Raw genomic sequence first — 72,089 nt, forward strand, 5'->3', positions numbered from 1 at the left:
GGATACCATTAATAAATACGGGAGAGCAATAGAGCAGAAGACACAAGCCCAGGCTCTCCAGGAGACCAGAATGTGCAGTCACCCTTATTAGCACCTTAATATCTCCTCAGTAACTTCTACTGAATGCAAGAGAAATGACCAAAGGAATGTACCAGTGACTGAAAGTGACTATATCCAAAAGTATGTGAAAGGGAGCATTGGTGGTATAGTGGTGAGCATAGCTGCTTTCCAAAAGTATGTGAAAAGGATAAAGAGTAATTAGTTAGGGTTGAAAATGGCAAATATTATGAACTTCACCATTTTGTCCAGAATCAGTCTAAAATTTTTTTATGTTTTATTTATTATTGAGAGAGAGAAAGAGACAGCGTGAGCAGGGGAGAGTCAGAGAGAGAGGGAGATACAGAATCTGAAACAGTCTCCAGGCTCTGAGCTAGCTGTCAGCACAGAGCCCGATGCGGGGCTTGAACTCATGAACCATGAGATCATAACCTGAGTGGAAGTCAGATGCTTAACCGATTGAGCCACCCAGGCGTCCCCAGAATCAGTCTAGATTCTCTGGCTAAACAATCACCCAGTAACTAGAATTAACAGGCATAGTGCTTCTAATAATCATCCAGTCAATTTTAATTTTTGCTCCTGAATTCAAAGATCCTCTTTATTTTTGAAACTAATCTTAAGGGAAAGCAAGTTCCCACTACTGTTTTCTCAGTATTTTGACCACGTTTGTGTTTCTTTATTTTCCTTATTATTTCCCTCCTTACTCTTCAAACAAGGTTTGGTTTGGTTTTGTTTAACAAAATGTCCAGGGACATTTGAATTACTGGTAAGTATGCCCATATTGTAGACATAAAATCTGAGATTTTACAAATTGTCCCTTGCAGTATATATAATGCTATTCAACATATGTACAGCAAGTAAATAGCTTTTGAAATAAATATTATCAATAAAAATCTTTCTGCTAACTTGCTGACTTACCCATCCCTCAAGATCCATTCTTTATCTCTTTTCCATACTTATTATTTTATTTTCTTTATCCACGGGGTTTAAATTTTATTTTCTCCTTCCACTCTCTAATGATGAAAACTGTTTAATCAGAGAGGCAACTGGATGGCTCAGTTGGTTGGGCCTTCAACCTCGGCTCAGGACATGATATTACAGTCCGTGGGTCTGAGACCCACATTGGGCTGTGTGACAGCTTGGAGCCTGGAGCCTGCTTTGGATTCTGTGTCTCCCTCTCTCTCTGTCCCTCCCCTGCTAGCTTTCTGTCTCTCTTGCTCTCAAAAATAAACATATTTTTTTTTAAATTAAAAAAAAAAAACTGTTTCACCAGAAAGAAGGCAGGGTCAAACTGACCCATGGTACTGTGAGAGAGGATGCCAGGAAATGATGAAGCTCCCTACTGACTGACACAGATGCCTTATGGTTGTTATGGGGCAGAATTCTGAGGCAATGGAAAATAGACTTTGTTGCAACCAATTCCATGGTTTTTCTGGGGGCCTCTGATGAATACACATTAACTTTCTTTTCTATCTCAAATGAAATACAGGATCATAATTTATACCTCATCAGTCATACAAAAAGTGCTACATTAGGGAGGACAGCAGAGACATAGAGAATGAAATGAGTAAGACTCAGTCCCTTTCTTTAGATTCTTAAGATACACATGAATACCAGATGGACTAAAATATGTAGTTGAGTTATGTTTACTGAGTGAGGCACAGTAATTGAAAGGCATGGTCCATTCCAACTTAAAGGACTTGGAAATATTTCTCTTCCACAGAGACATGATTTATGTCATGAAACATTAAATTCTGGTCACTGAGGAGTACAAAAGAGTAGCTTCATAGACACATGGCTGTGCAATGACATAGGGCACTACTTCAGATGCATCCTACATTTGGTTTGAAGTTCCACTGTTGCCATCTTGAAATATTTAACAGTTTTTGAACAATGGAAATTGCATGTTAATTTTGCACTAGGCCCCACAAATGATCTGGTCTTGATTGAGGAAGAGCAATCCATCCTGTGCATGTGGCCAGATTCAAGTTACTGGGCCACAAAACTAATCAGTACTACTAACTGTAAGAGAGGGGTTGTAGTAAGGGTCCTGTTAGTGGGAAACTATTTTGCAAAGAAAGGTTGTGCCAGATCATGGGCGTCTGGGTTTTAGTGTTAGAGTCCAGAATTTATTCTAGAACCACTGACATGTCTTTGCAGATTTTTAAAGATAAATTCTATAATTAGAATTCTATAGTGGTGTGAAGGATGGATCAAAATAGTAGAAGAAATTGAAAGCCAAAGAGTTCAGATAGAATGTTAGCAAAGTGGAAATGGTGAGAAATAATCAGGGCTTAATAATATAATATTATTACATTATTATATAACAACATTAACTCTGAAGGTTGAGTCTAAACACAGTTCACAGAGTGTGTTAGCCATCTTCTTCCTCATTCTGATGCTAAGTGTATCTCCACTGCCTTTCTCTAACACTATGGAGAGTATGGCCAAGTAATGTGTAATCTCACTTCTTTCTCAATGATATGCTGAACACATTCCATAATAATCAAAATGACCCAGAATAAAATTTTGGGTAAGCTATTCCCACCTAATACTTCAGGAAATCTTCATAAAGCATAGCATAAATTGAAAACTTTTAAAAAATTATGATTTACTTTAATCAAACTAGAAAAGAGACTGATACTTGAGACTGATACTTAATAACCATCTCACTTTCTTACGGGTACTTACCTTACCTTGGTTTTAAGACATACATTTGTTCTGTAAATACTGTTTTTCTCTCAATCTATTCTCTTCTATGGGAACTCTTACTGTACATGTTTTGGATATTCTCATTTTATCCTCTTTGTTTCTTAATCTATCTTAGATTTTCCATTCAGCTGTCATTTTTTATAATGCCTAGATTTAATTTTCAAGTGTGCTAATTCTCTTTGTGATTCTATAAAATCTGATGTTTAATCTAGTCATAAAAGTTTTAATTTCAAAGGGTATCTTTTTGAGTTCTAGAATTTCTACTTGGTTATTTATCAAACAGACCTGATTTTTTATTTATAGTATCTTTATGTTTTACAATTCTGAATCCTTCTGTTGTCAGTATATTTTTTTACATTTTTATTCAGTTTAATTGAACGAAAAACAACACACCAATCCACCCATATTTTTACACCCCCTCCCTCTGACAGCCATCAATCTGTTCTCTATACCAATGAACTTGCTTTTTTCTCTCCTTTTTAAAAAATTTAATCTATTTTTAAAGTTTATTTATTTTCAGAGAGAGAGCACACACGCAAGTGGGGGTAAGACAGAGAGAAGCCCAAGCAGGCATCCCTCCCTGCAGTCAGCTCTGAGCCTGACACGGGCTTGATCCCATGAATCCCGAGATCATGACCTAAGCCAAAATCAAGCATTGGACACTCAACCGACTGGGCCGTTTCAGGTGCCCCAGATTCTCTCTCTATTTTAGATTCCACATATGAGAGAGAGCAGATGCTATTTATCTTTCTCTGTCTAACATATTTCACTTAACCATAATGCCTTAAAGGTCCATCCATGTTGTCACAAATGGCATAATTTTATCCTTTATTCCTTTTATGACTGAATAATATTCCATTATCTGTGTGTGTGTGTGTGTGTGTGTGTGTGTGTATTTCTTTATCCATTCATCCATTCAAGTGATTAAACAACTTAAGTTGTTTCCATATCTTGGCTATTGTAAATAATCATGCAATGAACATACAAGAAAACATGTCTGTTCAAATTAGTGTTTATATTTTCTTTGGATAAATATCCAGAAGTGGAATTACTTGGTCTATTTTTAATGTTTTGAGGAAACCCCATACCGTGTTCTAGAGTGGCAGCACCAGTTTACATTCCCACCAAGAGTGACAAGGGTTCCCATTTCTCCATATTCTCACCAACACGTACTATTTCTTGTCTTTTTGATAACAGACATTCTAATAAGTGTGATATAATCTCTCATTATGGTTTTGATTTTCATTTCCCTCATGAGTAATGATTTTGAACATTTTTTATATATCTGTCGGCTATCTGTATGTTTTCTTTGGAAAAATGTCTATTCAGACATTCTGCCCACTTTTTAATCAGACTGTTTCCTTGTTTTTTTTGTTTTTGTTTTTGTTTGGTTTTGGTAGATGTTATTTTCTTTTGTTTTGTTTGGTATTCACTTGTGTAAATTCTTTATATGTTTTGAATATTAGCCCCTTATCAGATTTATGATTTGTATGTAATTATTTTCTCCCATTCTGTAACTTGCTTTCTCATTTTGTTAATGGTTTCTTTTGCTGTGCAGGAACATTTCAGTTTGGCATATGAAAACTTCGTTTTTTTTAAATGTAGGGACAGATGTTAAAACAACTATGTACATACATCTCTCTCAAAAGGGTTTTCATGAGGACCCATCTCTCTTGAGATTTTATAACTGAATCCTCTCAGATTCTTTTTTCCCTTTAATGGTGTCTCAATGCTCAAATTCCCAACTATAAATAAACCAATAACTTGTTTAAAATGCTAGCCTTGGTTTTGAAACAATTATATTAATTAGAGGTAACTATTTTTTGCAACGAAACACCCCGAAAATGTACTAAAAGTCCAGAATCAATACCCAAGGGTTGAAAATAAATCTTCATCTAATAGTGACTGTGAAGCATTGATTTTATTCAGAGTATTGACAATGCTGTGTAAAGTGCATTCTTGCTTCATTTTATATCAACCACATCCAGAAAATTGCACAGATTGAGAACGTTATCCTCAGCCTCAAACAGAATAGATTTGGCCTTGAATGTAAACTCTGACTTACCTTGCCTCATCAAAAAGATTGGAGTTTATAGGTTTTGCTCAGATAGTAGCCTTCTTGTCTAGTTAAAATACAGCATCTGGAATCTGAGCTTCAGGTTAACCAAATAACCATCTGTTAAGAAACTGTCACCACAACAATGTTAAAATTCTCTATTTCACTTGCAAAGTTTTCTAGAAATTAACAGTTTTCTGGTGATTGTGCTATATGTAATTATAACCTGAGTTTCAGAGCATTAGCATTGCTTTGAAAATTCAACCCAAAAACATTAACACAGTCAATTTTTCTACCTCTTGCTCTCTCCCACCGCAAACATACCCATAAACTTTTCTCTCGTTCTCTCCTCACCCTGCTCCAGCCACATTGGGCTCCTTGCCTGTTTTCAAATGTGCATTCACATTGCCACTGATTACCTCTTGTCCTTTTATTCCCTCTGTCTGGGACCTTCTTCTACCTGATGTGCATGGCTTGTCCCCAAGCTCCTTCAGGTCTTTGTTCAAATGGCACCTTTTCATTGATGACTTCTGTGCCCACCCTCTTCAAACTTAACCCCATCCTCAGCTGTACCTGTTCTAACTTTACCTTCCTCTACAGAACTTGTCAACCACTATACTATATAGATCTCATTACTTGGTTTACTGTGTGTGTCCATTGCCTATAGTGTAAATCCACATGGGCAGGGATTTGAATAGTTTGTGCCCTTCGCTGGATCTCCAGTGCCCACAATAGTGTCTAGTACATTGCAGACATTCAATAAATATTAATATTAAATGAATACATATTCATACAATAAATATTAAATAAATGGAAGTAGTTCCATGAATTCTTTATTCTGAATCCACCTCCACCCTAGAGGACTCAAGCTGACATTGCCTTCAAGTCTAAACTAAAGCAATGATCACAGTAGTCACAAGGACAGAGCCTACTGACTTTCAAACACTGGAGTATCAGAGTCATTGGTCAGCCTCTATAAGTTCATTTCTTTATGTCACCTTAATGACTGTAATATATTAACAGAAAAAACAAAACTTACAATTAACATGCCATGAACCTGTCTTGGTCAGCTTAGACTGCCATAATAAAATGCCATAGACTGAGTTACTTAAACAACAGAAATATATCTTCTCACAGTTCTAGACACTGGAAGTCCAATATCAAGGCACAAGCACAGTTTCTGGTGAGAACTCCCTTCTTGGCATATAGATGGCCATTTTCTTCCTGTGTCCTCATATGCTAGGGAGAGACAGAAAATTCTCTCTCTCCTTATAAGGATCCTAATTCCATTATGAGATCTCCACCCTCAGGATTTCACCTAAACCTAAAACTGTCTCCGAAAGGCACATCTTCATATACCATCACTTGGTGCGTTAGGGTTTCAAGAAATGAATTTTGGGGAGGAACACAATTCCTTCTTATTATTAACACAAAAAATACATAAGGCAATGCAAACATTTCTTAATTTGTCTCATCAAATTGCCTTTCAAAATTGGCTTCAGGTAGGTGTCCTTTCTTTCCTCTCTCTCAATTTTTTGCTTCTCCATTCCTCAGGAGCATAAGTTATTTTTCTTTGTTTTTGTTTTCCATTAAACAATCAGGTTCCTAGTCATGCTGGCTTCTTCCCGGAGGTCAAGGTTATAAAGACCTTTATTTATGGTTTCATCCACTTATTTATGGTGACGAGGAGTTTTATATTTTTCAGATTTCCACTGTCTTTTGCATGAAAGGTCTTAAATATAATCAAAGGCTTCTTGAGCTAGTACTGTACCCTCTAAATAGCAGAACTTGATAAATTAATGTTAAATTGATAATTATTTTTTTACTTGGTTTTATTAAAAAAACATTTTCCTTACCTAAATAAGAGGGAAATGAATGTGGGGCAATAGACAGAACACTTTATCCTGCCACACATGACTTAATTGCTTATTTATGGGCCTTAAGTCAAAAGGCCATAACACAAAAATAATGTACCTGATGTTACTAAAATAAGAATCCATGACCACAGTGCTAAGTGCCCAATCACTCTCTAGCAATCTATAAAATCATACGTATTCAATTCATTTTCTTTTCTGCTCATCATTTCTACCCTGGCAAGATATAAATCAGATACTTTATATCACTTTACAACAAGGCATATATTCCAGAGTAGAAAAATGTAGCAATGTACCTGACTTCTTTGAATCATTAGACTCTCATACAGTGTTGCTTACCTAACATAATAAGCTTTATATTTACTGCTATAGATATGGAAGAAGTAACTTAATTTCCACCATATTTAATTATTGCTTCCAGGAATTCATTAAGTAATGATTACAAGAAATAGACTCATTACAAGAAATGATTTATTGTCATTCCTACACTGACTCTTTTTTCACTTTTCTATATCATTTTTGAGGTTCATATCAAGTCAAAATTTTCTATTCATAATGCCATCTATTTTATTTTATTTTTTTATTTGAGAGAGAGAGAGAGCGAGCACACATGAGCAGGAGAGAGAGAGAGAGAGAGAGCAAGAGCGAGAGAGAGAGAATCTTGAAAGTGGAGCTAAATCCCATGACCCAGGGATCATGACCTGAAACCCAAAGTTGGACTCTTAACCAACTAAGCCACCTAGACACCCCAGGGCCATCTATTTTAAATGAAAAGTACGTGCATACTACAAACTAATTTCTTGACAGTCCCTTTTTGTGCATGAATCTGGAGATGAGCGTGTTGCTGTTACCTTTTATTTTCAAAAGAAAAGTAGAATTTGAAATTAAGCACAAGTCTAGGTATCAAACTTCCACTGGGAAAGTGTTTTCAGATAGATGTGTTCGCACTAAGGTACTGCTAAATTTTTGCTTATGAGACTGGGATTTAATTTGAAAAATGTAAAATACAGGGGCTAAGGATGAGAGAGAAATAGCACATAAAAATTATACAGCATAATTGTGTTAAATTAGTCTACTTAAATTTTCTTTCGTCAAGTTTCCCACTGATGTTAAACTCTTTTAAGAGAATAATAAGGTACTAAATGTCATCAGTAACACATCATTAACAACTCTAAATACAGAAACAACATCAGAGACCATTCCACATTCTCCCCCTGATTAGTAAACCCTCCTGTTGATATTATCCTAATTAAAATTAAGACCAGTTTTGTTCTTAAAGATTGCTGATCTTTGTGAATGTCTCCAGAGCTCACATCCATTATAAGAGAATCACAGACCACAGAAATATGAAGACTTCTGCTTAGCTTCTTTCATTCTCCAAAAGAAATTATTTCCCAACTTGTTTTTAGGATAGTGACAAAACCCTAAATGTTAAATCATTAAGAAATCCTGCTTGAAACTATCAGCATCTCTATTTATTACAGGTTTTAGTTGTGATTCAAGAAGCATTACGAGATTGATGAAAAGGGGTAACTGCTGAATGGTACAGTAAATGTCATTGAGTTTACTTCATTTGAGGATTTTAAGGTAATTAATCTTACATGGTTAATATTCACAGAGGAGCTGAATTGGAGTGGTGAGTTTGGGCATTTCAGTAAACAGGTAATGAAAGATGCAAAGATTTGTGAATCCAAAAGCTAATTAGTCATGAAAATCACAATTTTCAAAAGGATTTCATTTGCTGCTAAAATAATGAAGCCTAGTGGAACCTATTGTTGTAAATGATTTATTTTTTCTCCTCTTTTCATTCTACAAATTTTTGGTGTTACTCCAAATTTAAATATGCCTAAAATAATCATAAAGCAAATTGTAGGTCTGTAGCACAATAAGAACAACAACCCAGGAAATAACATAGTTAATTTCTGCCCTGGTAGGAGTGGTAGGAAAAAAAAACAAAAAAAAAAACCCACAAAACCACGTTTTCTAGGTACAGTCATCATCTTGTCAATCTATACCAATTGCTTCCTCTATTTGTTGCTCTTTCTAATTATCTCATAACTCTTTAATTTGCTGAATGTCTTTGGCATTTGCTTCACTATTTTCTCTTCTTTTACTCATATTAGCCTTCTTATTAGTACTCATCAACATACACAGATCCCTGACTTCTCAATATCTGGATATCCTTGTCAGCATTTCAAGTACCTGTTAACTATCCCTTGTCATCACCAATAATTACACCTTTATGAAATCTCAGTTCCAAGTACTTAATATCTCATTCTCCATCATTTCCTTCCTATCCATCTGCTATATTAACCTACCCCCCCACACACATTAGTTATCCTTAAACAATTTTTTTTCACCAAGCAAGAATTTTAAATGTTAGCAGTTGAAAGTTATAAAGTTCTTAAATGAGAAAAGAGAGAAGAGAAAATATCACAATTACCACAAAGCATGTATTCATGCTTCTTAGTTGCATTTTGAGGAAGAGTAAACCTTTAACTAACACTGCTGAAAGCATTTGAACAACATCAGTGAAAGTCTGATCATATACCTCTCATTAGAAAAAAAGAAATTACAATTGTGGAAGATGTGAAGGAAAAACATACGGTACATAAGATAACAATTATATGATGAAAATATAAAATGAGCAAAGTTAATAATAAATGCAGAGTTTACCTCAATTTCAGTTTCATACAAGATATATGGGCAGTTTGGTTATCAGCATTATTCTACTTACAGTTTGTTCTGAGTAGCAAAAGCTTAATTTTTACAATTATGGTCACTTACATCTATGTTTCAAATTATCATCCAAAATGTAATAAACATATAAAAATAATTCTTTGAATCTATGTCAAACAAAACTAACAACTCATAGTTCAATCTACATTGTTGAATAGTTTGAAACTACCCTCATCATTTGGGGTAGAACAACTGCTAATTAAGTTAATGGGAGGTAAGAGGAGATAAATAATGAAAGAAGTTGTTGGCCTTCTCAAGTGCTAATTCCTAGGGATGTGAATCTAGGTTCATTACAAATATTTGAGACAGATTAAGGGACACTGATGGGCATTCAGTGGTATTAACTCACAGAATGCAATGCCTGAGAACTTTTGTATTCAAATTATAAAGCTGTATCATGAAACAAACACTAATCTAATAAAGCTGTAGTTTGGATAGTCTTATATTTTATAGTTGACTGCCTTGGTGGGATTTCTTGTCATAGTGACTGGGCCACCTTAATGACAACTAACATTAATGACAGGACAAAGGAGAATATTATCACTATGCAAGAGAAAATTTTCATTGATTGTTTCTGGAGCATGGGAGAACTAATGTTGAGCTAAAGGGAATTTATATGTCACCTTTTTAAATAAAATCATTTTGGGGGGCGCCTGGGTGGCTCAGTCAGTTGAGCATCAACTTCTGCTCAGGTCATGATCTTGGCGTTGGTGGGTTCAAGCCCAGAGTTGGGCTCTGTGCTGACAGAGCTGTCAGAGCCTGGAGCTTGCTTCAAATTTTGTGTCTCCCTCTCTCTCTGCTCCTCCCTGGTTTGTGAGTACATGCACAGGCTCTCTCTCTCTCTCTCTCTCTCTCCAAAAAAAAAAAAAAAAAAAAAAAAAACCATTAAAAATTTTTAAACAAATTCAGTTGGTCTCTAACTTTAGACTCTTGCCTTTTGTGAAAAGTAAATGTTCATCCAAAAGATCAAGAGTTATTAAGAAAGCAAGTATAGGAAAGCTAATTAATGATATTTCTAGTGTCTACCTAAACACTCCTAGAGAGGTTTCTCTTGCCCCTAAAACATAGATTACTTAATATAGGTTTTTGCATCTGAGAAAGCTAAGGGAGTGTCAATAGTTCATTGAGAACCTCAAAGTTATATTCATGTTGAGTTCTAATCTCAGAGGTGTATTCATATTGAAATGAAACACTTCCCTAGGGCTCTATGACCTATAAATAAATGTTGTTCAACTGAATTTAAGCAGATCAAGCACTGCATTTGTAGGAAATGGCACAATCATTAGAAATACAAATTTTGCCCTCTAAGAGTCCATGCCCCAGAAAAGAAAAGAGTAAAATAAAAATGGATAAGAGATTTAGACAGAAAAAATCCGAGATTGTTTTGAACAAATAAAACATATACTTTCTAAAGGAAACAAAATACCATCCCTTTACTGGATCTACTTCAACATAATTTACTATGTGTTCATTTTAATTTCTTCTATGTGTCAAAAATTCAAAGAGAGTCTTAAACAAGTGTTATAGAAAGCTTCTACTATGGACTGATGATTCCCATCTTCTGTTCACACTCTTCATATATTTCTCTCCCCTTGAATATAGGCTGAACTTAGTGACTCTCTTCTAATGATTGGGATACAGCAAAGTGATAGAATGTCACTTCCAAGGAGAGGTTATAAAATAATATGGTTTCCATCTTGCATGCCTTCTCTTCATTCATTGCTAATTTGTTTTGATGAAAGTTAGTTGCCTGTTATATGCTCGCCTATAGAAAAGGACCCATGAAGCAAGGGACTTTGGAAGTCCACAAGCTAGGAATAAAAGTCCTCAGTCAAACAATCCCATATGAGGAACTATTTCCTGCCAACAACCATATGAATAAGTTTAAATATAGAATTTCCCCCAGTAGCCTTCAGATGAGAGCACAGTTCTGGTCAACATCAGGACTGTAGGCTAATTAGGGAAGAATCTTGAACCAGAAGCACCATGCTAAGTTGTACCCAGATTCCCAATGCACAGAAACTGTAAAATAATAATTATTGTTTTAAGCCTCTAAATTTGGCATAACTTGTTTTACAGCAACTGATCTAAAAGAAAAAATATATATAGCTTTGGGCAAAAAATTGTCATTTGGCCCAAGATTTAGAGTTTGATTTCAGATGCATGATAAATGAAATAAAAACTGTCTACAATATAAATGAGATAGATTTTCCAACTTCTTTTAAAATAACAATAAATTCAGGTTTAATTAGAAAATAATTACCACTAAATATTTCACTTTTAATTGAATTAGTTAATATCTATCTACTATAGAATACTTCATAAAATATTTTTAACAATATAAAAAGTTATATCTTTATGGCATTACATGAAATCTATTATATCTTAAATTGGACTTGATAAAATTACTTGAAGTTCAATGACATCTCTGAAAAGCAAGCAAAAATGCCTTCAAATTTTTTTAAATGTTGTTTTGATTTTAATTTGTAAATCTTTTGGACTTGTTATTTATTTATTGTGATACAGTATTCTCTAAAACTTTGCAAACATAGTTAGTATAATGCAGCCATCTATTTCTTATATATGAAAACCATGTCAAATACTTAAAGAGTTTCTAATAGCTTATATTTTAGAGGTTAAAAGGCAATAATTCTTGAACAAATATCTTACTTTTGAGTTCACATCTATTACTAAGTGCTAGAACTTTACAATCACACATAACAAGATTGATTTGGTAGTTTATATTTTAACACGTGACTTAAAAATCACACTACTAGGGCTGCCTTGGTGGCTCAGATGGTTAAGCATCCAACTTCAGCTCAGGTCATGATCTCCCAGTACGTGGGCTCAAGCCCATGCTGACAGCTCAGACCCTGGAGGCTTTTCGGATTCTGTGTCCCCTTCTCTCTCTGCCCCTCCCCTGCTCAAGCTCTGTCTCTCAAAAATTAATGTTAAAAAAAATTTAAAAACTAACAATACTATATTTTTGTACACAAAAGTTTATAACAACAGTTCTGAAGACCTGAAAACTATAAGCAATTCAGTTTGACATAATCATATTAAAAGTGGCAATTTCTTAAAAGCACGAAAGATGTTTCCATCCAATACAGATGAGGCACAGAGACAGTCTATACTTTTATCCCAGTGATGAAGAACTGAGAATAAAAGACATTCAAAAGGATAGAGATGGCTGATGACATGCATATGGGAGGCAAAAAATATGAGAATCAAAATATCTTCTTGGAATGTTTTTAGACAAAATAATGTCTTTACGATTTAATGCCTATCAAATATTTCAAAGTATATTTCCACTACCATGTGTAGAAAATGTATTGAGAAGAGCTCTTCCCATGTCTGCACAAAACTGGATATGTCTTACATGTTCTTTATTTCCATTTGGAATTATCAGCTTTGAGAGCAATTGAGGAGTAGACTGACCTAAACAAAACTATCATCTTAAGCCTCTCCATGGCCGACAGGATCTGTCATTGCTTCTTGTGAGTGCATCCATTTGTTATATGACACCTCATAATGCAATGAAATGGTTCAGCTAATCCAAGTGATAAACTGAGTTATACAAAGAAAATTAAATGGTCCAATAACTGGGCCAGTACCTATGGTGCTATCTCTTATGACTTAAAAGTATATACAGGAGTGCCTGGGTGGCTCAGTTGGTTAAGTGCCTGATGTCAGCTCAGGTCATAATCTTGTAGTTTGTGAGTTTGAGCACTGCGTGGGTGCTGTGCTGACAGTTCAGAGCCTGGAGCCTGCTTCAGATTCTGTGTCTCCCTCTCTCTCTGCCCTTCCCCCATTCACATTCTGTTTCTCTCTCTCTCTCTCAAAAATGAATAAACATTAAAATGTTTTTAAAAAGTATACACAATAATACAATATGTCCATGATAAAAGGCTCAATGTGCCAAATAAAAAGAAAATCACTAGCTCTCAAAAATATTTTTCAGGAATATGTAGGTATTCATCTCCTTCATTTACACATTTTGTGTTAGTTTTACAAAGGTAAACTACCATGCTTTTTAATAAAATTTCTTGGAGTACTGAGCTCAAAATACATGTCTTAAAGTTCAAATAAAAAATACAAAGTATAAACAAAGAAAATAATGTTGTTTATACAAACCTTAATAGATTATATCTATCAGAAATAGAAGTGTCATCTTAGAAATCCTGAAGGCCCCGAGACAGTTTTAAGAGTCTGTAAGGTTAGTAATTAAAATGAAGGTAATATAAAAGACAGGTTTCTGATTTAAGAACTCTAAAATGTAATGCACAGTATATATAAAAATAGTGAGAATATATTTAAAATTTTAAGTACATGTACAAGTAAAATTTAAGACAAACACAACACAAAAAATGAGAAGGAATAGAGTATATGGTTATAAGGTGCTTAAGGTACACATGAAATAGTATATTCGATAAAGGTAGATTGCAATTAGCTAAAATTTCTATTGTAATCCATAGAGCAAACACTAAAATAACAGTTTTAAAAAAATGTTTACTTATTTATTTTTGAGAGAGAGAGAATGCAGGGAGGGGCAGAGGGAGAGAGAGAGAGAGAGAGAGACAGAGAATCCAAAGCAGACTCCATGCTGTTAGCCACAGAGCCTGATGCTAGGCTCGAACTCACACCGTGAGATCATGACCTGAACCAAGGTCAGATGCTTAACCAAATAAGCCACAAAGATGCCTCTACAACAACAACTTGTTAAAAGAGGCATAGTTAGAAAACAAATAGTAGACCTAAAATGCAATCATGAGAAATAATTTGTCCAAAAGCAAGCAGAAAAATGTTTTAAAGGTGAGAATGACACATAACAAACCAAATAAATATAATGCAACTAAAAGGAATGTAGACTTTAGTTCAGCTGTATCAATATCTACATTACATTAAGTTTACATTACATATCAAAGACAGTCACACTAGATGAAAAATAAGACTCAAATATATGTCATCTATAGGAATCCTGTTTAAAAATATAAAGCAATAAATATATTAAAGTGATAAAAAAAGATACAGCATGAAAACAATAATCAAAAGAAAACGTGGTGACTAAATTAACGGCAGACAAAGTAAAGATCAGAAAGGAATATTATTCGAAATAAAAGGAGATACTCTACTGGGAGCCGCACTGGCCTTGCTGGATGACAGTCATAGCGAGGAAATGGTAGCATTTGCACAGCTCCCGCCATAAGAAACAAAAACTGGTATCTTCTTCTGCTACTACTGGCTCATGTTGGAAATGAGGCCGCTGGTATTGACCAGGCCTCACAATATTCCAGATCAGACTGATATTCCCCACACAGATTGCTCATAAGGAAAAGCATATCCCTCCCTTTTCCAAAGAGACTTCAGATGAAAGCATTGTGGATGATTGTTAAAAGGCTCTTCCTATAGGCCTTGCAGATCCAAGACTTACATAATAAAGGTGGCTAACAACACAAGAGTTACAACTGAGTCTGGTCCTGAGACCAAGAGCCTAATTTAGAGTTAAGGGCAGATATCTACCCCCACCCATTTGTTTCTGCCATTTTCTGGCCTTGAATATGCTGATTACTCCCTGTGAAGGAACCTATTGAGGAACTTCTTCTTTTGTGATTATGGGAGCAGAGGTGTTTCCTGAAAGACCTGTTTGATTCCTGCTCACAGAGAAGTAACTTCACCCCTTTATGCTAAAAACATTGTCTGGGATGCTAAAGATACCTTCCTTCCCTATAGGATAAGCATCTAAATCCCCTACCTCAATCACTATTGATAAAGGTTATGCAGGAGTCTTCTACAAATCTATGTTCTAGGAAATTCTTACATATCAAAGAAGTTTGTTATCAGAAATCATTGTTTAAGGCAAATGCCACTTCTCTGTCTTCCCCAAACACTTAATTATAAAATAAAGTTGAGTCCCAGTCAGAGCAGAGAGGCCTGCCTGGCGACCAGAAAGAATCTCGGGCCTCTCTCACCCCTCCTTCACCAACACGGTCCATCCTTCAGGGAACCCTGGACCCTGGCCGGAGCCGGTCACTGACAATACTCTATATCAGGAAACATTTTAGTTTACCAAAGAGCCATAATAACTTGAAATGTATACGTGTACAACAAGAGATGTGCAAAATTCATGGGACAAAAACTGATGGAACTAAAAAGAGAAATAGTCTACAATTAAAATTAGATACTTTAACATTTCTTTTTCAATAAGATATGAAACAAATGGAAAATCAATAAGGATATAGAAGACCACTTCAACATTATCAACCCACTTTCTAAATTGATTTTTATTGACATTTGTAGAATGGTCCACATAATGATAATAGAATATGCATTTTTTTCAAGTGCACATGGAACATTCATCAAAATAGGTCATAAACTGGACCATAAGCCAACCTTATAAAGTATAAAAATTTGAAATAATACAAAATATGTTCCCTGAGAATAAAGGAATCAAATTAGAAATCACAAACTGAGAGATATCTGGAAATCCTCAAATATTGGAAAATTAATCAGCATATTTCTCAGTTACCAATAAGCTAAAGAGAAAATCACAGAAAATTTTAGGAAATATTTGAATTGAATGAAAATCCAATGGCAATTTTTAGGATACAGCTAAAGCAGTGCTTAGAGGAAAAATATGGAATCAAATACTTATATTTGAAAGAAGATAGTTATGAATTGAATACAGAAGAGAAAATTGAACTGAAAGCAAACTGGAGGCAAGAAAGTATAAACATAAAATACAAATGAATGGAATTGACAAAGAGAAAATAATGGAGAAGCTCAGTGAAAACAAAAGGGTTTTTTTGAAAACATGAGTAAATTCATAAACCTCTAGACAGACTTACCAAGAGATATAAAGAAAAAAAGGCATAAACTATCAATATCAGGAGTGAAAGAAAGATCATCACTATAAAACTTACAGATATTAAAAAGCCAATCTGGCAATACTGAAAGTAATACTCTGCCATTCAGTTCAGCAATTTAGATAAAATAAACAAATCTCTTGAAAGACACAAACTACCAGAGGCCAATTCAAGAATAACCAAATTATTTGAATATTCCCATATTTATTAAAGAATAAATAGACAAAGAAAACTAAAGCCATATATGCCTCCATTAGCAAATTTTATCAGATATTTAGGGAGAAAATAGTATCAATTCTACATAAAATTTTCCAGAAAATAGAAGTGGTGGCACCACAACTCGGCTCCTTTTGATTAGCCCAATACCAAAACTAGACAAAATGTTACAAGAAAAAAACCAAAAAAATCCAAAACAAAACAAAACAAAAAACAAACAAACAAACAAAAAAACACTACAGACCAATAGTCTTCATGAGCATAGATGAAGAAATACTCAACAAAATATTAGCAAACTAAAATCAGAAATATACCAATAGGATAATACCATATATAAGCAGGGTCAATATGAGAATGCAAGACTGCTTTATTAGTATCAAGTGTAGAATATAGAGATTCATCAATTCTATAAATTACTTAGTGCTCATCATGATACATGTACTTTCAATCCCTTGCAACTATTGAACAGATCCACCTACCTCCCATCAAGTAACCATCAGTTTGTTCTCTATAGTGAAGAGTCTGATTTTTGGTTTATCTCTTATTCTTGTTCATTTGTTTTGTTTAATCAATTCCACATATGAGTAACATCGTATGGTATCTGCTTTTCTCGGACTGACATATTTCACTTAGCATTATATTCTCTAGATCCTCACATGTTGCAAATGGCAAGATTTCATTTTGTAAGGCAGAGTAATATTTCAGTGTACTTGTGTGTGTGTGTGTGTGTGTGTGTGTGTGTGTGTGTGTGTGTGTGTCTCACATCTTTTTTATCCAATCATCTATCAATAAACACTTGTGCTGCTTCTACAATTTGGCTATTGTAAATAAAGCTGTAAACATAGGGGTTTGTGGACCTTTTCAAATTAGTGTTTTCATATTCTTTGAGCAGCAGAATAACTGGATCATATGGTGGCTCTATTTTTAATTTTTTGAGGAAACTCCACACTGTTTTCCATGGTGGCTGCATCAGTTTGCATTCCCACCAACAGTGCACAAGGATTACTTTTTCTCCACATTCTCACCAACACGTGCTGTTTATGTTTTTGAATTTAGCCATTCTCACAGATGTGAGATATCTTGCTGTGGTTTTGATTTACCTTTCCCAGATTATCAGTGATGCTGAACATCTTTTCATGTGTCTGTTGGCCATATGGATGTAATCTTGGGAGAAATGTCTGTTTATGTCTTCTGCCCACTTTTTAATTGGATTATTTGTTTTTCTGGTGTTTAGTTTCACAAGTTTATATATATATATATTACATATATATACATACATACATAATACACATATATATTACACTAACCCTTTAGTAAATATGTCATTTGCAAATATCTTCTCCCATTCAGTAGGTTGTCTTTTAGTTTTTTTGACTGTTGTCCTTGCTGTGCAGAAGCTTTCTATTTTCATGTAGTCCCAACAGTGTATTTTTGATTGTTTCCTTTGCCTCAGGAGATATATCTAGAAAAATGTTGCTTACAGCCAATGTTAGCAAAATTACTACCTATACTCTGCTCTATAACTTTTGCGATATAAGGTCTCACATTTAGGTCCTTAATCCATTTGAGTTCATTTTTGTGTATGGTGTAAGAAAGTGGTCCAGTTCAATTCTTTTGCATATAGAATCCAGGGTCCCCAACATCACTTGTTTAAGAAACTATGTTTTCCCCTTTGCATATTCTTGCTTCCTTTGTTGAGGATTAATGGACCACATAATTGTGGGTTTATTTTTGAGCTCTCTATTATGTTCTATTGATCTATGTGTCTACTTTTGTGTCAGTACATTACTGTCTTGATTATTACAGCTTCGTAGCATAACTTGAAATCTGGAATTGTGACACTTCCAGTTTTGTTCTTCTTTTTCAAGATTGGGGAATTTTGTGGCTCTCTACAAATTTTAGGATTATTTGTTCTAGTTCTGTGAAATATGCTGTTGGTATTTTGATAGGAACCAATACTATATTGAATAAAAGTGTTAAGAGTGGACATCCTTGTCTTGTTTCTGACTTTAGAGGGAAAGCTCTCAGCTTTTCCCCATTGAGGGTGACGTTACCTGTGGGTTTTTCATATATGGTCTTCATTGTGTTGAGGCATGTTCCCTCTAAAACTAGCTTGTTAAGGGCTTTTATCACAAATGAATGTTGTACTTGCTAAATGCTTTTTCTGCATCTATTAAAATGATCATGTGATTTTTGTCATTTTTCTTGTTGATGTTATATATTAAGTATGCAAGGATACTTTAACATCCAAAACTAAGTCAGTTTATTTTTTCATGTCAACAAACTAAAGAAGAAAATCATAGGATCATATAAATTGATATAGAAGAAAAACTTTGACCAAATTCAACTTATAGGCAGAATAATAATGCTCAGGATTTGAAAAGAATTTCCTTAACTATTACAAGGCATCTACAAAAAGGTCCTATGGTAACATTATACATAGTAAAAGTCTAAATGCTTCCTCCTTACATTCAGGAATAAGTCTCTGTAGCTCACTCTCACCACTCCTATTCAATAAAGAGTGGAGGTCCTAGCCAATACAACAAGACAATAAGACCTTATAAAGACATATGGAATGGGGAAAAAACCAAAATTGCCTATTCACAATTTAATTATCCACTTAGAAAAAATGTCCAAGATGTAAGAAAGAACTGTGAGTAAAAATATATAAGTAAAACTGGAAGTAAATCTAAAAATCAATAGCAATCAAATGAAATATGTAATTCTTGGTTAATTAGCCACATTATCCTCTGTGCTCACATCACTCCTAATGAGGACCCATAGTGAGGAGTCGATGACACTCCTTTTAGCTGGATGTGAAACTCCTTAATGACATGCATTTCATCCTTTTTAACTCCCAGCCCTAATGTGCCTGATAAAAAACCTAATAAATCCTTTCAATCAGAAAATGAAAAATTAGTAGGGGAGACAATTAGTTCAACTCAAAAACTAAAAACAAACATAAAGTGGGAGGCTAAAATAAACAATAAAAATAAAACACTGGATATCATAACCTGTAGAGCTTAATGAGGGCTTATCAGAGTTTAAAATAATAGTAGCCTTCTTGCTCTATTTTGTGATGAGAAAAATACTGATTAACTTTGGACTTTGAATTTACGGTAAAATATCAAGAGTAATAAAAGAAATGTTGTAAAAGAGAGTACATCAATTCTAATCTACTTGAGGGAAATACATCAGAATATTAAAAAATAATTATTCCAAAAAAGAGGAAGTGGGAAGAAAAGAAACAAATGAATGAGATATATAGAAAACATAAAATAATGTGGTAAAAATGAATCTATAGGAATATAAAAGATAAATGGGCAAAGTACATCATTTAAGACTCAATTTCCAGATAAAATATATACATGTCTACACATTTTTGTTTAGATATGGCTTTCAAGAGGCAACTGAAACATAAGAAGCTAAAAAGATTGAAAGCAAAAGGTTGGAAAAAGGCAAACCAAGCAAAAAATGACAAAAATATAACTGGACAGTATCTTAATATTAGTTTAATATTAGACAACAAAATAAAAAAGCATAAAGCTATAGAGGGTTTCAAAATAACAATGAAGATTCCCTTTACAATATAATTTAAAATTTTCCAAACATGTATGCCTAACAAAATATTCTTAAGAAGTATAAACACATAAATAAAAACTCATAAATTCGCCATCACTGGAAGGCCTCAATGCAATTTTCTCAGTAAGTGATAGACCAATCAAGCAAAAAACAAACAAACAAAAAATACTACAAATGTAGAAAATTAGAACAACATAATTAACACCTTGATCTAATATGCATATATTAAGCATTACACTTCACAACTAGAATAGTCATCATTTGCGAGCACACATGGAACATTTTAAAAATTGAACATTAAACCAAAAAATTGGTGTATTAGGCCATAAAGCATACTTGAACATTTTTCAAAGAATCAGTAACATATTACCTGACTAAATTAACTGATGAATAAAAGAGGAAATTTAAAATTACACTTTTAAATAATTGATAGGTCAAAGCAGAAATCTTAAAGAAATGTTAGAGAGTTCTGATAGCAGAAAAGAAGAAAGTCAGAAACTTAGGAGCCTGTCATCTAAATTTAGTTACAAAGAGAACAGATCAAATCCAAAGAAAATAATTGGCAACAAATAAAACAGCAGAATAACTGAAGTAGCAAGACAGTACAACAGGTAGGATAAAAATAGCTAAAAATTGATTCTTTAAAACGAATAATAAATAAGCAAACCTCAAGTGACATTAAAAGACAAAATGCACAAATAAATGGGAGTCAATGACTATGACCACAGCAAAGATATAGAACTAGGGTGTTTGTATAGTTCTATATTACACAATTGCCAGACAGTATACTGAAGATATTAGTACCTTCAAATGTTCTGCTAGTCTAGTGGGGCCTGGAGCATTTGAAGTAGAGCATAATGACTAAAAAGAATTGAAGCTATAGTTAAAATCTTCCACCATGACACCAGTCACCAGACCCTGGCTATTGTAAACTTTGAAAGAAAGATGATTTCTATCCAATACAAAGTCTTCTGGAGAATGAAAAAGGAGAAAATATATCCCAACTCATTTATAAAATGCTGGTATAACATTTATAAATAAGCCAACAAGGGATGCCTGGGTGGCTCAGTCGGTTAAGTGTCCGACTTCAGCTCAGGTCATGATCTCACAGTTCGTGGGTTTGAGCCCCGCATCAGGGTCTATGCTGGCAACTCAGAGCTTGGAGCCTGTTTCAGATTCTGTGTTTCCCTCTCTCTCTGCTATTCCCCCGTTCATGCTCTGTCTCTCTCTGTCTCAAAATAAATAAAAACTATAAAAAATTTTTAAAAAACCCAACAAGACCAATATAATAAAGAAAACTTACCAGGTGATGACAGGTGCAAAATCCTAAAGAAAGCAATGACAAATCCTATCAAGCAAATAAAAAAAAATTATAATGTTCACCTTGGTTTTATCAAAAAATGCAAAAATGCAATGTAATTTCAATATTTTTAAAAATGATTAAAATAAATAAACCCCAGGGGAAGATGGCTGAGCAGGAGGCCTGAGTTTCCCTGCCCCGTGTTTATAACTAAGAATCATCCACACCCAAATAAATAAACTAGAGAGTGAACCATAGCCTGACAGAGCAAATTCCACAGGTAGACGCAGAGAAGAAGCTGCAACTGAAAGGTTAGGATGGTCAGAAAGGCAGAGAGAGGCTGCAGGAGTGAGGAGGCTGCACTGGAGACGGCAAAGAAATGGGCCCTCCCACCAGGGAACTCACATGGGAAAGACATAACATTCGACTTTGAAAATAAGATGGGTTGAATTCCATGAGTTTGTATGACCAATGGGACTTGGAGCTCAAGCTTTAAAAGTCAGCTGACTCAGGGCACCTGGGTGGCTCAGTTGGTTAAGCATCTGATTTCGGCTCAGGTCATGATCTCCTGGTTCATAGGTTTGAGCTCCATGACGGGCTCTGTGCTGACAGCTCAGACCCTGGAGCCTGCTTCAGATTCTGTGTCTCCCTCTCTCGCTCTGCCCCCTCCCCTGCTCATGCTCTGTCTATCTCTCTGTCTCTCTCTCAAAAGTAAATAAACATTAAAATTTTTTTTAAAAAGTCAGCTGACTCAGCACAGGGCTGGCCAAAAGGGCAAGTGATTGCGACCCTTAAAGAGACAGCAGACTTTGTGGAAAGGCAACATAAAAATAGCAGTTTACACAACACTGAGGGCAAACAGGAGTAAGATCTGTTCATAATGATTTCAGGTCATGCTGAGGACTTCTCCAAAAATGAGGGCTCTGGTAGGTGCTATTTTCCTCCCCCCCACACCACCCCCAGCATAAATACAGAGCAATCTGTGGGAGGCGGGACTGCACAAACACTTGTTACCTAACTTGCTACAGTGTGCCATACCCATGAGTTCTGAGAACTCACCCACTCCAAGCCTAGTAGCTTCAGCCCCACTGGGCTCAGGGCAAATTTTGTTAGGTTGTGGGCATTGCACCCAGCCACCAGGCGCATGCTCCTAGCACCACACCCAGCTGCATGTTTCTAGTCACCATTGGGTGCTGGGCCCAGCTGGGCCTAGCCATTACTGAGTGCTAAACCCAGCCTTGCAATTTCCGGCTACCCCAGCACATAGTCCCCAGCTGCCACAGAAGTTCCAGGGATCCAGCATAAGACTTGTGGTACAGTGCAAATTTTGCTAATACCACTTCCTTACTCCCAAGTTCCCTGGTGGGCATGCCCCACCCCCCAAAAAACTGGCCTGTCTGGGTCCCAGTAACACCACAGAGAGTAAGCACAGCCCACAATAGGCAGACAGTCAATGCAGATGACTGCACTGAAAGGAAAATTGACTCAGACACAACAGCAGGGCATAAGTAACATATCTAGAATTCTCTTCTCATGTGCCAGGTTCTGATGAACAGCAAACACTGCACTCCAGAGCACTCCAGCACCTCTTCTTCATAAAGTCAATACTTCAAAGAGCAGAAGACATAACTGACTTTCTTAAGAGAGAGAAATAGAGAGTAGGAGACAAAATGAGGAGACTGAGAAATTTATCCTAAATGAAAGAACATGACAAGGCCATGGACAGATATCTAAACAAAACAATTATAAGTAATATGCCTGATAGAGAATTTAAGGCAATGATCATTAGGATACTCGCTGGACTTGAGAAAAGAATGAAAAACATGCATGAGATCTTTAACACAGAAATAAGATAAACAAAATGAGAAGCATGCTTAATGAAATGAACAGCAGGACAGAAAAAACCAAGGAACACATTAGGGACCTAGAAGATAGTTATGGAAAATAATCAAGATGAAGAAAAGAGACAAAAAATAATTATGCTAAATGAGAACAGATTTAGGGAACTCAGTGACTCCATCAAATACAATAACATCCAGTGGCACCTGGGTGGCTCAGTCAGTTAAATGTCCAACTTCAGCTCAAGTCATGATCTCACAGTTCACTGGTTTGAGCCCTGCATTGGACTCTGTGCTGATGGCTCGGAGCCTGAAGCTTACTTCAGATTCTGTGTCTCCCTCTCTCTCTCTGCCCCTCCTCCACTTGTGCTTTGTCTCTCTCTCTCTCTCAAAAATAAATACACATTAAAAACAAACAAAAAATGTAATAACATACATATTATAACAGTCCCAGAAGAAGAAGAGGGAGTAAAGGGGGCAGGAAATTTATGTGAAAAATCGAATAGCTAAAAACTTCCATCACCTGGGAAAGGAAACAAATATCCAGATCCAGGATGCACAACTCTCATGAAAATCAACAAAAACAGATCCACACCCAAGTCATAATTAATTAAATTGGCAAAATATAGTGATAAAGAAAAAATTAAAATCAGCAAGACAAAAGAAGATAGTAACTTACAAGGACAAACCTACAAAGGGCTAGCAGGAAATTTTTCAACAGAAAGTTTGCAAGCCATCAGGGAGTGTCATGATATATTCAAAGTGCTGAATGTAACAAATCTGTAGCCAAGATTATTCTATCCAGGAAGGTTATTTATCAGAATAGAAGGAGAGATAGTTTCCCAGACAATAAAAACTAAAGGAATTCATGACCACTAAACCAGCCCTGCAGGAAATATTAAAAGGTACTCTTTAAGTGGAAGGGAGAGATCAAAGGTGACAGTATGAAGTTTAGGAAATAAAGAAGCCTTAAAAATGAATATTTTTATGAAAAATTAGTCAAGGCACTCACAAAATTCAGGATGTAAAACATAATAATGAATACCTGAAACATGGTGAGGAGAGGAGTAAAGAATGGGTTCAAACTTAAATGACCATCAACTTAGTATAGACTGCTATCTGCAAAAGACGGCATATACAAACATAATGTAACCATATATTAAAAACTACTAATAAATATGCAAACAATAAAGAGAAATAAATCCAAATATAACACTTAAGGAAACAAGCAAACTATGAAACAGTGAAAGACAAGAAAGGATCAGAGAAGATTTTCAGAAACAACCACAAAACAAATAATAAAATGACAGTAACACCTATCTATCAATAATTACTCTGAATGTATATGACTAAATGCTCCAATCAAAAGATAGAGGGTGACAGAATGGTTAAAAAAAGAAAACAAAAAAACAGACCCATCTATATGCTGTCTACATGAGACTTATTTTAGACCTAAAGACATCTGAAGATAAAAAGTGAGGAGACAAAGAAACATTTATCATGCAAATGGACATCAAAAGATAGCCAGAGTAGGAATACTTATATCAGAAAAAAATAGACTTTAAAACAAAACTGTAACAAGAGACAAAAAAAAAGGGCACTATGTAATAATAAAGGGGACAAACCAACAAGAAGATATAACAAATAAAAATATTTATGCACCCAACAAAGAAACACCCAAATACATAAAACAGTTAATAACAAACATAAAGGAACTAATCAATAATGATATTTTAGTAGTAGGTTACTTTAACACCACACTTACATCAACGGACAGCTCATTAAAACAGAAATCAACAAGGAAACAATGGCTTTGAATGACACACTGGAACAGATGGATTTAACGGGTATATTCAAAATATCCCATCCTAAAACAGCAAAATACACATTTTTTTTCAAGTGCCTATGGAACATTCTCCAGAAGAGATCACATATTTGCCTACAAAATAAGCCTTAACAAATTTAAGATTGAAGTCATTCCATGTATCTTTTCTGAATAAGACAGGGTTGTCCACTCTCATTACAGTTATTGAGCATAGTACTAGAAGTCCTAGCCACAGCAATTAGACAACAATAGCAACAACAAAAATATAAGACATCCAAACTGACAAAGAAGAAGTAACACTTCCACTATTTTCAGATGACATAATACTATACAGAGAAAACCCAAAAGACACCACCAAAAAACTGTTAGAACTGATAAATGAATTCAGTAAAGTTGCAGGGTATAAAATCAAGGTACAGAATTCCATTGCATTTTGGGGTACCTGAGTACCTCAGTCGGTTGAGTGTCTGACTTTGGCTCAAGTCATAATCTCATGGTTCATGGGTTCAAGCCCTGCATCGGTCTCTGCACTGACAGCTCAGAGCCTGGAGCCTGCTTCAGATTCAGTGTCTCCTTCTCTCTCTGCCCCTTCCCTGTTTGTGCTCTCTCTCTTGCAAATAAATAAATAAACATTAAATTTTGTTTAAAATTCTGTTGATTTCTATACACCAATAATAAAGTAGCAGAAAAAGAAATTAAGAAACAATCTCATTTACAATTGTACAAAAAGTAATGAGATACCTAAGAATAAACTTAAGAGGTGAAAAACCTATACTCTGAAAACTATAAAACACTGATGAAAGCAATTGAAGATGACACAAAGAAATGGAAAGATATCCCAAGCTCATGGATTAGAAGAACAAATATTGTTAAAATACCTATACTACCCAAGGCAAACTACACATTTAATTCAACCCCTATCAAAATGCAACAGCACTTTTCAGAATTTAGAATAAATAATTCTAAAATTTTCATGAAACTACAAAAGACCCAAAATAGCCAAAGCAATCTTGAAAAAGCAAAGCAAAGCTGGAGATATCACAATTCTAGTCTTCAAGCTATATTACAAAGCTGTAGCCACCAAAACAGTATGGTACTGGCACAAAAATAGACATATAGATCAATAGAACAGAACAGAAAACCCAGAAACTACCCATAATAGCTATGTGGCTCATGGAGGCAGATTATGCAGTTGAGTTAAAATGACTTCAAAATATTTATATAAAAGGCAAAGGAGGAGTGTTGAGAGCCATTCTGAGCCCACTAGTGAAGAAAACTCCTGGTGAGGTTAAAGCAAGTTTGCACAGTCTCTTGCCAATCAGATGATGACCGATATCCACCCCCACTCAATTATTTCTGCTTGAGCACTGACCCTTAAGGTACCTTGTTGATCAATATTGGGAGTGACTTGTCCCCTTATTCTGGCCCTGGTATGATGACTGCACCTTGTGAAGGAACTTATTGTGGGAACTCCTTGTTTCGATTATGGGAACAGACATCGTGTCTCCAGCAGGCTCTGTTTCACTCCGTACTTTCCCTTGAGCTATGAACAGGCTAATGACCCTTACCCATAAAAGATTGACCTTTACATGTTTAATTCTGTTTCTACCATTGCATTAGTCCAAGATGTTCATACAGCTCAACATGTAAATCAGCTAACCAAAAACATCTCTCATGCCCTAGTTATTCAAGAAATCATGAAACTAGACACAAAGGTATATGCACTCAAAGAGGCTATTCTATGTATTGGAAATGAGCTAAACTCTCTAAAGGTATGGTTGGCTCTCCGGTGCCATAAAGAATATAACTGGAAAATCAAGTCTTGCCCGGAGACAAAGAGCCTAACTTAGAGAGAAGGAACAGATAAGAGCAGAACATAAGTTACTACATACACCTATGCTAACTGATGGTGTATAGCAACCCCTTCCCTAAGGCCTAAATTCCACAAACACCTTCCCTTACCCTGGCAGCTGTGATGAGGATGGATAAGAATATCTACAAACCTATGACTTAATCTTAGTGTTATTAAAATGTGAACACCCTGTCATTTTCTTAGTTACTCAACCTCACTATAATTGGGGCAGTTCTGCAAGAATACTTCTGTAAAACCTATTTCTGTACATTTCCAAAAACATCTTATCACAGAGAGCTATCCATTGTAAAAATTCCATTTTCTGATGCCATGTTAACCTTTGACCTATAAATAAAGACACCAAAACTGACAGGACAGAGATGCCTGCTTGGTGATCAGAAAGGATCTTGGGGCTCTCTCACTCCCTCGCTGACACCGTCCATCCTTCAGGGACCCATGGACCTGTTGGAGCCAGCATCCAACAGAGGAGATATCAAAAAAGAGTTGTTTTACACTCTTTGAAATTATCTGCTTTATCACGGAAGCATTCTACCTCACACCGTTATTGTCACAGGGCTATTAAGACACAACTCTACATTGACATCAGTCACAGAGTACATAGGCCAAGGTACTGAATGTAGAATATGTGAAGAATTGAAATAGAACAGAAAAGGAAAAATAATTTTGCACCTGTAAGGGGCTTTAGCCAGTTTAGAGCTGAAGTCAAAAACAAGTCAAAGGGAGATAAAGGAGTTAGAACCAAGGTTACAGATGCTACAGTACTGACCAACAGGTGCAGTGGAAAAATACTTTGAGGTGTGTGTGGTGTGTGTGTGTGTGTGTGTGTGTGTGTGTATGAAAATGGCTTTCTTATACATATATATACATATGTATATATAATTTTTTAAGTTTATTTATTTTGAGAGAGTGAGAAAGAGAGAGAAAGAAGGGGAGGGACAGAGAGGAAGGGAGAGAGAGAATCCCAAGCAAGCTCGGCACTGACAGTGTGAGATATTTAACTGACTTAGCCACCCAGGTGCCCCCAAAATGGCTTTTTTAAATCAAAAAGAGAAAGCTTCATGGTGTCACCTGTAGAAATCACACAATTATCCCCTACTATTACTATTAGATGGTATTTGCAGTGTGCTGGTTTTTTCCTGTATATCAGGAACAGTATAAATGTTATTTTTTGATTTCCCTTATCATTCATTAATCTTTCCCCACTGTTATTTTTATCACTGCCTTATCAATGTATTTCTCAATATCACAATACTATCTTGGAATTTTATATAGATATGCAAATAAAAGTCTTTGCGTTTTATGATAGTACCTTTTAAAAGGTCTATCTTTTAAGGTCTGTCTTAAGTAAGCATTCAGCATTTTTATAATTATTACAAAGTAATTTATATTATTGAAAACAAATTTCTAAAGAACCTACTCATGAGATTATATGTCCTGGAAAAAGAACTGAATAAAAAATTGTCTAGGCCTAAAACTAGAAAAATATGTAGAAACATATTTTCTTTTGTAATTAAAAAGTAAAATCTGGGGCTCCTGGGTGGCTCAGTCAGTTAAGTGTCCAACTTCGGCTTAGGACATGATCTCACGGTTCGTGGGTTCGAGGCCCCTGTCAGGCTCTGTGCTGACAGCCAGCTCAGAGCCTGGAGCCTGTTTCAGATTCTGTGTCTCCCTCTCTCTCTGACCCTCCGCTGCTCACACGGTCTCTCTTTCTCTCTCTCTCAGAAATAAATAAAACATTAAAAAACATTTTTTAAAAAAGTAAAATCTGTCCAATATACTTCTCCCAATTAGAAGTGAAAAAGTAATGGCATTTTTCATATATGTGAAAATGGATATATCTAGTTTTTAAAAATCCTAATTACTGTGTACTTCATGAATGGCAAAAATACTATCTTTCCAAATGCAATGTGGTATTAAAGAGGATTTATTTATTTAAGAAAAAGGATTCATCTGTTATTGGCTCTAAACTCTATTTTATTAAATAGTTTAGGAAAAATGTTAAGATTTTCATTAATTCCTACTTTGAGTCAATATTTTTAATCGTAAATACTAAATACAGGCTTCTTGTTACCGGTGTAAAAATAAATAAGTAATCAATCAAACAAAAAAGGATTCAAAACAACTTCACTGCAAATTTTCCACATTAGCTGACTTAAACTGAAGCTTACAAAAATTGGAATTGGATATCATGCATTTCTTTTTCCATCACTGCTCTTCCTATCACGGAGAGTGCTATGCTATTGGGTGAAACAGAATCCCAATGAAAATTCTTCTTTATCTCTGCCTACAGTTCAATCCCTAAAACAGAGTCTAAGGCACACCAGCTTATATAAGTTTGGGGATTTTAATTGTTTGCTTTAAATGTTTAATTGAGCTCCAGCGAACTTCACATTAAAAAGACAAAACAAAACAAAACTCACAAATCCCCATGCAAGCATACTAGGTCATAAAATAAGGAACAGAAGAATGTATTGCACACAATGCACCACTTATATTCAAAGTGAAGGACAGCAGGGCAGCGGAAAGATTTTAGGAATGATAAACAGGGTCAATAGTTTCTCATTAGCATGTGATATATAAAGCAAAGTTATTCCCTTTGGAGCAGGTCTGGTTATGTTCACACGAAGGGTACATAATTTTTTAAAAAGATTTTCAAAAATTCTTTTAATTTTTATGTATTTCTGAGAGAGAGAGAGAGAGAGAGAGTTAGAGAGTGTGGGCAGGGAAGGCATAGAGAGAGAGGGGGAGACAAGAATCTGAAGCAGGCTCCAGGCTCTGAGCTGTCAGCACAGAGACCAATGCAGGGCTTGAACCCATGGACTGTAAGATCATGACCTGAGCCACAGTTAGTCACCTAACTGACTGAGCCACCCAGGCACTCCTAAAAAAGATTTTATTTCTTAAGTAATCTCTACACCCAAGATGGGACTCAAACTTATGACCCTGAGATCAAGAGTTGCTTGTTCAACCAACTGAGCCAGCCAGTCTCACCCCAAAAGTACATATTTAGAACAGGTAAGTAATCAACAGTTTTAAAATCAAAAAGTCTTGGACCAAAAAGTAAACTCTGTTCTGCAGTCTTACAAGGTACACTAGGTGGGAACCAAAGTGGTCTCTTCTGCAGCTCAGTTACTTTCTCTGGGCAAAGAAAACATGATGCACCCTAGGAAGACCCAAATTTTCTCCTAATTGTTTCCCAAGAAAGTACATAAACCATCACATGAATTCATCTTTCATTTAAGTAGTAAAGTAATAATAATAATGAACATTTGTGTATCTGGTATGCTTTCAGGCATTTATATGTATCATTTAATCCTCACTGTAGTTACCTCATCAGCTAGGTACTATTTTCATCCTTATTTTACAGTTGAGGAAATACACATAAAGGTGACAGAAATTGGCCAAGTTTAAAATATTAGCAATTTAGAGGACCCATAGATGCAAAATTCCTTAAAAAGAGAAATCAAATGGGATGCCTGGGTGGTTCAGTTGGTTTAGTGTTTGACCTTGGCTCAGGTCACGATCTCATGGTCTTTGGGTTTGAGCCTCAGATCTGGCTCTGTACTGACAGCATGGAGTCTGGCGCCTGTGTCTCCCTCTCTCTATGCCCCATTCCTGCCCCTGCTCATACTCTGTCACTCTCTCTTTCTCTCAAAAATAAATAAACATTAATTATTTTTTACAAAAAGAAAAAGCAGAAATGAATTTTGGTAATTTGCTAAAGTTCAGACAAAAGAAAATATTTAAGATTTAGGTCATTCTCAGTTTTATCCTTAAAAAAATAAAGGAACTTATTTTCTTTAAAAAAATTTTTTTAACATTTATTTATTATAGAGAAACAGAGAGAGACAGAGCATGAGCAGGAGATGGGCAGAGAGAAGGGGAGACAAAGAATCGGAAGCAGGCTTCAGGCTCTAAGCTGTCAGCACAGAGCCTGACATGGGGCTCAAACCCACAAACTGCGAGATCATGACCTGGGCTGAAGTCAGACGCTTAACCAACTGAGCCACCTAGGCACCCCTATAAAGGAACTTATTTTCTACATCTATTCATGAATCACCCAAACTCCTCACACTCTTAATAATTATAATCCCTTTAGGAAGCAGCATTTAAACAACAAAGTATTTCTAAAATACTGATTGTACTTTGTATTATCTGATATACTTGTATTTAAAACTCAAAGAGCCTGGAGCCTGTTTCAGTCTGTGACTCCCTCTCTCTCTGACCCTCCCTGCTCACGCTGTCTCTCTCTCTCTCTCTCTCTCTCCTAGAAATAAATAAAAAACCTTAAAAAAAAACAAAAAAACAAAACAAAACAAAACAAAAAAAAACTCAAAGCCTACTTGTATTTGAAAATATGTGCAATAAATTTTAATTTATACTAAATTCTTCTGGGATTCTCTATGAAAATGATCATTCTAATAATAATTAAGATGATAGTTTATCATATACATATCCATCCTATAGTGTGTAAATATAATTAGCATTCAATTCATCAAGTACAGACTAACACATACCCACACTGGAACACATATAAACCCTTTGTTTCATTTTATATTACCAATGAATTCTAAACTACTAATAGTTAAAATTATTCATTTTTAGGGGCATCTGGGTGGCTCAGTCGTTAAGCATCTGACTTCAGCTCAGGTCATGATCTCATGGTTCATGGGTTTGAGCCCTGTGTTGGGCTCTGTGGTGACAGCTAAGAGCCCAGAGCCTGCTTTGGATTCTGTCTCCCTTTCTCTGCCCCTCCTCCACTAGCATTCTATCTCTCTATCTCTCTCTCTTAAAAATAATTTAATAGAATTCATTTTTATTTTGCCTACTATAGCAATTGGTCAAGTGCATATGTGAAAAACATTTAATTCCTTTTTTCTCCCTCAAATCTTTTACCTTCTTTATTTGAGCGACAGCTTCTCTTTGGCTCCAAAACTCTAGGAAGCCTATTTAAGTGGGGTTTAGAAGGAAAAGAAAAAGAAAAACACAAAATCACTTCAAAGCTACCAACAGACTTCAGAGAGCAAAGTAACTTTTCTTTTCACACAACTCAAAATATAGTTCTACCCAGAAGTCACTGAATTTTAGAGAGTTTGCAAAGACTTTTTATCACTCAAAGTTTTATCATGTGACATCTTGTGCTTTCCCAAAGACAGCATTGCTAATATTCTTTACTGATAAATACGAGCATCCTGAAGACATTCCAGAAAAAGAAAATATTTGGGGGCTTTCTTTCCATTCTTCTCTCTAAGCTTCTGCTTATGCCATTACCAAAAGAGCCTTTCTAAATTAATGTCAGAGTGTCCTTGATATAACAATCAGAACACATTTGCAGGCATCCTGTTGGGATTAAATCTGCAAATTATGGCCCTGGCTCTATGTTAAAAAAAGCCCAGTGAGCTACCTTCAATTACCGTTTCTTACCAACTTCTTGGTATACATATCTCAAATGACTAAAATATTATTCCCAATTCTATTCCATGTGCTCTTTTGTTCTTGGCCACTATATTCTTTTGGTTCTTGCTTCTCATTTCTTTTTCTGTGCTTCTATTTTTTGTTTGTTTGTTTGTTCTCTGCTTCTGCTTTATAATTTTTAATTTATGTTATCTTGGCAAAATAATATTTTTGGGATAAGAAGGGAAATAATAAGTGAATAAACAAGAAAAAATTGTCAACTTGGGTAAGCAATCATGAAGTGAAGTGGGGAAGCTCTGTTCCTTTCCTTTCTGATACACTAACATTTAATGAGCACTTGGAGGTCTGAATACTGCAGTACTTTCATGTGTATTAGTGTACTTCAATCTTTGGCTTGAAAATCAATGGTTAACTCCACAGGTCTCAGAACATCTCAGAAAATGGCTAGCAGCATATGTTTTAGCCTGTTTTGGAATATTCACTGGATGTATTCTTACACTGGCAGGCAATTCTTTGACTCAGTAACTGGAAAATAATTCAGTAGCTTTTAACCACATTCTCAATCAAACTTAAAAGACTAATATAATATATAATGTAGAATCATTAAGAAAAATTTTAGAAGGGGCACTTGGGTAGCTCAGTCAGTTAAGCGTCCGACTTCAGCTCAGGTCATGATCTCACAATTTTTGAGTTCGAGCCCCATGTTGGGCTCTGTGCTGACAGCTCAGAACCTGGAGCCTGCTTTGAAGTCTGTGTCTGCTTCTCTCTCTGCCCCTCTGCTGTTCACTCTGTCTCTTTTCCCCTCTCAAAAATAAATAAATATTAAAAAATTTAAAAAGAAATTTTTTAGGAAAACTCTCATCCTCCCTTTTCTGGAAGTCTTGCCAGCACAAAAATCAAATGCCCATATTGGTGAAATCCAATCCAAAAAAGCTGGTAATAAGTATTTATTTTTTCCTAGGAAAAAAATAGAAAATTCAAATGTACCATGATTTTTGAAAACTTAAACCCAAAGCTGACTAAATATAGCCATAGCCATCTTTAAAGGTGCATGCTTAATTTCCAGAAGACGAAAAGTAATTTTCTATATTTCTTCTAACTTAAAACGACTGGGGGAATGAGAAAGAAAAGACTCTCCAACATTTAAGTCTGTTCAAGGACAAGTCAAAGGTGCTGACAATTGGTTTTACCAGATGAGTCTTTGGATGTAAAATGAGTCTTTGGATGTAAAATATAGTCCCAGAGAAAAGTCAGGGGTGAGGAAAACTAAATTTAAAGGGCAAAACCTGGTTTTCAGCAATCTTGTAAAAGATAAACACCAGAAATGAGAAGAAATGACAAAAAGAGATAACAATGCAGAAAGCAACATGGGGAAGAGGTTCCTTACCATGGTTTAACAGTAAATCGCAGCCAGCAAAAAATTCCAAGTTGCAAAGTGGACAAGAATTTTTTAGGATAAGACAATTTGCAGAAATGAAACACAGAATTCTTTCCATTGCCTTAAAATCTCAGTAGAGCCCATTGCACCTATACATGATTTGTCTGGGTAGTTTGTAGGAAACTAAGGAAAGGACATTACCAGTCTAGGTCAGTGTGATATGGACAGAAGGACTAGAGATGATAAGAGTTCAGTATGTGTAGGAAGTCAGAGCCAGAAGGGAGGACAAGGCTTTAATCCCCTAGAAATTTATAGTCTGCACAGTACATGGGATGGGCATTCCTGATTTGCATTTCAAGCTCAACTGAGTGAATTTAGCTGACATTCAGTTTACACACACACAAAACAAACAACAGCAACAACAAAAAAAACCCTCTAAACAATTACCTTGTAAACAGAGGGGATGTAAAGTTGAAACATGGAGAAATACTTAGAAATTTCTACACTTTTGTTAAGGTCAGTCTTCCCTGAAGGGAGAGAGTGAACTAAAAAAATGGAACTGACAAAAAACTTGCTACCATTTCCCACTCCGAGCTTCTAAGAAAAAATTCAACTGTTTCCAACTTGAATCCGAAAGGCTTTATTAAGAATATCATTTCAAATGTTTTCACAGATCTCATGTGAATGTGGACTTTTTGTAAAAGTGGCCAATGTGAGTTCTGAATACCAGAGTCTGAATGCCTCATTTCCATAGCTGTGTAAAGGCTCAGGGTTGGGAGCCTGTTAGCTGTTAGTTGACAGGCACCTGGTGCTAACACTTCACAGGTAATAAAGCAGATATTATGTGTAGCCACAGAAAACAGATATGGGTCCCCATAAACCACAAAGGTGTCCAAAGCATGCCTTTTGCTATAGTTGTCATTTGTACTTTATTAGGATTCCTAAGAACCAGTTCAATATTAGAATATTGGACATCAGCCCAATCATTGCATTTTGTTGACAGCTTAACTGTGCCAGAACCTGAATCTCAGTTCCTCACATTTAACAGACAGAACAGACTTCTGTTTCCAATAAGCTCTTAACAAAAAGAATCCATGAAAACTGCATGTTTACAGAAGTTTATGCACTGGGAGGGGAAGAATGTGAGAATAGCTGACAGACCCTCTGAATGTGTTTTCACACAGGACTCCCTGGAGTAAAGCTCCCTGGATAAATCAAGAATATGACAAGATATACAAATTTAGGGATCCTAACAAGGAATTATTCTGGATGCAAATGTTAATTTTCAGGTATTATTTATGTTTCCAACTTACCGGTTTTCCTTAAGAAATGTATAAGCTGTCAACCAAAGTATGTATCGATGTTTATTTATCTTAGTGAAGAAAGGCACACTTAAATCTCCATGTTATAACTATTTGTTGATCATATCTCAATAGCATTGTGAGACCAAATTAGAGGTATCACACAGCTATATACTTTTAGGAGCTTTGTTATTCTTTACAACTGAGGATAAATCAATTATGTGCTAACAAAGCTCTGATGGAATGTTGATTTACTGTTGCACCACAAAAATAATATTTTATTCACTATTCTTCTTTGCTTGTTTTGTTTCAACTCTAACTCCCAGTATCTACATTTACAGAGATACCTGATATCTCTCAGCATTATCCTTTAGATACAAGACGTAATAAGAATGTCTTCTGAATTGTGCTATGTCTATTTAATCATCATCAAATTCATTCATCCAAGAAAGTTCCACAAGGACATAGGAGAAAATATGGGTTCCATTTTTAATGACAGTAATCAAAATCATATATTTATTTTCTTCCTCTTTTGAGTAGTAAAAGAGGACCATATTCATGCTTTAAGATGCCATTTAAAATATCTCCAATCCATTGACATTCTATCAAAATTTAATATTTCCTAAATAGAAAGCAACATTCAAGGAAATGTTGCTGTCCAATGGTTTGGCCTTCTTAGAATGTATGTTCATGTATCTGAAATGTTACAAGGTGGCATTAGAACAAGCTCAGAAATTTTTAGAAATAGGGTATAAACATAGTAAATTCTAAAGGATATGAAACATATAGTAGCAATTTTATAATAAGATTCTTTCTCTCTAAAGTCTCTGCTAAACCATCCCATGGTCAAAAGCAAAACAATAGAAGGCATTCCAAACTAAAGTTGCTAGACAATCTAAACAAGACTTGAAAAGGAGATTTATTAGTTTGCTTGGGCTACCATGACAAAATACCACAGACTGGGTGGCTTATTTATTGAACTTTATTTTCTTACAATTATGGAAGCTAGACTCTGACATCAAGGTGTTTTCAGGGTTGGTTTCTTCTGAGGTCACTGTCCTTGGCTTGTAGTGTTATGCCCAGATCGCGATCTCCCCAAAATCCCAAGACCACCAAGGAGTCCGAGTCACGTATGCAAAAGCAAAGGGCGTTTATTTGGGCTTAAGCTCGGGCTCCCAGACCTCGCCAACGCAGTGGATCCGTGCTGAGAGCCCCGAACAATGGGGGGGGCGGGTAAGGTTTTTATTTCAGACAGGACGGGAAAGGGGTGATGGGCGGAAACTACAATGTGATAGGACACGGTGGCGGCAGAGGTCGGTGCGGCGCAGAAGGATTGGTGAGTTTAAAACTAGGCGGGCCGAGAAGTGGCTGGAACGACCGGTACTTCCCAACCCCCAGTGATTGGTTCGGGCAGGGGGAATGGCGGTTGTTTAAGCCTGCTGAGTCATGCCTCAGAAATTTGGGCCTCTTAATTTCTGGGGCCTCCTGAAGCCGGTCATGGCGCTGGTTTGATTCTTCAGTAGGTAGCTGTCTTCTCCCTGTGTCTATAAATGCCTTTCTCTCTGTATATGTCTGTGACCAGATTTCTTCTTCTTATAAAGATACCAGTCATTTAGATTGGGGCCCACCCTAATAACCTCATTTTACCTCTTTAAAGATCCTATCCCCAAATACAGCCACATACTGATGTCCAGTGGGGTAGGATTTCAACATATGAATTTAGGAGGAACACAAGTCAACCCGTAACAGGAGACAATCAAACCCTGCATCCTGAAGCTCAAAAAAACCCTCAAAGGTGTAAAAGAATCGAGTGTGAGAAACCAAAAGAGAAGTTTTATTTCAGAGAAAATTATTTGGGTTCTATACTATTTTCCCTAGCCAACTCATGAGGGAGGAGAGGTAAATACTTTATCTTCACTCCAAGTCAATGAGAAAAGCTTTAAAAGAACTATTTTTTACAGCTTGATATATCAGGAAGTTTAGAGGAACACAAAACATTAGTTTCTGACCTATGCTTGAGAAATTCAATGTAAAAAGAAAGAGGTAATGTGAAATTTAATTTTATAGAAACATGTTAGTTTGAGAGATAAGAGGCACCCAGCCATTTTTCTAAGTGTACCATGAGAGTCTTTGGGATGAGATTACCATTTGAATAGGTAGAATGAGTAAAGCCTATTGTCCTGCCTCATACAGGTGGCCTTCACCCAATCAACTGAAGACCTGAATAGAATAAAATGACTGACATTCCCATAACAAGAGAGAACTCCTCTCACCTGACCATTTAGGCTTAAACACCAGTCTCATTATGCCTTTAGGTCTCAAGCATTTTGGACTGGAATTTATACCATTAGCACTCCTGATTCTCAGCCATTTAGACCTGGGCTGGAATGAAATCATCAGCATTCCTGGGTCTCTAGCTTATATGGAGGTATATATAATAGATATTATATAGGTCTAGATATAGATAATATGGATATAAATAAATAGTATATACATTATAAAGAATATATATACATCCTGTTGGTTTTCACCAGAGAACCCTGACTAATACAGAGATGGCCACACTGGACACGAGCTATACTGCCATTCCTGAGAGAGTAGAGGAGTGTTTTCCATAGTCCAGATGAGATCATGCCAGTAGTGGCTACTTTAGGGTCACTTTTCAAAGACACTCTATCAAAGAGACCCTCCTCAGCAAAAAGACACTGGAGATGGATTGTTGGATGGGGAAGCTGAGAGTATTATCATAAAGCTCCCAACAATAGAGAGGCATTGCCTGATATGAGGCAGGCTGCAGTCTTTGAAATCTCAAAGAAAATCATCAAAGTGTCCCAAGAGAGAAAGATTTAGTGTTGACCTTGACCACACAAATGCCAGGTCAAAATAATATTTGTTAAAGTAGACTGTTATGCTCCTTACCTCTTCTCCCTTCTGTTCCAATCCAATAACGGTCACAAGTAAGACAGAGAAAAAGAAAGATTACCAAATTGACTATGCTCACTCCCTTAACTCACTGGAGGCTTCCCAGACTGAAGCAAGTATAATCAAATTAGGTTCCAAGTGTTTAAATTCATAGAGTGGATTTGATATATTCATTACTGAAGTACCACTGTTATGCTGGCAGTTACCAGGAACTTCTCACTATTTAGGAGTAACTGGAAAAATCTATAAGCACTGATTAAGATCTGTTCCAGGGCCTGGAGAAAAAAGTCTAGTTGGTATGCAAGAATAATTACAGAGAAAGGGAATCTTACTTTATGATTTCACTCAATTAAGTTCCCATTTATTCAATATAACTGTTAATAGTCATTTATGAAAAGTGGTATTTGGGCACACATATATGTGAATAAATCCCATAGTATGGGAAGTTTTCTTGTATTTTTCAAACACTTTATTTCAGTTAAACCAATACTTAAAGTATGTCTGCAATATGCCAAATGTTGTGTTATGTTTTGAGTGTACAGAAATGAATAACCAAAGCTCCTTTAAGGAGTTTATAGTTTGGTGTGGAAAAGAAATATGCGAAACATAATTTCTACATAATGCACATAGTTGCTCTGGTAGAGATGGTCAGGTTTGCCTATAAGATTCTGTAGGAGGAGCTACCACCACTATCAAACATCATCATGGGGTGACTGTAGAGAGCATCAGAGGCATTGCAGGCACTGTTCTTACTGTTCTAGGCCTTGGAAGTCAATCAAGCACATTAGAAAGTACGTGCCCCTAACACACTGTCAAAATGGTTATTTCTCCACTTAAGAAAAAGCTTCACACTACAATCATACATTCATTTAGCTCTTCTGTCTATATTGCCACTCCTAAGTACCAAAATGTGTGAGGTATGATTTCCAAATATGCTAAAAATAATTATTTTAAATAACATTATTAATCTAAAATCTACCATTATATAGCTAATCACAAAAACATCTAAATTTGAAGGGAAAAAATACTCAGATTATCAGAGCTATAGCTAAACATTTTGCCCATTCAATATAAGGGATGATAGACTTGCTTAAAATAAATCCAAAGTAAAACAAAAACTGCTTTTTTATTTTCCTTTTCCATTTTACACTTTTGGGTTAGGGTAAATCCTACGAAAGCTATAAAAATCATCCCCAAATCTCAGATAAATTTAAGCCAAGCAAAGCAGACTCTGAGGTTGGAGGAGTGGGGGGAAACAGGGAGCTAGAAAACAGAGCCCACTAAGTATGTGCATGAATTCTCACAAGCCTCAGATTCACCTCTGAACTAAGTCTACGTGGGAACAAACCAAACCAGGGTAGCAAAGCCATGGAGAAATGAACTGAGATTTGAACTGCCTGCCACACGGGTCTCAGACTAACCCCTGAACTATATGTAGTGCAGGAAAGACACAAAGAGCACAGCAATGGCCTAGAATTTTGAACCACTACCCGTGGAAGGCAACGGATCCTAAGGTCTGAACCTAACTGGATTGACTACCCGCTAAAACAAACACATCGATATTGTCCAGAGGACGATAACAAGACTCACAGTGGATAGAACTTAACATTCACAATGTTCAGGACACAACTCAAATTACTCAGCATATAAAGAAATCAGGAAAATATAAAAAATTATTAAGGGAGAAGATTATCAGCAAATACTCACCTTGAGATCACACAGATAGAACAATGATCTGACACAGATTTTAAAGCAGCCATTGTTACTATGTCCTTGAGGTAAATAAAAGGCACTGAACTGAATGAAAAGCTAAGAATTCTCAGCAGAAAATTATTTTGTAACAAAAACCCAAATGGTAATGTAAGAAGTGGAAAATGCAAACAAAACTCCTTCCTTGATGGGATAAATAGAATGGAGAAGAAGTTAAGATGATCAATAGAAATTATCCAATCTGAAGAAGAGAGAAAAATACTGGAAATAAAAACTAATAGAGCCTCAAAGACCTGTGAAAAAATATCCTAACTTAAGAAAAAGTCCTAACCTCAGAAAAATAAAGTATTAGGAGAGGAGAAAGAGATTAGGCACAAAAAATATTTGAAGAAATAATCACCAATATTTTCTCCAATATGATGAAAGACATAAAGCTAAGTGAATACTAAACAGAATTAAACTAAACGAAAATAAAATAAGAAAACAACAATAACAAAAACACAGGCATATTATCATCAAACCACTGCATTCAAAGATAAATGAAAAAAATTTAAAGCAGCTAGAAAAATGATACATTTTGTTATAGGCTGATTGTGCCCCCCCTAAAATTCATATGTTGAATTCTTAACCCCCAGGACCTCAGAATGTAACATTTTATAATAAGCCTTTTAAATAAGTAATTAAAGTAAAATAAGATAATTTACGTAGGGTCTAATCCAACATGACTTATAAGAAGAGTGAATTTGGGCACATATATACACAGAGGGAAGACCACATAAAGATACAGAGAGAAGATGGCCATCTGGAAGCATAGGTATAGGTAAAGATTTCTTTGAGAAAACTTAAGAACTCAGAACATGGGGGTGCCTAGGTGGTTCGGTGGGTTGAACTTCTGACTTTGGCTCAGGTCATGATCCCATGGTCCATGAGTTCAAGCCTGTTGTCCTGCTCTATGCTGATGGCTCACCTGAAGCCTGATTTGAATTCTGTGTCTCCCTCTCTCTTTCTGTCCCTCCTCTGCTCATGATCTCTTTCTCAAAAATAAATAAACATTAAAAATTTTTTGAAAAAAAGAACTCAATAACAAAAAGACAAACAATATAATTTTTAAAATAAACATTGGAACAGTCACTTTAAAAAGAGTATATATGACCAAAAAGTACATAAAAGGGTGTTCAACATTATTAGTTATCAGGGAAATGCAAATTAAAATCACAATGAGATACCAATGGTTAACTTAATTCTTTTTTTTTTAATTTTTTTTTTTTATGTTTTATTTATTTCCAGGAGAGAGAGAGAGAGAAAGACAGCGTGAGCAGGGGAGGGTCAGAGAGAGAGGGAGTCACAGACTGAAACAGGCTCCAGGCTCTGAGCTGGCAGTCAGCACAGAGCCCGACGCGGGGCTCGAACCCATGAACCGCGAGATCATGACCTAAGCGAAAGTCGGACGCTTAACTGAGTAAGCCACCCAGGCGCCCCGGCTAACTTAATTCTTAAAAATCAAACATACACCTACCACCTGACCCAGCCATAATATTTCTAGATATTTAACCAAAGGATACAAACACATTATGTACAGAAAACAGTTATACAAAAATGTTTATAGCAGTGTTAGTTGTTATAGTCAAAAACTGAAATAAGTATAAATGTCCAGGTATATAGAGGAACAAAAGAATTGGTATGCCCATTCTACAGAATTTTGCAGAGCAGTAAAAAAAATGAACCACTGATGCACACAAGAGCATAGAAAAAAAAATCCCAAAACCATAATACTGAATAAAAGAAGCCAGATTTTTAAAAATATACTTTATTGTGAAATTGGTTTCCATATAACACCCAGTGCTTATCCCAACAAGGGCCCTCCTCAATGCCCATTACTCATTTTCCCCTCTCCCCCACCCCCCATCAACTCTCAGTTTGTTCTTAGTATTTAAGAGTCTCTTATGGTTTGCCTCTCTCCCTCTCTGTAACTTTTTTTTCCCTTTCCCCTCCCCCATGGTCTTCTGTTAAGTTTCTTAAGATCCACATATGAGTGAAAACATATGGTATCTGTCTTTCTCTTACTGACTTATTTCACTTAGGATAATACTCTCCAGTTAAATCCACATTGCTGCAAATGGCCAGATTTCATTCTTTCTCATTGCCAAGTAGAATTGCCTTGTATATATAAACCACATCTTCTTTATCCATTTGTCAGTTGATGGACACTTATGCTCTTTCCATGTTTTGGCTATTGTTGAGAGTGCTGCTATGAACATTGAGGTACATGTGCCCCTATGCATCAGCACTCCTGTATCCCTTGGGTAAATTCCTAGCAGTGCTATTGCTGGGTCATAGAGTGGTTCTGTTTTTAAGTTTTTGAGAAACCTCCACACTGTTTTCCAGAGCAAGCCAGATTTTTTTTAAGTATATTAAATTTATATAAAATTCTAGAAGAAACTGATTTATAGATTCAGAAATCAATTAAGTGATTGGAGATGGGAGGATGCTGAAGGTAGAGATGAAGTGCAGGAGGGCATGTAAACTTGTGGTTGTAATGTAAATGTCTCATTATCATATGATTATTTCTCATATATAAACACATATATGTATATACAGATACACCTGTAAGTGTACACATGCACATACACACATATACATATCCAAAAATATGCATGTGTACATATGTATGAATTGACTAATTTCTATATTTTAAATACAGTCAAATCTTGTTATTCATAGTAGTTACATTCTATACAGTCATCACAAACATTGAATGAATGAGAGAGTATGCAACTATTGTTCTTGGGGAAATAAAGATTAAGTTCCTGGGAGCCTCTGCTCATAACATTTTTGTCAAACAAGATGCCATTTGCATTATATAGGTTTATTTATCAACATTCTTATAAAATAAGCCTGTCACCTCAGCATTTAACATCTGTTCTTCCATATTATTCTTTTCCTGTGCAGCGCTTAGAGTTACTTTAAAAATTTTTCCAAAGCCTCCTAATCTGGAGAATTTACCTGATACATGAGTTTAACATTTTTTCACATGTTGAAATGAATTTCTAGCCCCAAGATGGAGTCATTCCTTCCCAAATGAAACATATTAGCAGTTAGCAAATTGAAACTTAGGTAAACACTCCTCCATTACACCAGAAACACAGTATATCCAGTCAGCCAATCCCCAAATGCCAAGCCAACTCTGGGCTCTACACTTAACTTCCTTGTTTCTTGATATCCTTAACAAGATCAGATAGGCAAACCCAGCCAAACAATTTAAGTTGAGTACTTCCTTGTTTCCCCCGCCTGCCTCTTTTATAAAAGCTTGAAACTCTTTCCCTTTGAAGTTCTCTGAACTCCTAAGAGTGGAAAGTGCCACTCCATGAAAGCATTAAATAATGTTTGTTTATGTCACCTAAATTGTCTTCTTTAATTATTTTAACACATGATATAACCATTTGAAACATGGAAACCAGCCAGCATTAGTCAAGGAGGGTTTAACATTTTCCTGACATAAATTTCTTTGGCTTTCAGCTTCACCATAGTTTTTTCAATCAGTCATCCTCTCACAAGTCCACAAATTAGGCTACTTTTCCATATTTTCTATAGCTTCATCTACAGATATTACTTTAGTACTTTCTGGAGCAGCCTCACATACAGATTAACAAATTTCCTCTTCCTTTTTGGGATGTATCATATTGTTGATTCATCAATATTGAACTCAGAGCCAGAATCTAGGACTCATGTCTCAAGAAACCTTATCTAAACTACACATTTTCTTGATCAGGCACATTACAACGCTCTAACAGGACTACTAGATAGCACTTCAGCATTTGGCTTGAGAGACTATTTCAAACAGCAAAGTCCCTAACAAAAAGCACAAAAATGTGAACAATGTGTTACTGAGAGACCCGCCAAAAGGGCATTTATGATAGGAGAGGAGAAACATGAAGACAGAGCAAATTTTTCAAGTGTTTTTCTGTTCTCCACCTGTCAGAATGACTGCTAAAGTGCCATGAACATTGATTTGGGGGTAACAATGAGTTTTCACAAGTAGATGAATTCTCAAATATGAGATTGCAAATAAGCATCAACTGCATGTAGTTTGTTGTACTGCAGTTACACTCCATTAAAATTGTGAAGAAAATTGTTAATCCATGTTCAAATGAATCAATGAAGGAGCATAAGTAAGTTTCAGAACAAAACCTTCAATTATAGAGGTGTCCAATAGCTGGTCTGAGACGCAGGGGAAATAGGCAGCGATCTCTGTCCATTCCTTCTGTGCCGTCTGCAGGACAAAACCCACACCTGACAACTGATAGTAGCACTGGCCGCCAGCTTGGTGACACTAAAACTTTGCTGTAATCACATCCACACTTCAGGAACAAAACATGGAAAAAATAACGAGAGGGCCCCCTGAGTTGCTCACTCAGTTAAGTGTCTGACTTCTGATTTCAGCTCAGGTCATGATCTCACAGTTTGTGAATTTGGGCTCTGCATCGGGCTTGGTACTGACAGTGTGGGCACTGCTCAAGATTCTCTCTGTCTCTCTCTCTCTCTCTCTCTCTGCCTACCTCCTCCTTGGCCTTGTGCCCATGCTCTCTCTCAAAATAAATATACTTAGAAAATATATTTTAAAAATGGAAAGAATATCAGACATTCCTCCATCAGTTTATACATGTGTCCCGCCTGCTCTGAATAGGGAACCAGAACATTTTCTCTGTGGAGGCTTTTTACTGGTCTACTCATTCCCAAGTTTCTAACAACCGCTGTGACCTAAAAGAAATCTGTACATTTTTCTGGTATAAAATTAGCACATTGAGGGTGTCACTGAAGTGACTCTTGTGCAGGCAATTTAGAGACTAGTAGCTCACTCAGTTCTAAATCATGTCTCTTCCAAGTTAAGTCAGCATACATGCCACCAAGTAACTTAAAAAAGAAAAATTTCAGAATTTCCCTACAAACAATGAATATTGCCACTATTTCTTAAATGTGTCACTGGCCTACCATTGCTAAGCTACTCATTTTAAGATTCTTTCTCCACATTTTGTTTTAAATTATTCCTCATCATTCTTATCCATAGAACACATTTATCTAAATGTAAACTGCTTTACCTGTTTAGTTGTTTTAATACGTCTAACAGTTGTTTTAGCTGTTTACTTTTTTCAAGCTGGAATGCCTACCTCTATGCTGCTGTCTTCGTGACAATGTTTTTATGTTTCTGCCTCTGTGAGTATATGTATTTCTATCACTCTCCATGTTGTCCTCTTTTTCTTCTTGATTACTGTCATTCTGTGTCATTTTTCATACTTGCAGATCTTTTTTCCTTTTTTAAAACATTTTTAAGTTTATCCAATCAGTGAGAAAGAGAGAGTGAGAGAGAGGTAGAGAGAGAGAGCGCGTGAGGAGAGGAGGGGCAGAAAGAGAGATGGGGAGAGACAGAATTCTAAGCAGGCTCCACATTATCAGTGCAGAGCATGAGGTGGGGCTCAGGTTCACGAACACGAGATCATGACCTGAGCAGGGATCAAGAAGTGGACATTTAACCAACTGTCCCAGGTCTTTTTCTTAATCTGTCTTTCAGTTTTTGTCATTTCCTATAGCTGACTTTTTTCCTTTCAGTTTTTCTTTTTTCATTCCGTTATCACAAAGGACGACATAGTATAGAGATTAAGAGTCTGGTCTCTGGAACCAGACTCCTGAGGTTTGAGTACTGAGTTTGGCACTTCTTAGCTATAATGAGTAAATTACCTAAACTTTCCAGGTTTTAGTTTTCTCATCTGTAAAGTGAGGAGAAAAGTAACATCCTCCTCATACACTTTTTATGAGCTTTACATAATTCAGCCTTGAAAATCACTTTTAAAAGTGTCTACAGCATAGAGATCACTAAACCATTTATTAAACAGTTAAATAGTAACTATAATTTATTATCAGAAATATTATAGAAATAGTATACTGATATGGAGACAGTGATACTGAATTAAGTGGAAACTGACTGGAATGGGTTAAATGGGGGTTTGAAAAGAAAATATTTGGGGCAGAACAACAGTAGGGACTTGGGATAAAAACACCATTATGTTACAATCAGAGCTTTTACGGTCTTTCTGGTTACTGCATTTAAGAGTGAGGGAGAGCTGATTCTCTTACACTAAGTGGTAAGAAACCAGAAAGCTCTGAGAAGAGATAGGTCTGCATGACTGAGGAGAACAGCAGGTAGGACAATGACAGAGAGGAAAATAGGTAACAACTCAGACACAAATGCGATAAGCTTTTTAGGATAAGGTGAAAGGGAGAATGAAGTTTGTCTGGGTTCCATCAGGTCCAGGATGGGCGCCTACTGGATGGCATTTTGATTATGGCAGAGACAGTGTCAGGCTCAGAATGAGAAAAAGGTAGAGCGATTCTAATATGGTAGATACACACCATATCTATACATATACACATAGTAGATATGTATACATATATACTACAGAGGTACTGCATTATCATGCTGCCCCCAGAAAGAGGTGTTGATGTGTATGAGCCATTTTTCTTTGCGTATAGTACTTTTTAACAAAATGAAATAAGAAACACCAAGAGAATATATGTTGAAAAGAATTCCATCCTGAAAAGAAATCTTCTACCTCAGTGATTCCGGCTTAAAAGAGTTCTGATAATCTGTAAACATTGGTTACTAAACAATTGTGCTAGTTGACTATGGCTCTGGGGACTTCTCACCGAAACACTCAAGTGCCAGTACAAGCTTGTCTTTGATCAAAATGCTGGGTCACACCAAAAAGTAAGGTAATATTCAGGGGTTCCTGGGTGGCGTAGTCCGACTTCAGTTCAGGTCATGATTTCAGGGTCTGTGGGTTACAACCCACACTAGGCTCTGTGCTGACAGTGCTGAGCCTGAAGCCTGCTTCAGATTCTGTGTCTCCTTTCCCTGCTCACACTCTTTCTCTCTCTCTCAAAAATAAATAAGCATTTAAAGAATTTTTCTAAGTAAAGTAATATTCATTTTTTATGTAACTTGTTTATGTCCTTGGCCATAATATTTTTGTTAAACCCCTGAATTCAATGTTCACCTTTCAGAAATCACTACCTCACCCAGCCATTCTTCAGTAAGCCTATAATGACCTCCTTCTATGGGTAGGGCATAATCTTCTGTGCTAGTGAAAAACAATGCAAACTCTTCTGACCACAGGAGTCTTAGTTTGGAAGACCCACACAAGAGAAAGAAATTACAATGGAAAGTGATGACTATTAACAAGGTCAGGTATAAGTATCATACGCACATCAAGGACATTGCACTTAACTCGGCCAAGGAAGCTTCTGAAATAAATGGCAATTTCCATTGATATATCACCCTATCTACCATGATTTTTGAATCCATATATAATTGGAATTTCTTTACCAGGATATATTTATTCTCTCAAGTTGTTCAGAATCACACTGGTTTGTTTTGCTTTGTTTTTGAGGGTTTTTTTCCCCCTAATTTTATTCACTAGGTTCATTTTGTATTGTATCAACTCATCAAAGCTGAAACCATATTTCCCATAATTTCTTTCACTATATGGCTGGCCAGAGGAGAAATTTGCATGAGACTCAGGTAGAAAGGAAACAGCAGGCTCACCAGAGTCATGTCCAGCTGCCCACCACCACCCCACCTATGACCCAAAGACAGGCATGACAGGAAGCCCCTCAGTCCCTGAAGCCCACGGCCCTGGCTTTGATGGGACAAGCTTCACTGGGGACGTCATGCTCGTGCCAAGCCTGCAGGCAGTGGCCTTCTTCGTCTTGCGCTTCGTCAAGGCCAAGGACAGCACCTACCAGACACTGAAGCCCAGTGGAGAGGCCATAGAGGGTGATGGAGGCGAGGTCAGCCGCTGGAGCCTGACCTCTTTGTGTGAACTGGAGGAGGCTATTTCCCAGCTCTGGCCCTGCTTCCCCATCTGTACAGCAGTGTCCGTGTCACTGGGATGAGGGGAAGATTAAGAGCAGATGTACATGTTCCATTCGTATTCTGGATGCCATCACCCCACAGCCTTTGCACTACTTCCTGCCCCAGGCGCAGCCTCCCTGCACTCCAGCTGGAAAGGCACTATGGGACCCTGGGGCCCGCAGCAGTTCCAGCCCCTCTTTGGTCTCACAGGGAGCTCACCTGCCCACTCATGCCACCATCCCACCATCAGCATGCCTAGCAGTCACCTCCTCGCCTCTCCCCTCCCGCACTCACTTCCATCAAAGCCCCCATCTCACAGACATCAGCCTCCCCTTGGAGCACCCCTTTCTCGATACTCAGATCTGCCTCTTGTTTCCAGCCTGACTGGCTTTCTCTCTCCTCCAAGCCTTTGTACACGAAGTTCCTCCTGCCCGTATCACCCTCCCTTGGCTTCTGCATCCAGCACTTAGTGTTGGCAGGGATAATGCCCATCCTTTCCAGAGCTGAGGGAGGAAATACCCCTACCTCCTTCTGATTTTACAGTTAAGTAAACTTCTTTTGGATGTTTGCTTTTTCCAAAGTGATAAATGCCCGTAAAAAACAAAACAAAACAAACAAACAAAAAACAATTAAAAAAAAAAACCCTTTCAGAACACCTCTGAAAGATCAGTATAGAGGGTACCAGTGGTCTCGGTAGGTCTCATGCCTTGTTGCTGATCTGCTGGCTCAACTTGTAGGTGTGGGGCAACAGCCAGGCCTGCAACTGAATCCAGATAATATTGAATTTTACCTACACCCTCTACACCTCAAAACAGAGATGGTTCTGAAATCTCCCCCAACACCCCCCCCTTTTGTATTCCAGAGAAATATGTTTACTGCAAAGAACCACCCTTATCCTGTAACCTAAATGAGACTTCCAGATGTCCCTCTTGTCTACCTATGACAAGGCCAGACACAGAACCTTGTGTCCTAAATGATTAGCTAAACTGTTCGTTCCCACTGATCACTGGGAACAAAATGCTTGCTAACCAAACTTTGATTAAACTTCTCTCCTTCCCCAGGTCCCTCAGCTGTGTCCAACATACAAATGTGCTTTAACAGCCACTTCTGAGAGTAAGCTGGCCTCAGAGTGAAACAGTCTGTGATCTACTATCTGCCACACTTTCATCCCACCTCCCCACACCCTTTTCTCTCTAGCCCTGTTTACTCTTCTCTATAAAAGAAAAACCCTTCTGCCTAACTTTTGAGATGTTTGAGGTCTTATGGCCACACCCACACCTTTCTCCCTATTGCAGTTGTCCCTTTCCTCCCCCTCCCCCTTGCAAGAATTCTTTTGTCAAATAAAAACTATACCAGACAAAGTTAAATAGGCAAGGAAGCATTTATCCAACATATTGCAATAAGAGAAAGAGATTGAACTCAACTCTGCTGAAACAAAAGGCAGGAGAGTTTTTAGGCGCTGGAGTGAGCTCATAGAAAAGTACTGTACCCCGTTGAGGGGGTGGTTGATCAATGAGATGTGTCCAGCACATGGAGTTATTCTTGAGTTTGCTTTTTTTTTTTTTTTTCTGTGTTGAATCCATCAATGTCCACTAATTGGTACCCACTGAAGTCAGGATCCTACCTTCCCATAAAGACTGGGACACAGAAATGCTATCTCCTTCATTGTTTACATGTCAAAGAGATGGTCCTCCATCTTTGAGAAAGTTCCAGGGTGACAAAACTGGCAAGAAATTGGGAGAATTACATAGATTTCTGAGGAGTAGAAAGAGAGTTTGCAATTCCAAGTTTTTGAAAGTAAGGGAACCAAGTAAAAGGAGGAAAGGGACCTATTATCAGGAAGAAACTGTCTCAAATTTAGTCCAGCTGAGGGAATGTTAAGCCCAATTTGGTCACTTTCAAATAAAGTCTCTTACCTAATCTGGATGTCTTTTAATTTGACCCTCCTTCCAATTCTGAGGGGCCTCTTCCTCTAGCTTCTGTGAATCCTGATTCAGCCAGGTGAGGAGTGCCATGGTGAAAAGCTCCAGCTTCTCCTGAAGGTCACTCAAGGATTGGAAGCAATGAGGGTCAAATGTGGGTTCTAGCTTGTTTTCATGATTTCTAGTCTGCTTTCTTTCTCCTCACTTCATAGTCAGCCCTGCTGACCAATATATAATTTCAGGCCCACCTCCAGGAACAGAGACAACAGCCTTCCAGAGATCTTTCACCAGCTCCCACAATGGTAGAAGTCTTAATAATACAATATATCCTTTTTTGTTTTATTCCATAGTGGTTCTGATTCTGTGACTGAATCTTCCCTGATATACTACCTCAGCAAATAATAATGCAATGAGATACAACTTCTAATTTCCACCTAAAATCATGTTTTTAAAATTAATGCACTATGAATATCCCTGATATGACAGCAACAGCTTTTTTGCACTATAAATATATGCAAAATAAAGGATAAGTATATTGGCTTCTTATAATTAGATCATCTTTTTTCTATTTCCAACTGTTTTTGCAATTCTTTTCTATAAACTCCTTAGCCAAATTAACAAGTGTTCCATTAAGAAGAAAATAAAATTCAACCTTTCATAAATATTTTTCCTCTTTAGTAAATATTCCACCCCACTCTCACCCACCCCTGCCTCATCTTGAAAAGAAATCCTCTACTTCAGTCATCTGCCTTAAAAAAATTCTGATAATCTTTAACTCTTGGTTACAAAATAATTGTACTAGTTGACTGTGCCTTGAATGCCTTCTCAATGATATACTTAAAGTGTCAGTATTACCTAGCCTTTTGATCCGAATATTGATTTCCAGCCACTGCACACCCACTAACTGGGGGTTAAGACTTTAACTCATAATATTATCCAACCCATAACATCAGACAAGCATAAATGAAGAAGAGAATATTCCATACAGAGGAAACAGCAAGTATAAAGCACCTGATTTTGGGAAGAAAGCCTTGTTTAAAGACCAGCAAACATTTTCTCATGTGACTTCAAGAGAAGAGAGAAGGAGAAAGGCATGTGAGATTGACCAGAGCAGAGCATGTAGGCCAATGAAAACCAGAGTAAGGTGTAAGAAGGACATAATCTAATTTCTATTTTTAAAAGATCACCTCAGGTGCTAGGTTTAGGATGGATTGCAAGGTGAAAGGTATATAAAAATTTAAATACAAAAAAACCCCACTTGGAATATAAAAGGTACTATAAAGAACCAAAAGATGAGACAAATTAAGTTAAAATTCAAACAGAAGAATGGAGGAATATATTTATAGCATATGTAGTAGACATAGTTAGTATGCTGATATACATAAAAGTCATAAAAAGATGAATAATGGAAATAAGTAAAAAATGTGAATTGACAATTCACAGATAAAATGTGAATATGGTCAATTATGTGCGAAAATGAATTTGACTCCACTAGTATTTGGGAAAAAAAATACAAGCGATGAGTTTGAAATTCTCACCCATCAAATTAAAATAAAGTTTGAAAAATTAAATATTACTGAGGGTGAAATGAAATAGTTACTATCATATACTACTATTGGGAATGTGGCTATATATAAATGCTTTAAAATTAAAAATTCACTTGCTTTACATCTACTCTACAGAATATATTCTCAAAGAAGCATGTACACTGATTTTCAGTATGGTGTTATTATTTATACATATTGTATACGTATTTATATATGGAAGTTATATATGAAAATAAACACATATTAGAGGATACTCAAACAATAGTATGTTCTCTCTCTGGGTACACATTCGTAGTTGAAATACATAGAAATAGGCCTAAAGGTCTGAAAAAAACCCCAAACTGTTATAATAGTTAACTCTGTGTGAATAACTGAACTGCAAAATTGGTGAATCAAAGAAAAATTTAATCTTATCTTATTGTTTCAATTTTTAACTCAGGAAAATTCATTCTTCACACACAATGTAACAGAATAGTTAGAAGTGCAGGCTCTGGAGCCAGAATGCCTGGTTTTGTTTATTGATTTATTTGGAAGTTTATTTATTTATTCTGAGAGAGAGACAGTGACAGTAGAGGAAGGGCAGAGAGAGAGGGAGAGAGAGAATCCCAAACAGCCTCTATGCTGTCAGCTTAGAGCCTTATGTGGGGCTTGATCTCACAAACGCAAGATAGTGACTTGAGCAGAGATCAAGAGTAGGACATTCAACCAACTAAGCCACCCCAGTGCCCCCAGAATGTCTGGTTGTAAATTCCAATTCTTCCATTTACATATGTATGACCTTGGGCAAGTATCTTAACTTTTTTGTTCCTTTGCTTTTTTATTGGTAAAATAAAGGTAAAATCTGCATCTACTTATACATTTTGGATATTTGATGATTAACTGAGTTAAAATGTTATACATATATCAAGAGTCTAGCACCAACCCTATAGTGCATAATACTTGTTGATTCTTCTAACTTGCATAATCTAAAATATTTTAAAAGTTCAATGTGATCCCAAGGAAAGAGATTATTAAAAATTTTGGAAAAAATTGGAGAAATAAATACAAACCTACATTACCTTATTGCGTTATTTCAGAGAAAGTTATTTTATTTCATTTGAATGGTAAAAGAAACTTTAAAAATGGGAACTTTAAATCCAGATTTAGATAAGTTCATGTGAGAAAACATGCATCAGTGAAGAAAATATCCCTGGTTGGATTAAGGAGTTCAGTTAAGGATGTTGTGGGAAAAGAGCATGAAGCATGAAAGGCTTTGATTCAATGCTTAGGAGTTTGAACTTTATCTCTGTAGGAAAGAAGAGTCCTTGATGCTTTTTGAGCAAAGGAATGATATGGTATGTTAGCTATTTTAGGTTGACTTTTCTATTCTTGGTATACAGGATTGTGCAGGAAAAACCAAAGCCAAGCAGGTTTGTTATGGCTATAGCAATAGTTTGTACGATAATGAGGATGTGAACTAAAATGGTTAGAAAAGGGGGGAAAAAAGACCTGAGAATCCCTTGGTTTCCAGAAATACTTTACCTTAAACCTAAAGAAAGTTGCCAGCTTTAGAAAATAAAAACATGGGAAAACCAGTTAAATTTGAATTTCAGATAAATAATTAATCACTAATGTAAATATGTACCAAATATTGCATTTATCATTTCCCTGAAAGGCAAATTTAACTGGACAACCTGTATTTCATCCAGCAATCTTATCCTCACTAGCCAATTCTATCTTTAAAATCAGGATTAATCACTCTACAAAGTATTTTTACTCTCATTTGTTCACTGATGTGAGAAGACAGAAGGGGCCACACAGAAGTGACAATTTCTTGTCCAATTGAGACAGGGAAAGTAAAAGGACACCATGAAAAATGGCTTTTATTTTGCTCCTTTTCCTGCTTCTATTCCCACTAGGACCTACACCCCTACCTTACATATATTATAGAACATTGAATGTATGTCCTCCTTGTAAAGGTCAGGGAGTTAATGACATCTTTGGAGTCTTCTTACATAATAGGTTACCTCTGTGAAGTGACTGGGCAGGGTTATCATGAATGTTTTCCAAGGACACTGACTCATCAAAGTCCCTGGCTTTAGGGTATGAGTGACTTATGGAGGACACCTACAACTCTTCTTTGTTCCTGGGTACCTGAAAAGATATGTGCACCAGATCACCATCCGCAGTAAAAACCTCAGGCTTCAAGAAAGAAGATACTCAACTCTTCTTTCCCTTCCGAGTCTCCTAAAGTCTCCTGAGTCTCCTGAGTCTGTCCATATCTATACTCTCTATATACCTTTAATATACTCTTTTCTCATTTCCTCTTGGCTCACATTTGATTTCTATCCTGTGTGAAGCCAAGAGCATTCTTGAGTGGTCCTGTGGGAACCCCTCTAGCTCCTCAGACCCAGCTAGCCTGCATTACAATGGGAATGCCATTATGTCTTCTAATGAAAACAATTCTCTTCATATTTAAGGCATAAGAGCCCAAAGCTATGGGAACAGAACACAAAATGCTTATGAATGGGTTGTTAGTAAAAGGAGATGCTTCCACTTCCACACCCCACCAGTCACTGGTTCTGAGTATATAGGGCATCTTTTGGATTGTACCACAATATTGCAATTTCTTATCATCCAACTAAGACTGTTACTGTGTCTTTAATAAGTTATTCCATTCTTCTATTAAACCATTCTTCCATTATAATTGTTGATTTTGTTCATGGTAAACCCTGTATATCCTCTGAGTTGAAGTTCATTTATCACTACTTTTCCTGTAAAAACGTTGCTTTGTCAGACATGGCAGTAAACACAGCATTTAGAAAGTCAACACATGGTGGTGCTGGCAGAAGCACTGTGGATAAGAAAGGCAAATCTGTATTCAGACTTAGTGCAATTCCAAAGAGAACATATGATTGCCTCCCTCAAAATAAAAGAGGTCAAATGTAATCAACTGCCATCTGGAGACTGGCTGACCTCCCAGGAAACAGTGTCATATCAGGAGCTCAGCTCTGGCCTCTACCATTGGCAAGCTGGGCATTCATCAGTGGCAATAACCTTAGCTGACTTGGTGAATGGACATGCACTTTATTTATCTATAGCTGACCCCTCTTTCTGTCATCATGAACATTATGGTAATGAGCTCATTGTACAACCACAAGGATGGCTGAGGAGAGAGGCTACTTGACATTCACAGAATGGGGTCACCTTGTCTACTTGAATACTGTGAGCCTCTATTGAGTCAATATCCTCTGGTGGATATTTGCATGCTTAGGAATATCTTTATACTCTGAGAATTCCATCCATATATCCCTTCTTCATACTTGTTTTGGCAACAATTCTCTAATCATGTTTTTCCAGGACACTGATCACTTAGCCAAATTAGCACTTGCCCATAAACAGATATAATTCCACATCTCTGGCCACTGTTCCTTCAACACGAACTGAATACATGGGTGCTCAGCTCATTAGGAGTATTTCCATTCTTCCTATCCCCCAATCTTTCCTGGCCATCCTTGAGTAGGACTATAATGCCTATATTTCAGATTGTTGCCAACATAACATGTGAAACTTTCTGTAAATAAGATCCTGATGTGCTATTTTTAGTCAGCTAATCATAGATGAACCCTCCATGAGCCCAGATGTGGAACTGGAAGAGATAGGTTGCACTGTAGCTGTAGCAAGTGCCTTGGAAGTTACAGTGACTTACACTTACTTAAGCCAGAAGGACACATTTCCATTTGCTGATAGAGTACTACTGTATACGTCTGACATTAGAGCTTAGTAGATCATGTAATGAATTAGTTTTCCACTGTTATGTCCAACTTACCACAAATTTAGTGACTTAAAATGATATCCATTGATTAGCTCATAGTTCTGGAGGTCAGAAGTCTGACACTACATAAATGGATTCTCTGCTCAGGATCTCATAATGCTTACATCAAAGCAGGGCTGTGTTTCTTTCTAGATGATCTGGGTAAGAATTTGCTTCCAAGAATATTTTGATGTTGTCAGAATTCAGTTTCTTAAGGTTATAAAACTGAGGTCACCATTTCTTTGACGTGTGACTCTCTTTATCTTGAAGTCAACAATACTGTATCATCATCCCTTTCATGCTTCAGAATTTTGCTACCCATTTGGTAATTACACCCTTTTTTTTTTACATGGTTGAGTATTGCCACTTGAGGATCCCATCAAGGCCCTGTTAGCCCATTTCAACAGTGGAATATAATACTAATGTCCATCCCCAGCTTGCTGAATGAGCTACTACAGAGAGTTTAAAGGATGCTAATGTTCCCTCACAAATATATTTCTCACAAATATATTGGGTTGCATATGATAAATCCAGTCCAGTTTTCCTGTACCACTGAGTCCTTGGATATCTTTCTTTATACTCTACTAAGGAAATTCTGAAATCTTGACTTAGTTTACTGTAGGTCATAATTTATTCCAGGTTTCAGTCAACCAATCAACAAAGCAATAGGATTCACTACTCATTCCTTCATCTAAAACATGGAATCTATTAAGTTTGAAAATCGAACAAATATAAGAAAATTCAGCCCATTTCAATGTTATGCTCTTTTCTCTTTGGTCAAATACTTTTATAATTGATCCCCCACATATACTCTCTTGGATTTTATTGCTATAAATGAATAAAAGTTTGCAATAATTTAGATTTGAGAATTATCTTCCTCCACATCATCCATTGCACTAATTCCCCTTAGGTGTTCTGGGACCCTTTGTTATAGATTTTAAAGCCAATAGAATTGGTGGAATGTCTTCAGGGGTATTAAGATCTTTTTGAAAGTTGCTTGCTTTAGGTGAATTTATAACAGGGTATTTCTGGTGTCAAACAGGCTCAGTGAAATTTGAGTTGTCAAGGTTATCTGAATATATACGAACATTCCTGTTCTAATTCCTAAGAGGCCGACCCTTTCTCAGCCACTTCTTTAACATTAGACCCAAGCAGCCAAGTAAATTTACTATGTTGTAATTCTGCTTCCCACAGGATAAAGTTGAGACAGGTTATAGGCCCCATTGGCCCTATTAAGATTATAGAAGATAAATTCTTTTAGGATATTCATAAAGACTTTCCATTCTCCTATTAACTGTGGCTTGAGTTAAGAATCAAAAATCTTAAATTTTTTTTTTCCTTCTATAGGTTCTGTGGTACAGTTAAAAGTTGCCATCCCTCTCCACTTTTTATAATGATTACATATTTCTTAATGTAACTCTAGTTGATATACTAGAAATAACCCCAAATTCTCAGTGGCTTAATGTGATAAAGTCTTTTCTTTTCACATCCCAGTCCTATTAAAGTTCATAGTTACATAGCCTTCCATGCAGTCATTCAATGGACTCAAATCCTTCACTTGTTTATTCCTTGAAAGTCTCTAAGAATACTAATAATTCAAATTAGAAAAGAAAACATAAGACTTAGGCAGAGTTCCATAGGTCAACTCAGGAAATAGCTTACATCATTTGGGTCCCTTTCTATGAGCCAGAATTTAGTCACATGATCATATCTAAGTCTGCAAGGCAGACTGAATTTAATCTAGTTGTGTGTTCAAGAGGAATTTGTTTTGATAAATACACAACTTACTGCTACTCTCTACCCTCTATTCTCATAAAAAATATCAAGTAAATGTTCTTTTGCAAATATTACTCTTATTTTCACACATCACACTCATTTATCCTCTCCCTGAAGTCTCACCCATTCATGCATTTACATTCAATGTCCAGAAACTGCAAGTGATGTAGGTTTCTTGTCATCAGGTTCAAATGCACCTTTCTATGACCTACCAACCTAGGAACAAAACTGACATGTTATTCTCTTCCCACCCCCAAAATACAGTTGTGGAGTAGGAAAAGAAGACCCCGGTAAAATCTCCCATTAGGAAAAGAGGGAATGGATGACACAAAGCAGTCACTAGTCTGTAAAAAGGATAAAATCCTTTTGGGCAGGTATTGCAAGGTCTCCGTACCTGGGAATAAGGGAATATTCTATTTATACTGTAAATCTTCTTTCTGGAAACAATAGTTCTTTTTGGAACTCTGTTTTGGCCTTCTTTGAAGTATTTCCTTGTTGAATATACAGTATCTACCTAAGTATGAAAAATCTCTGCCTTCCTTGGGAGCTGAACAAATTTTGCAGTCACTTTGGTCTCAGGGCTTTTTCAGTTACGTTTTAAAAATCACCAAATATTAACAAATTCTGTCCTTTTAGGCTGGTGGTTCTTTTCTGTTTCTTGCTCATCAAATCCTTTCTCCCACCCTAGTAACTATATGCAAAGTTGTTTTCTGGATTATATCTTCAAGTGTGCCTATTTCATTGCTTCCTCACCCCACCTCTCTCTTTCTCACAGTGTAAGTGATGTTATTGAGGCTACATGAAACAATAGGGTTAGGTGAGGGGAAAAAAATTCTTAATCTGATAATTACCACACAACTTACTCACTTTCTTTAATAAAGAGTTGAATTAAATCCTGGTTTCTTAAGGCCTTACACAAAGTTTCTCTTAAGAATTGGTTTTGTGAGTCAACTTTTCTAATCTTGTAAGGTGCTTGTATTCCAAACTTTTTTTACTACCTTTGATCTCTGCTTCAAAAGCAGTGAATTCTTGCTTGAGCTAATCTTTCTTGTAACATCTGGCTAAATGTCACCAATAGTAAGGGGCACATACTGTCACTGCCTTTCAAATTTCTCTTAGAAGGATTCTGCCTTCTGCCAAGTTATCAAAGTGATAATTTTACCAAATATCTTATCATAGCATGATAAGATAGCATGAGGGCTCCATAGTCTTCTAGCTATGATAGCTTTTTCTTTGCTGCTTGACACCTGTTTGCTAAATGAACTCCACCTATTGTAGTTCTGTTGTTACTGTAGCATCCAAATTATGACACTGATTTCAGAATTTAGTCAGGGTTTATTCAGAAAAGCAAATTATGCTGGATAAAATTTCAAGTGGGAAGAAACTGAATAGCAATGTGGAAGTTTAAAAAATGACTACAACTTCATTGACACCCCTCCACTGAGAGAAAGGATCGGTGTCTTCTCCCTTTTTTTTTTTAATTAAAAAAAAAATGTTTTTATTATTTTTGAGAGAGAGACAGAACACCAGCAGGGAAGAGGCAGAGAGAGAGGGAAACACAGAATCTGAAGCAGGCTCCAGGCTTTGAGCTGTCGGCACAGAGCCTGATGCGGGGCTTGAACCCACAAACTGTGAGATCATGACCTGAGCCGAAGTCAGACACTTAACCAACTGAACCACCCAGACGCCCCTCTTCTCCTTTTGAACTTGGATTATATGCTCTTTAACAGTACAGTAGATTACAAGTGACCCCCATATAACTTCCAAATCTATGCCCAGTTCATGTGGGATAGTTACTATGAGGGAAGCCAGATGCCATGTAAAAAGACTATACCAAGAGTACAATGCTGGAGAGGCCGGTTGACAGCTAGCATCAACTGCACACCGTGTAAATGAGTCTTATTGGAATTCAGTCTATTTGAACTTTCATGACACCTAACTGCAACCATAAAAGAGACCCTCAAGCAAAAATTTTGTAGTCAGACCTCCTTAAGTTTCTGACATAAAAGTGGACAAAGTAAAATGGTTGTTTTAAGTGCTACATTCAGGGATAATTTTTACTAAGCAATAGTAACCAGAACAGTAAGAATTATGTGCTTGTGAAATTTCTGGAAAATATTTCTACTTCCACACATGCAAAATTACCTGCCATAGGCATTTCTTTTCTACCATAAAACAAAAACAAAAACCCAGATCAGACAAAATACATGAAACTTTTGTTTGTAGGCATTGGAAAACAGGCAGCAAAGTACTGTAATCACTGAAAGAAGGGTAACCAATGAAGTAGACTCTATGACTGACCAAGTTTACTATATGGGGGCTGTTTCCAGACTGCAGATCACAAAGGGCAACACAAACGTAGCCCAGAGTCCTCACAGAATTGAAGAGAAAAGAGACCGTGAAAGTTCAGCAAGGTCAAGGCAGCTAGCATTTGTAGAGCAGAATAATGTAATGAGGGGAGCTACTTAGAGAAAGAGTCTTAGAAATCTATAGTCTTTGTTGAGTATTGATCTGGATAAGCATAGGTTGAAATTCCATGGAACCAAGGAATAAAATACTGGAAAGCATTTAGTGGGTCAAATAATAGCTGGTGTTCACAAAAAGATTGGAGTGGTTCATATATCTACCATCTGAAGTAGTAAAATTTACAATATTCACCAACCAATAAAAACTTGCCAGGAATGCAAAGAAGCAGAAAAATATGGCCTATAACCAAGGGAACAACTAATTAATAAAAGCAGAACAAGAAGCAACAGTGATTAAAGGCTTTTAAAAACATAAAATTACAAACATGAACATGGATAGAAAAGAAACATGAACAAGATAGGAAAAGAAAAAGAAGCTGCTATGAAGAGTCAAATGTAACTTATACAAATAAAAAATACAACATTTTAACAGAATAAATATGAGATTAACATCAGATTAGACACTTAAGAAAAAAGATCAGTAAATTTGAAGGGAGAGCAATAAAATTACTCAAAATAAAGCCCACAGAGTAAAAGGTATGAAAAGCTGAATAGCACACCAGTGATCTGTGTCCAATGGAAAAATAATAAGCTGCTAAACATGTATGCAATTGGAGTTTCAGAAAAAAATAAAGATGTGAATAAAAAGATATTTGATGAAATAACTATCATAATATCAAAGTCAATGAAAATTCTAATCATACAGATTGAAGAAGCTCAGTAACTCTGAGCAGAACAAATATAATAAAACATCATAGTGAAAATTTAAAACATCAGTGGCATATAGAAAACCTTTAAGGTGGCTGCAGCGGAGGAAAGACACATTACATTAAAAAATAAAAGCTAAGAATGAGAGCTGGCCAACATAGTAATGTTTGTCAGAATTATAACACGAGTAGAAGTAAAGCACATGACAACAGTATCATAAAAGTCAAGAGCGATCACACTATATGTGAACTTGTTTGGTATCATTTGACTATAGACTATGATAAGTTAAAGATATATTACAAACCTGAGAGAAACCACTAAATTATAAATATATCACTAATATGCCAGTAGTAGAGTCAAAATAGAACCAAAACAAATATTCCATTAATCTGAAAAAAGACAGAAAAGAAGAAAAAAAGAGAAGGAACAGAAGATGGAAAATAGAAAACAAATATCTAGATTTTAGATTTATACCAAAATACATGAATTTTAAGGGGTCTAAATATATTAATTAAAAGAGAAGAGAATTTCAGAATAAATAAAATGGCACGATGCAACCATATCCTGTTAAAAGAAATCCACATTGAATTCAGAGACTTAAATTGGTTACAAGTGAAAAGATGTAAAAGCATACCACGCAAACACTAATCAACAGACAGCTAGAGAAGCTATATTAATATCAGATAAGTAGACTTCAGAACAAAGAGATATAAAGGTACATTCTATAGTGAAGAAGATACAATTTATTAAGAATCACAGTAATCCTAAATGTCTAGGCATCTAGTAATAAAATATCAAAATACATAAAACAAAAATGACAGAAGTAGAAGAATGAAACAAAGACACAATTAGATCTGGGGATTTCAATATTCCTCTCTTCAGTCAATAAAACAAGTAGTGCCCTGCCACAAATAAGTCAATAAGACATGTATTTTAATAACATGAAAGAATTTGACCTAATGGCATTCCACTCAACAAGAGCTAAATATAAAAATTTTTCAAGTTTTCATAAAACATTACCTAAGATTGATAATTGACTTTCATTTTTTAAAGTGTCTATACATTTAGAAGAATGAAAACATGCAGAGTTTGTTTTCTAACTATGAACAATTAAAAATCATCATCAACAATACAGAAAAGATATCTGGAAAATCTCCAAATACTTGAAAATGAGAAACATGCATATAAAACATACAGGTAAAAGAAAAAAATGAAAGAGAAGACAGAAATATTTTGAAATAAAGGAAAATTAAATACAATATTTAAAAGTTTGGAGATGCATCTAAAGCACTGCTTAGAGAACAATTTATACCATTCAACATCAATATTAAAAAGAAAGTTCTCAAACTAAAAATCTCATCTTTCACTTTAAAAAATTACAAATAAATATTAAGCCTAGGGTAGGCAGAAGGAAAAACATAATAAAAGTAGAAACTAATAACATAAAAAAATAGATAAGCAGCAGAGAAAATCAACAAAGCCAAGCAATGTCTCTTTAAAATTCAAAATAACAATAAATAACTGTTCATCTTAGGTCAAGATTAAAAAAAAAACAAAACTCACCACTATCCAGACTGAAAGAAGTGACATCACTGCAAATACTATGGCCATACAAAAGAAAATAAATCAATAAAAGAATATTACAAATAACTTTATGTCAATAAATTTAAGAATTCAGATAAAATGGACAAATTCAAAGACACAAAATTTCAAAGATCTATTATTATATGTATTAGATAGCTCTCCACATGATATATGGGTCAATATATATATGTATATATATGTATATTACAGAAATTGAATCTGTAATTTTAAAACTTTCCAAAAAGAAAATATAGGCTCATCCAGATAGGAAACAAAGTAAAACTTTATTCATTCTCAGATGACATAATTCCTAAGGAATATACAAGATAACTAAAAGAAATTATTATAAGTGTTTGTAGCAAAACTGCAGAACATAAGGTCAATACACTAAAATTGACTGCATTTCTATTTTTTAGCATCTAAAATTGACATTTTATTTTATTTTTTTATTTTTTATTTTTTTAAATTTTGTTTTTTTCATCTATACTTTTGAGAGAGAGAGAGACAGAGCATGAGCAGGGGAGGAGCAGAGAATGAGGGAGACAGGATGAAGCAGGCTCCAGGCTCTGAGCTGCCAGCACAGAGTCAGATATGGGGCTCCAACTCATGAACCTGAGCTGAAGTTGGATGTTAAACTGACTGAGCCATGCAGGTGCCCCTAAAATTGACATTTTAAAGCAAGAAAATAATACCACTTATAAATGAAATAATATTATGTAGTTTTATATTTGGCTTCTTTTGCCTACCATAATGGTTTAGCGCTCCATACATGTTGCTGAATTTATCAGTAATTTGTTTCCTTTTGCTGCTGAATAGTACTGTTATGTGGCCAAAACAACATTTGTTCATTCATTTATCAGCTGATGGACATATGGGATGTTTCCAGTTTGAGGTTTTACTTTTACAAATGTAAAACTCTTCATGTAAACATATATGATTATCACTTATGGGTAAATATCCAGAAAAGAGATCTCTAGGTCACATAGGTAAGTAAGTGTACTATAAACTCTGTAATGTATTTCTAAGTGATTTTATTACTTGTTTGTGGTATTTTACATTACCCCTAGCAATATATAAAAGTTAACAGTTGTTCCTCAGTCTCACTAAAGCTTAATAATGCCAATCATTCTCATTTTAGCTATTGTTATGGTTACCTAGTGGTATCTCAGTGTACTTTTAATTTCATTTTCCCAAAGATTAATTATTTTGAGCATTTCATAATATTCAATGAAATATTAAATGAACACTAAAAAGAAATTTTTAAATATCACACAGCATTGTGTATGATTACAAACCAAGTTAAAAGAAGCAGGGTAAGTTTGTGATCCATGCTGTGAAAGTACTCAAGTAAAACTTCGTGACAATATGGACCTAAAGGGTATTGTGCTAAGAGAAATAAGTCAGACAGAGAAAGACAACTACTGCCTGATTTCACTTATCTGTGAAATCTAAAAAAAAAACAAAAACAAAAACATAAAACGGAACAAGTGAACAAGCAAACAACAACAACAAAATAGAAACGATTTATAAATGCAGAGAACAAACTGCTAGCTGCCTGAGGGGGAGAGAGTGGAGGAATGGACAAACTAAGAAGATCGAGAGTAACAAATTTCCATTTATGAAATCAATGAGTCATAGGAATAAAAAGTACAGCACAGAGGTCAGAATCACTAATATCATTAAGAACTTTGTACAGTGGCAGATGGTAACTACACTTACTGTGGTGAGGACTGTGAATAACACACAGAATTGTCAAGTCACTATGCAGTGCACCAAAATTAACATAACATTGTATGTCAACTATGCTCCAGTAAGAAACAATAAAATTTTTAAAAAACGGCGCATGTTTATGCATCAGAACAGGGATGACATTAATTTCAATTAGTTGTTTTGCCAGGACTATAGTTACATAGCTTCTTACTCTTTCATATTTTCAAGGGTTGTAATGTGGTCGTAATGTAGGTACAAGAGAGGGTGGGAAAGGGAGAATCTGATTCATGCAGGCTAACTATCCAAGGAATGTCTCAAGATTTAGGTAGCATATTTGATCAAAGACCTAAAACCGTGTTTGTTAGAGCTTGGATGTATACTACCATGTTTTTCTGTGTATCTCTAATCCTTCCAAAATGAAGATGAGAAAGACACTGTTGCCACGTAGACTAGGGACACCCCTGGGCCCTGAGGCCCTCCACCCAGCCCATCCCGAAGATGTCACTGAAGGTTCTTGCTCTCCTCCTGTGAAAGAATTCAAGGACAGACACAATAGAGCGGGTGAGCGACACAAGTGGGAAAGATTATTAAAGTGAAAGTACACTTTGTGAGAGCAGGTGAGAGCTGTATGCCCTGGGGTTTGGGTTTCTACCTTTAACAGAGAGTTGTTAACAAGGGAGAGGAATATTCATAACTTGAGACAAGGATTTCTTGAAAGCTGTTTCTTTCCTTATTTGGTCTCAGGTTTCCTGATATGGCACCTGCCATCTTGGGCCTGTCTGATTTGATCCAACTTCTTACGGCTTTGTTTTGGAGTGCTGCCAGGACAGGCCTCTGACTCCCAATAGCTGGCCATGACTTCCTCTTTGTTTGACGTCCAGACATCCTGTTAGAACCTAACTAACTGCCTCTAGCAACACCACTTACATTGAAGAGCTGGCACTGAGTCAGCAGAAGCCTAAGAAAAACCTGGAGGCAGATCATGGTTGAAACGAATGGCGAGAAGTGAGTAACTCAGAGGCTCTGCTCTCTGCATTTTCATTCTCACCTAAAACTCTTCTGAAGTAAGTGTACAGGCCAAAGACAGAACAAAAAGTCCAGAAATCTTGTAAAGTATTGACTAGTTTAGTGAGTCTTATAAAACAAATGAATAATTGATTCCACAGATCACTTGGTGAAGTCTAAAAGGATGAGATGTTCACTTCATCCTTCTTAAGTTGCCTCACTGTTCAGGAGTGTACCAGAGTCAGGAACATTCTATGTATTTTCATGTCTGAAATTTGCTACTTTCCTTTTTTTCCCCTTGTTTCATCTGCTATTCATTAGCCTACATTGCACAAACTCCTATCAACTACTTGCATCTCCTGTTCATACTTCTGTAGGCTTTTCTGTATCTCTTGGCTTTGTTTGGACTTGCTTTGAATCTATAAACATCCTCACATATAGTCCTGGGGAACTTTACATTGTTTTACCATCTCTTTGTCTCCTTCTGTGGCTTCTTAATCCTTTCATTTATTCTCTGTTCATCTTTTAACTTCTCAACCCAGTAATTCAAACTATGTGCCAAATTTCCTTAATTACTTAATATCTCCAGTAAGTTGCACAAAAGTCTGCTCAATCATCCACATTTATTACATTTTTGCCATTTAGTTCTGCCTTAATCCTATTCTTTGACTGATTTTCTGCATTATTAATGTTGTTGCTATAGCTCTTTAACACTCTTCAAAAGAAGTTCTAATATTCCTTTCCCAATTCCTTTTCTTTCCCTCTGCCAATAATTTGCCAAAATGCTCATCTTGGTGTGTTTTGTTTAATGTTTATTTTTGAGAGAGAGAGACAGAGACAGAGCACAAGTTGGGGAGGGGCAGAGAGAGAGGGAGACACAGAATCTTAAGCAAGCTCCAGCCTCAGAGCTGTCAGCACAGAGCCCAATGTGGGGCTCTAATTTACAAACTGCGAAATCATGACCTGAGCTAAAGTAGGATGTTTAACTGACTGAGCCAGCCAGAGACCCCTCATCTTGGTGTTTTGAAAGCCTAAGTATGTCAAAGATAACGAAACTTTATATTAATTAATTTTAATTTTAAAGATATGCCAAAGAAAGAAGACATTCAAATGGCTAACAGACACATGAAAAGATGCTCAACATAACTCATCATCAGAGAAATACAAATTCAAACCACACTGAGATACCACCTGATGCCAGTCAGAGTGGCTAAAATTAACAGCTCAGGAAACAACAGATGTTGGCAAGGATGTGGACAAAGGGGAACCCTCTTGAACTGTTGGTGAGAATGCAAACTGGTTCGGCCACTCTGGAAAACAGTGTGGAGGTTCCTCAAAAAATAAAAATAGAATTATCCTATGATCCAGCAATAGCACTACTAGGAATTTATCCAAAGGATACAGGAGTGCTGATTCACTCATAGTACGTCAATGTTTATAGCAGTGCTGTCAACAATAGCCAAATTATGGAAAGAGCCCAAATGTCCATTGACAGATGAATGAATAAAGAAGATGTGGTATATACATATATATACATATATATACATATATATACATACACAATGGAATACTACCCGGCAATGAAAAATAATGGAATCTTGCCATTTGCAACAACATGGATAGAAAACTGGAGGGTATTTTGCTAAGTGAAATAAGTCAGTCAGAGAAAGACAGATATCATATGATTTCACTCATAATTCATATGTGGAATTTGAGAAACTTAACAGAAGACCATGGGGGAAGGGAAGGAAACTGTTTCAAACAGAGAGGGAGGCAAACCATAAGAGAGCCTTAAATACAGAGAGCAAACTGAGGGTTGATGGAGGTGGGGGTGGGGAAAATGGGTGATGGGCACTGAGGAGGGCATGTGTGGGGATGAGCACTGGGTGTTGTATGTAAGAGATGAATCATAGGAATCTACTCTCAAAGCCAAGAACACACTGTAAACACTGTATGTTAGCTAACTTGACAATAAATTATATATAAAAAAATAAATTAAATAAATAAATAAATAAAGATATGCCAAAGAGGAATCTTAAGTAGGATAGAAGGCNAGGGAGACACAGAATCTTAAGCAAGCTCCAGCCTCAGAGCTGTCAGCACAGAGCCCAATGTGGGGCTCTAATTTACAAACTGCGAAATCATGACCTGAGCTAAAGTAGGATGTTTAACTGACTGAGCCAGCCAGAGACCCCTCATCTTGGTGTTTTGAAAGCCTAAGTATGTCAAAGATAACGAAACTTTATATTAATTAATTTTAATTTTAAAGATATGCCAAAGAAAGAAGACATTCAAATGGCTAACAGACACATGAAAAGATGCTCAACATAACTCATCATCAGAGAAATACAAATTCAAACCACACTGAGATACCACCTGATGCCAGTCAGAGTGGCTAAAATTAACAGCTCAGGAAACAACAGATGTTGGCAAGGATGTGGACAAAGGGGAACCCTCTTGAACTGTTGGTGAGAATGCAAACTGGTTCGGCCACTCTGGAAAACAGTGTGGAGGTTCCTCAAAAAATAAAAATAGAATTATCCTATGATCCAGCAATAGCACTACTAGGAATTTATCCAAAGGATACAGGAGTGCTGATTCACTCATAGTACGTCAATGTTTATAGCAGTGCTGTCAACAATAGCCAAATTATGGAAAGAGCCCAAATGTCCATTGACAGATGAATGAATAAAGAAGATGTGGTATATACATATATATACATATATATACATATATATACATACACAATGGAATACTACCCGGCAATGAAAAATAATGGAATCTTGCCATTTGCAACAACATGGATAGAAAACTGGAGGGTATTTTGCTAAGTGAAATAAGTCAGTCAGAGAAAGACAGATATCATATGATTTCACTCATAATTCATATGTGGAATTTGAGAAACTTAACAGAAGACCATGGGGGAAGGGAAGGAAACTGTTTCAAACAGAGAGGGAGGCAAACCATAAGAGAGCCTTAAATACAGAGAGCAAACTGAGGGTTGATGGAGGTGGGGGTGGGGAAAATGGGTGATGGGCACTGAGGAGGGCATGTGTGGGGATGAGCACTGGGTGTTGTATGTAAGAGATGAATCATAGGAATCTACTCTCAAAGCCAAGAACACACTGTAAACACTGTATGTTAGCTAACTTGACAATAAATTATATATAAAAAAATAAATTAAATAAATAAATAAATAAAGATATGCCAAAGAGGAATCTTAAGTAGGATAGAAGGCTGAGGGTCAGGAAAGACATTTCCAAAAATTTGAAAAAGTAATTTACATAAATTTTGCTATAACTCCAGAAGATTTTCACCTGAATTAATCACTTTTAATTCATAGATGTACTTTTTATTTCAAGATTACTTCCAAATCCACATGCTTCCCAGTCAGATCCCTTCATTAAGACTAATGATAGTCGCTTGTCTCTCATTCTTATGAATGCAACACACCTACTTTATCTAGAATGTAGCTTCAAAGTTAGTTCTCTTCTCTGTAGTCTATAAATTACTCCTATAGATTGCTCCTTTACCTATCAATTTCTTTACTTTTTACTTTTTATGATTTGGACATGGACATAAATTCTTATCTTCTATTCCTTCCAGCTAGAACACTGTAAGCAGACATTTCAATACAGTTTCTCATTCTTCAAGGTTATCCACACAAACCCCATAAATTCTTTAAAATTTCTAAATTTGTGTGTGCATGCACACGCACGCATGTTTAATAGCCATAGCTTCAAATAAACCTCTTTGTGAGTAGATTTTTTTTAATAGTTTTTATTCAGTTTTAAACAGAGGGAGAGAGAGCATGAGCTGGGGAGGGGGAGAGAGAGAGGGAGACACAGAACCTTGAAACAGGCTCCAGGCTCTGTGCTGCCTGCACAGAACCCGATGCGGGGCTCGAACCCAGGAACGGTGAGATCATGACCTGAGCCGAAGTCGGACGCTTCGAGCCACCCAGGCGCCCCTGTGAATCGATTTTTAATCTTAGAGAATAGGAGAAAGGAGAGAGCTGCCTGAGGAATTCAATCCTATGAAGCATAATATTAAAATTTACCATTCAAATGGTAGCATAATGCAGGAAAACAGAGGATAATGAAGGTTAAATTACTCCTCATCTTTAAGTTTGAATTAAAAGTGCTACAAAGTTCAATGACAGCTTTCATGGGAAGAAACAATAAATTTCATCCTATCAAAGTAGAGACTCCAACCTGAGATATTTGACATTTAAGAGATAAATCTTGACATTCAGAAGATAATAAATCTTGGTATCTTCATAAATGTGAAAATGGGACTACAGACTTCCAGTTTTTTTCAAACATTTCCAAGAAAAAAGTACATTTTTCCTATATGTAGATTTCAAACTTATTATCTCTTCCATGTGTACAAAATTGGATTTTGGCTTTTTAATGGAGTGTAAAGGGCTTGGGACCTCAAGTCATTTCTTTTAGGAGTGACAATGAATAGAAGCCGAAAAAGGACCTGAGTTCCAGTTGGCTAAGTGTCTTTATCGGTGAGAGGCTCTATCTCAACACATGGAGTTTAAATCTGTGCTTAATCCAAATAATAAATTTTTGCATGACACAACCTTAGGCTCCCTGAAAAGCTGCTGAAACCTCAACTGTTAAATTCACCATTGTCAAAGAACTATTTAAAATAGTGATTCAAACCTCCCTAATGTATGTGCTTTGTGCTATAATTATGTGACAAATCAAACTGCTGGAACAATGTTTAGGAACTAAAAACTAAACTGTTTCTCCAATTAAAGTGAAAACTGAAAAATATTAGGGAAGAAGAAAATTTCTATTTTATCCTCTTTCCTGGTTCTCAAAACTATCATGAGTTATTTCCTAAGAGTTTACAGTATAAAACTTGAAAAACTAATAAATGAGTATGCACACTCACCACCACAACCACCCCCCAACTTCCAAAGTAAATCAAACCTTTCCATTCTAGATTTTTAGGAGATAAAATTGAAATATCATGAAGATATTTAGAAATTAACCCAATTTGGCAAAGATGAGGCATCAGATTTTCTGATCTCTGTTCAAGAGAAGAGCCATCTGTCCTCAAGCCAAGTATAATATGTGATCTGCATGTGGCTTCATCCAAACTAGCTATGCCTATAATGTCACTGTATCATGGTAAACACCACTCTAAACTGACTTTTCTGTCATTGTTAACACTTCTATCTGACACTTTGAAGTTTCTACACTTTGTAGAAAATATTTATTGAACTTCTAGCTCACACAAATACTGTTGGGACCTGGAAAATGGTTTCACAGTTAAATATAGCATTTCAAAAAGAAAAAAAAAAGCATTTATAAGAAATAAAAGCTCTGTCTCTCTCTCTCTCTCCTATTCTACCTCCATCTCTTTGTATACCAATTCTGTAAAGTTTGGCTAAGGTAGTCCTGGTATCCATGCATAATGGCTCTAAGTAAACTTTTCCTACACTTTCTTCCAAAACTTGGCTTCTTAAATGAAGCATTATATAATACAGGAGTAATGGAGGCTTTCGAAAGTAATTTGGGATTTAGGTTAAGAAATAGCAAAATTAAGATTTGAAAATTATATACTCATCATACCTGTTTTTAGCTCAGTTTTCTCATCATGAATCTTTATTCTGCTTTTAAAAGAAAACCGCATGTTGAGGAGAGATATGTATAAGAGGCAAATTGAGTTTTATGTGGCCTCCTACTGTACTTTGAAATATAGTCTCAGTGCATAAAATATGATACTTGTGTGCCATTATTTTAAATTCACCCCCAGGATTACTGCCTACCCTTATGCCCAATGTTATTTAAATTAAGGATGATGAAGTTCCCAACCCCTATATTTTGGTTGGAAAAAGAATGGTGAAAGTTTGAGTGACTGCTGTCTGAAATAATTCATCTCCCCAGGTTACTAATGTATTGCTAAGAAGGGGATTACCCAGGAAATAAAGTCATATTTGCTTTGTTGTTAGTAAAGATTTTGGTTGTTTCCAAACCCATGTGAAAATCTCAATCACTGGAGAATTCCTCAAAATGTAGATTTCAGGGCTCCAATTGAGACATATGAAGAATCTCCAGAAATGGGGTGCTATCATTTGTGTTATCTTAAGATGCTCACCCAAATAATTCTGATGTTCAGAAGGTTTGAGAACCACTTGACTACAATTTATGTGACAAAAATTTGAAGAGAAAATACTTATGGGGTTTCCATAGTAATAGGTATCAAGTAGTAACATATTATCTTATGTTTTAGCATTCTACTATGAAGTAATAATTTGATATGTTAAATGAAAACCATTTTATTTTGTATTTCTGATTCACGCTTGCATTAAAACCTTATTAAGGTGAATTTTAAATAGATCTAATCTAGTAAATAAACTATGATCCCTAAAATGGAAGAAGCAAAGCACAGGTTCAATGTTTGTAAGAACATACGCTGTGAACAATAAAAATTCCAATTAAAATGGAAAATATTACCCCAAGCTAGTGTCTTTTGGAGCACTAATTCTTATTTTAATCAAATGCATCAATTTTTATAGCTTAGTAGAAAAGGATATCATGTGTTATATATGTATATGTGTTTTTATAGCATTTCATGGAGTCTAAATGGCCTCTAAAGTAGGCATTATGCTATTATCTCCTGTATAAATTTTCACAATATTTGAGAAGAAAGAGATGCTTCCTTTACAAATCCTAATTGTTTTTTTCTGTATTGTTTTTGAGACTTTTTGTGCATAAAACTTGCAGGACTATATCTTTGCCTTCTGGACCCTGTGCAAGACAAACATTACATATGTGTTCTCATTCATCTGTGTATCTAAGAACACATATTGTGCTCACTCAGGAAGAGAACTTTGTGCTGAAAATATGGTGGAAAAGAAATCAGAGACAATCCCTACCTTAAGAGAGTTTACCTCCTTATGAGGAAGACAGACATAAAACCTTAAGAGATTATGAATGAAATAAATTCCACCAAGGAGAAATGATAAGTGTGAACAGGGTATTACTGTGTAATTGATGTGAAAGCAGAATCCCAAAGGATGAGTAGGAGTTATTTAGTTATCTGGGCAAAGAGAGTTCAAGGCAGAAAAATCAGACGTGGTTAGAGAAGGGCCGAGCATGCTACTTTGGTGAATTGATCTTGAATAGCAGGTGATGGCAGAAATGATGATGGGTTCTGAAAGAAGACAGCTGTAGTTCTAAACCTAACTGCTACCAGTACCGAGTCATGTCTTCAGGCAGATTGACTAATCTCTAATTAAATGAAGTTTATAATAGGGCTGGAGTGAAGATGAAAGAATCAAATAACAGCTAGGTAATTATAGATAACAACATTAATACTTGCTTAATCATAGTGATATGTAACCTTATCTTGTCTAATACCTAAATTCCTAACACAATTTCTAACTCAAGAATTGGGTTCCAACTTCAGGACTCTCTACATAGCACTGTACTGTCAGGTACTATGGATGGGCTCCTGTGGAAAGCTTTATAAATACATTGTTGCTATTCAAGGTTTGGCAGAGGAGAAAATTAGAGTGAGAAACCGAAAACATTGTTTCCATGTTCAAAAATGTTGGACAGTGTTTAATGGGGGAAAAAAGTTTCCTGTAAATTTTAGATGTTGGGAAAGAAAAAGCAGCTCATAAATTTTAGAAAGTAAAGATGGATTTAAGTGTAGGAAGCAGCAGGATGGCAAATGAAATTAACTTGGATAAATGACTCAGAGGGTGGTTGGCAAAAATTATCTTAATTGTTCTTATGCACAGGTTTTCACTGGGAAGAATATAAAAATTAGATTTGAAAGTTATTGGATTATTTTATGAGCTTCAAGCAATAATTTTTTAATCAAACCTCATGATGCAGGAAGTAAACTGATCATTCAGAGATCAGAATGACATTTATGGGCTTGAGAGATTTCTATCTATCTCTGAAACTGGCTGAGTGGGCACTACCACAAATGGAACTTAGTAAAAGGATTTATTACCCCATATAGTACTTAGCTCTTATTAT

Source organism: Crocuta crocuta, unplaced genomic scaffold (assembly GCF_008692635.1).
Source record: "Crocuta crocuta isolate KB4526 unplaced genomic scaffold, BGI_CrCroc_1.0 scaffold282, whole genome shotgun sequence".
In the NCBI taxonomy this organism is placed as follows: Eukaryota; Metazoa; Chordata; class Mammalia; order Carnivora; family Hyaenidae; genus Crocuta; species Crocuta crocuta.